At 29.1% G+C, this 72,089-nt stretch overlaps 3 protein-coding genes across 3 annotated transcripts; 1 reads left to right on the forward strand and 2 right to left on the reverse strand.

The window, feature by feature from the left end:
- Window positions 1-7,189: 7,189 nt before the first annotated feature.
- On the reverse strand, window positions 7,190-14,402 carry LOC107454375 (magnesium-dependent phosphatase 1). Its single transcript, XM_016071567.2, has 5 exons — window positions 14,383-14,402; window positions 13,549-13,659; window positions 12,714-12,821; window positions 9,270-9,355; window positions 7,190-7,404 (listed from the first exon to the last, which is right to left on the reverse strand). Exons 1-5 carry the CDS (start codon window positions 14,400-14,402, stop codon window positions 7,325-7,327), a joined length of 405 nt encoding a protein of 134 aa, XP_015927053.2. The 3' UTR covers window positions 7,190-7,324.
- A 2,788-nt stretch (window positions 14,403-17,190) lies between these two features.
- Window positions 17,191-46,476, forward strand: LOC107454374 (exosome complex component Rrp4). The gene is made up of 8 exons (XM_043044183.2): window positions 17,191-17,452; window positions 18,919-19,023; window positions 21,685-21,820; window positions 37,776-37,841; window positions 38,859-38,927; window positions 40,940-41,113; window positions 42,806-42,934; window positions 46,346-46,476. Exons 1-8 carry the CDS (start codon window positions 17,337-17,339, stop codon window positions 46,424-46,426), a joined length of 876 nt encoding a protein of 291 aa, XP_042900117.1. The 5' UTR covers window positions 17,191-17,336; the 3' UTR covers window positions 46,427-46,476.
- A 7,072-nt stretch (window positions 46,477-53,548) lies between these two features.
- LOC107454373 (zinc finger protein 1) lies at window positions 53,549-61,350 on the reverse strand. The gene is made up of 2 exons (XM_043044181.2): window positions 56,181-61,350; window positions 53,549-54,604 (listed from the first exon to the last, which is right to left on the reverse strand). Exons 1-2 carry the CDS (start codon window positions 61,181-61,183, stop codon window positions 54,568-54,570), a joined length of 5,040 nt encoding a protein of 1,679 aa, XP_042900115.1. The 5' UTR covers window positions 61,184-61,350; the 3' UTR covers window positions 53,549-54,567.
- Between the last annotated feature and the right edge of the window lie 10,739 nt (window positions 61,351-72,089).

Below are 72,089 nucleotides of genomic sequence, written 5' to 3' on the forward strand. Positions count from 1 at the left end.
CATTATTATATAAAATAGTAAAAATTTACAAAAAGTTATTTTTTGCATAGAATTATCTCTGGATAAACAAATTTTATAATTATGTGCAAAAATTTTTCAATTCGCTTAAATAGTTCTTGAGATAAAGAGGAATACGCAAAAAGCGAAATTAACATTAAGGGGTTCAAAATTAGGACTCTCCAGAGCAAACCCCTATATTTTGGAGGTCAGAAATCCGAGTCCGTTAAAAAAAGGTATGTTTATTCAGAGAAAGTACATTTTTGTCCCCGATTTCGAAACTAAAATATCATCCTCACTAATTAATTAGCATATTTGAGGGCCCCCCCTCGAGCCATTAAGAATGAGTCCCAGAACGTGAAGATCGTATCATTAGAACAAGAGTTATTCAGGTTGGTCCGTTTTTTTTCCCGCATTGTACAAGGAGCAAAAAATGGAACACCCAGAACAACTTTTCATCTAATGATCTAAGATTTGAACAAAATTGGTTAAATAGACAGTTTCTTAAAAATCGAATTCTAAGTACACAGCTTTTTTTAAAATTTGTTTTCTCAGGAACTATTCGACCATAGAATTAATTCAAATTTTGTATTTTGCCATATAAAATTACACTCTTTAAATTCATTGCGTTCCTTTTTTTTCTCTTTTTATTGCACCCTGTACTTGACATGCCCACTCTAAAGTCACAGATAACACTAACAATATCAATTGTTTTGCTCTGTTACAAATTGGCGAAAACTAAATTTTTCTGACTCAAATAAAATTAAAAAAGTAATGCCTGTCATAAATTATTTTTATTTTCTTAACGAATTTATTAAGCAAATTATTGTTAAATATGGGGTCAAAAAAGAGTATATATATATTAGGAAGAAAAAAAATAACGTTATCAAAGTCAATCGAAACATTAGTATAAAAGGCGGGATGAAATACATCACAACCAAATTGATTGAGGAAATTTAAAGAAGTTTCTAATAATCACCCTTAAATTTATGAGTTTCTTCGGGCAATTAAACAGGCTTTGATTTATTTCGTCCCGCCTTCTTTGGTAGTGATTCAACGAACTCCTAATGTGGATACTTTTTTGACAGGGATTCTAAAAATTCTCATTAAAGGCAGTTATTACGATATACCCTGTGAAAGAGGAGGTAAGGGGGTAACAAAAGAGATTTTATAAAATCCTTGATAAAATTGCTGATTCAGAATGAAGATGTCAAAATTTATTCAAAGCGAAAGTAAATTTAATTCAGAATCATTTTGGAGCCTTAAATAATGAATAAAAATACCGATTTGTTTGAACAACTTACTAAATTTATTGATGGAGATAAAATAGAAAATAGGCGAGATTTTCCTTTAATTTCATATTTAAATGCCTTTGTATGTCAAAGATTCCAAAACTTACTTGACTATGATGCAAATTTCTCCAAATTTTTTAAAAATTATTCTTCAATGAGTTTAAGGGTTCTAAGTAAATCCCATACATTTTACATCGACTTATGCAATATTAAATATAAAATTTCTCAAAGTAGAAATATAGGTAGAAAATATCTCATCTGCAGTATAATGTATAGATGCGGAGCAATTAATTTTGAATATTTTCTTAAATAAAAACTGCTTTCACAATACTGATATAAAATTTATTTAGGCAGGTATTAAGTGTTGAAAATGTCTGATCTGCAAGAATAATGTAAAATGTATTAATGCTGATAAGGCATTGTTATAATTGAAGATTCAATTATTATTAAAAAAAAAGATTTAGTTAAATAACAAAATCTTTTTACCATTTTATCCATTCAGACGTCTAATTCATAACTAATTAAACAATAGAAAATTCTTTATAAATGATATAATTCAATCTTTCAGTAGATGATATAATTCGAAATTCTTTACTTTCTTGTCAGTATTCCATATTTATCAAAAGATTTCCCATATTATATATTTCCTGTAACAGGTTTTCAGCACTTTGTCAAAAAAACTGCACCTGGATCAATCAACTACAAAACAGTTCCAAAAATGTCGTCTGCTTTTTAAATCTATCTAGTTGTACTGCTTTTATTACTGCTTAAGTTAGATTGATTTTTAATGACTCTTACAACATGCTTGACTAAAAAATTAATAATAATAAACGACAGGAAATAGTAATAGTTTATTTACATCACACTTGAGCAGCACAATGAGCAAGGAATCATCTCTTGTTGATCAGAAGACATACAATTTTAATTTTCTGCAGAGGGAATGGTTCCCTCCTATTTGTTAGCCTGACGACCTGCGCGCAATTAAGCATTTTACAGCTGAACAGTTTAACGAGAACCGATACCGAGCACTGTAGGTCCCTAAGCAGAATAATCAAAGTGGACAGCAACCAATGAGAAGACGTAACTTCTGTGTTCTACTATGAACTGCTTCTTTACGATCAGTCTACTGCAGAACCTGACACTCGGGCTGATTTTTTTACTAGGTTGATTTCTAAGCTATGACTTTTTAAAAAACTTAGTGTCATAACATATTATTTTCCTATGTAAATAATGTGTTGAGCAAATTTAATTTCGTTTGAGCTTAAAACAAATGCACGCACTCTGTTTAATGTATTAACGCCTGACTTTTAAAATCCAAAGACTGTAAAAAGTAATATCTGAATAATATATTAGTGCATAATCAAGCATGAGATTGTAAAAAGAACAAAAAGTCTTAAAACTATCTATCAACTCAAATCATGAAAAAATAAATAAAGTATGTGAAACAATTTTCCACCAAAAGAATATTTAAAATACTTACATACTTATTTAATTTTTTTTACTATATGCCTACATTGATAGTCCAACAAACTGTGAAGCTTTATGTAGATAAAAAAATCTAGAATAAAATAATAATAAAATTTAGAAATTTAATTTCTTTTTAAGTTTAGAAAGTTGGAAATATGCCTGATTAATACTCAAAATTGGACAATTTTTAAACCATTTTCAATCAAATTAAAAAAAAAAAAAAATAGAATTCCACGATTACAATTATAATCATGGTATATGTAGAAAATTCTTTTTTGATGTAGAAGCTGTTGACTTTTTTTTCCTTAATAGCTATTCTAATTCAACTGAAATATTTAATTGTGGGTTCAGCAAAAATTGTGTGAAATATGTTTTAAATTAGAAAATACCTTCAATTTTAGGAATTGAAAGTGGAAAATAGACACTGTTTAAAAAGAGATAGCATAATTACTTGTTAATTCTTTTTTTTTTTCATTTAGAGGGAAATAGAGGAGGAGCTCATAGACTCAATACGAAGCATAAAAAATACCTAATTGATCAGATATTTTCAGTTACACAATTTTTGAAAGAATTTACGTGTTTTTTTTGTGTTGCATAATGTATGACAACATGTAACTAAAAGTAAAAGTACACAGCCAGGAAAAAATATCACACCTGTTCTAACATTCAAATTAAAACATCACATTATTAACAAATTAAACATTAACATTAAAACAAGTTTTAATAGCCCAAAAGGCAGACTTCAACATGCTAATTAATTAACATCAACTAGTAAATTAGTTTATAAACTAGCTGACAAAATTGCATTTTCTTAGAATGAACCAAGTTTTTTTTAGCCAGATTTAGATTCCTAACCATCAAAATATTGAGAAGTAGCTGCAATCTAGGAAATACAGTTCCAATATTTACGTGAGAGAGCAGTATGTAGTTTCTCTTTTTCAAGAAATAAAAATCTCTCAATAATCAGAAAAAAAAAATATCTCATAACCTATAAAAAATTAAACTATATAAATGAGAAACTATTCGACTAACAATTTTATATTCTGTTATTTAATTATATATTTTAATATGATATAATATGATAATATGAGCTATATATTTAAAAATGAAAAATGGTGTAAAATTTTGCATATCTTAAAATTCAACACTTTTTTTTAACCATAATTGAATTAAATAACAAATAATTTTTAAAATTTCAGTATTCAAAGATTTATCCAAAAATACAAGTTCCATAATTATGAAGGAGGATAAAATTGAAAATTTTGATTCCCTTAAGTTTCCTAAATGTGGTAAAATACTCAAAAAATTAAAACATTGCAGGAACCAAACTGCTAACCACACTCCTGTTAAAACTATTAAGCCCATATTCTATGGATTACAATTACGCACATGTTTTGATGGTCAAGTGGGAAAAAAAGGTATGTTTAGTCAGAGAAGTTGTCTTTGTTAGATTTTGTTATTTTATAAATGGTTGGCACCTCTGTAACAGAAATTATTATTATTACAGCAGATTATTTTTTATCTCAGTTTCAAAATAATAATAATAAACTGCCAGAAAGACAAAGTTTTTTTAGATAAATAAAATTTCGGACTAAATATATTCATAAGGGATAAAAATATATTTAAAATTTAAAAAAAAAGGTAGCAAAAAAAAATTTTTTTTTTTAAAAAAGTAAATTTATTTGCCTGAATTTTGAAATGCTACAGCTCTTCTAGTTCTGTATCAGAGATAATCTGGTATGATTTTATGTTAAGATTTATTTAATTTGATATTTAGAAGTTTAAGTTGAATTTTTTTTTATATGTATTATTATCCAATTTTCAAATTAATTTTTAAAAAAATATACATAAATTTTTGTGTAGATTTTTTTTATCTATCCTATGTTTAAAAGTATAAATTTCACTACAAGGTTTGTGGTTAAGTTTATTAAGTTTAGGTAAGCAAAAATTTTAAAATTATATAGTTTGCAAGACAAGATATTTACAGATTTTATTACATGTATCTCGAACTTGAATGCTATTATTCAGATGATTTAACTTCGGTTTTGTGTAATCTTTTCTTTTGAGCATTATAGTATATGTTTCAAATCAAATTTAAGCATAAATTTCTTGTACATATTTAATTTATGTCTACTATTTGCACATATAAAATTTTGCTATAATTCCGAGTAAGCCTTATTCTCACATTATTTGTCTCCACATGATTACGTTTGGTTGCAGACAAATTTTAATTTATGAAGATAATGATGTAAATTGGCTTTGAGTTTTGTTTGATATGATTTTTGGTAATGGTTATGCCTATTTATTTAGCCAAACTTTTCCAATTATAGTTTGTTAAATTTTATCTGAAATTATGTATCTTATTCACATTTCTTGCATGAATCTTGAGCTTGATAGCCATTATTTTCTCTTCTGTTATTTAGATTATTTAACTACTGTTTTATTTAATCATGTTACTGTTTCATTTAAGCATTATTATGCATGTTTCAAATTGAATTTAAACACACATTTCTTTTTCATTTATATCTACTATTTACAAATACAAAATTTTGCTATATTTATTAGGTAAGCCTTATTTTTACATTATTAGTCTCCACATGATTGTGTTTGGTTGTAGACAAATTTTGATTTACAAAGATGATGCTGCAAATTGGCTCAGAAAATACTGCTACTGAGGTTACCACTATTTAATCAGCATAAAGTACCTCAATTATTCCAACCATCAAAACAAAATTATCCAACCACTAAAACAAAAGTTATTCAGGGTGATATATATTTTTTGGCTTAATGTATGAGCCCTAATTAGTGTTTTATACTGTGAAAATAATTTAGTTGGCAAGAAGTGATTTTATACAATTTGAAGCAACTGAAAACTAGGATTTGATATGCAAATATTTTTACCTTAATTTCTTAAGCAAGTAACTCTTTAATTCTCAAACATATATAAAAACAATATTCTAATAATTATAATGCTACCATTTAGAAAAACACATATACACAATTTGTCCAGAATATATGAAATTTCATATTAAAAAAGGAAGGAAATAATAAAATAAAAGTATATGGTAATTTTGGTCTACATAGTGCATGTTTTGTATGAGCAGACAATCATGCCTTATTTGCCCAAACTTAGAATATGAATATTTAAATAAAAAGATACCTTATCTGAAAAGAAAAAAAAAATTAATATGGAATTTCAGTACATTGTGTTTGTGCAAACATAAAGAATTAAAGCATCATTACTACTTTTAAAACAATTTTTTCTTTAGAAAACAGCCAATAATAGGGTACACATTATGCTACTAAGTATACAGCACCTTTTCATGGTAAAAAAATTAACTGCTAGTTATATGGTAACTTGGTAATATGATGGTTATCTGTTATTAGTAGTAGTATAGTTTATAAGAATTGTTACTATCTACTAGAATTAATCATCATGTAGTATTATTTATAAAAAAGTTAACTATGGTTATTTTATTTTTATTCTATAAAATGCTTAATTACAGGAGATAAAAAGAGTTACAGTAGAGTCCCGATTATCAGAGTTGATGTGAACCACGACTAACTCGGATAACTGAAAAACTTGGTTAAAACGAAGAGTATAAAAAAAAGATAGAAAAAGAGCTGGTATACATGTAATATATTTAAGAAATATAAAATTTATACGAATATACCACATACAATTCCTATTATTGTTAGAAAGCTTACTTGAAAAAACTTAAAAAGTATACTTTGCGAGAATTAAAGAGTTTTTATTTAAAAAAAGTCCTTAATCGTTTTTTGTTTTACATAACTTTGGTGCTTTTCTGTAGCAATGTTTCGCCATTTTTTAAGGATAACAGGAAGGCTGGTGTCGCCTCTTTTTGTTGTTCTATGTATTCAGTAGCATTTTTGACAGCTTTAAGTTCATCTGTGTGAGAGATTTTTATATGTTGATTTTCATCGTCACTGTCTTCATCATCTTCGCTAGGTTCATTTTCATTATTGACGATATTAATGATCATTTCATGGGATCAAGTTGTTGGATTTTGTTTTTCCGAGTGTTTGGAAGATAAAATTCAGATTTATTTTTCAGCGGTATTTTTAAAAATAAACTAGAACAAAAAAAAACTTAAAATATTTCATAGCTCGGTTAAAGTGGAAACTCGGATAACCGGAGCTCGGATTATCGGGACTCTACTGTAATTACGGAATTTTTAGAAAATATATAACAGTCGATGCTCAATCTAACTGCCCTTGTTGTCCAAGAAAAAGTAGACACAATAAAAGATCACTTTGTCACGAGTGTATGTTGGGCAAATAAAAATTAGACTGATTCTGAAAAAAAAAATTTACATAAATTTTAAAGCATTTCTCCACTAAAAAAACTTGCCCCTTAAATACTAAAAAACATGACTTCGAAAGCAAGAAATGAAGGAAAGCTTTCACAATAATATATGAAAAACTAGCTTTAATATACTAATATCCACTCTATTTATGTACAAATAAATAATTATGAAATTTTACACATAAAATGCAACTGTAATAACATAATAACAATCAATATTTTAGTAAAAAAAAAAGCATTGCTAAGAATTTTCAAAATTTTTTAAGGCATCATCAACTAATTTCTGAGTAACACCATCTGTCACCAATATACTTTTTACACCTGAGAATAAAGAGAAATATGAGGTGTTTTACAATAATGATATAAAAAAACAAATATAAGATAGAAATATAGAATTCTAGCTATAATTAGAAATTTAAAGTCAGAGAAATATTTTTCCAGTTATGGTTAAGCGGTTATGCAACCCCTTAACAGCAAAAAAAAGTTTTCTTTTTAGAATTTTATTAGCAAATAATGGAATGAAAGAAAATTCTATAAAAATTAATTTATCAAAAGCAATACAAAATATTTTGTCGCACAATGGCTATTTATCAATAGATCCTTTCTTTTTGAAGTGTACACAGGAGAAGTAAATAAGTTATAATGAAAAAAAATCTTTGAACTATTAACTCAACATTGTAGTCCGTGGATCAAAATTCAGACAGAAAGTAAAGTTTATTAACAAAAAGCAAACAAACACATACAAAGTTAAAAAGAACGCCATCTGGTGGCATAAAAAGAAAAATACTTCGTAGCTATCCTTCCCAGGGAATGACAACAATCTCCCCCTGCGAGAAGGATTTTACTTTTTAACACAAATAACAATATACACATAAAAAAAATTAATTCTCTTAATATAAATTTCAAATTAAACTTATTTTTTCCAATGAAAAAATTAACTTCTCAAAAGTTACAGCTTTAGTTAAAAAATCAGAAATATTATCATTAGTATTCTTATAAATAGTTTTCAATATTTTATCTTCAATCATATCTCGCACAAAATGAAATTTAAGATTTACATGCCTGGTTTTATTAGAAGATCTTCCCAGGGGATGACAACAAATATGATATCCCTGGTCATCAGAAAGAAAATGAACATTATTATATAGGATTTTTATACAATAAAAGCTCTAAAATACCACCCCATAATTACAAGATTTAGTTAAAAGCTGGAAAGAGTTTAACATTATTACTTTTTAAATAGATCTCATGAAAGATTAAAATTTTTTAACTTTTATTATTTGCTCATGTTTGTTTGTATAATGAAGAGCGATAGAGTATTGAACAAAATTAAATAACCCTTTCCTATGATTGCAAAATAAATCACTAAATAAAACAGCTAAAATAAAATAGCACTAAAAAATAGCATATTTCATTATTCTTTTTTTCCAAAATGAAAAAAGAATGATGAATAATTTCTGAATCTAAGTACAGTACAGAACCCGTTATCCGGAAATCAGAAAACCGGAAAACCAAAAAACCGGAACGGAATTCGATAAATTTTCTCGCCATTTTCAAAACAAAAAAATTTCCTCATAAGATTTTACGATTTTTCTTTCTTTTTTTAAAGATGTTTACCTTACCATCATTTTGGAAATAATCATTAGCGTATTACTTCATCGTTTTTTCTTATTTTTAAGATTATTTAAAAAATTTTCTTTTTTTAGTTGGGTTTAACAATAAAAAAACGGCAGATTCAGAAAACCGGAAAAATCAGTTATCCGGAATAGCGATGGTCCCGACCGTTCCGGATAATCAGTTCCCTACTGTAATAATAAAATTATACAGTGGACTCCAATTATTTTATTGCGATTTAATCCAGTCTTCTAGGGCATTGAAAATATTATGGTAGCAAATAAATTGGGTTTTTTCACCAGTCTTTAGTAGAAGACAATAAAAAAATATTATAATATTGACTATTGTTACATAATTGAACAATATAAAGTTTGTCTACATCTTAAAGAGTGTGATATATATATGGTGTTGAATTTTATATATAATTGAATAGAGTGATATTATAAAGTGATTTATTCCCAATCTCTCATTTTTTTCTCTTAATTTTTTGACAATGAAAAATATGATAGTATTGAAACAAGTTAGATATGCAACACCACAATTTACAAAATATTTCATGAAAAAATACAAACCAATAGCGTTTAAATCATGTATATTTCGATCTTCATCATCAAAGAATAACATTTCTGAATAATCGACTCCTGAATCTTTTTTAATCCTGTGAAAAATCAATTAAGTTATTAAACATTCAAAAAGTATTTTTTAACCTATAAAAACTCACAAAATAAAGATAGCCAGTAATTAAAAGTAAAACTTAGAAATGTAAACACAAAAATAAACTGGCAGAGATAAATATTCACGCGTTTTAAGGAGTCAGGTTATTCCAGAAGCTAAGCAAGAAGCAGTTTTGAATTCTTTTCAGCAGAACAAAGGGATAAAACAAAATTTTTAAAAAGTTGTGTGTTGTATAACTAGTGAACAGTAAAAATTAACCAAATTATGCACAACGAAATGACAGCTGTACAAATGTTTTACGAAGCAGTTCTTTTTTGAAGAGTGTACTTTGCAATTTTAGTTAGAGTGAAAAACAAAATAATTTTTTTTATTACATACATGAATAGTTACAGAAGTAAATAGGAGTTTTTTGATAAACAACTTTTAGCAAGAAAGGCACATTTTAAAAAAAAATTCAAAATTTCCATAACAAACATCCACATCATTGCTTTTGAAAAAGAAATGAAATAATTGTATGTCCAAGGCTTAAATACAGTTTAAATTTGAAGTTAACTTGAGAAAGATTTTCCCAAATTATGAGATTGGCTAACTTGGTTTGAAATATGCTTAGTCTTCTAAATGCACACTGTGGCATATAATTTCAAATTTAAATACTTAAATACTATTTGTGCTTGTTCATAAAACTAGGGGTGCATCAATTTAATATTCAGGAGCACTCAAAAAACAAGAAGTTGTCTAACCTTTTAAATAAACTAAAAATGAAAAATAAAGATTGAATAAAACTTTTACACAACAAAAAGTCATTGTTACCCAACCATAACTAAATGCTTTAACATCTTACCTGGATGATTAGTCCCTGGAAATTCTATTTTTTAGTAGAAATTAACCTTTACATGTTTCTATGCGCATAAAAGTTTAATAAAATATAATTAAACTATAACAGAATGACATTCCTCATTGTAACAAATTATAAAGTTACCTAAAAATATACTGTTATATCTAATAAAATAATTATACGTTTAACTTATAATAGTAGATGTTTAATGACAATAATGTAATAAATTATATGTTTCAACTCTTGGGTAAATAATAATAATTTATATCATAAAATGTTCAAAGTGTTTTATCTTTAGCAGTAAAAAGAAATTATAACATTACTATATGTAGTTCCACCTCCTCCACATAATTATTAGATACACTTGTTTTATTCCCTTGTTTTCATATTTCCCCTTTTTCATATTACTAGCAATGAAGAAATTCCACATTTCTTTAGTGCCAGGCAAAGGAATGCAAAAAAACTCAAAACAAAAATGAGCTTGAAAAACAATTTAGAAGATTATTTTTAAAATATCAAATTTATTAACAATAGCTGTGGCAACCCTAACCTTAAACATAAATTACAATATTTGAATTGTCCCATAAGTATAAAATAGTTTACATTAATATTGTTTATGATCTTGCTAAAAGAGATGTCAATAAACAAATACAAATTCTATTGATAAAAATAGTAATAACTAAAAGGAATTTAATTAAAAAGAATTTAACTTATACTTAATCTTGTTAACAAATACAAATTCTTTTGATAAGAGAGTAATGACTAAGAAGAATTTAATCAGAAAGAATCATTTACTTATATTTAATCTTATTAAACAAAGATTTCAACAAATAAATAATATTCTATTGATAAGAATAAGAATAACTAAGAAGAATTTAATCAGAAAGAATAATTTAATTTATATTTAAATGACTTTCTCCATGAGTCTATTGAGTTCACTAGATATTTCTAACACTTAGTAACTTTATGGGAGATTAAAGCTTCCATATGAATATATCCTACTGATTGGGTGTATTAGTTAAAAAGATTTTAAAGACTCTGTATAAAACTAAGAAAAATATGCATGCGTTTCTTTACAAACAATTTTATGTACAATTACAAATTATTCAACAATATACTTTATTAATAAATTACATCTGGATTCACAAATTTCAATATCAAATTCATTTAGCAGAGTAAATTAAAAAGATAATGCATAAAAATTCAATGCACTATTTGAAGTAGTTTATCCGTTTTGAAGTAGTTTGAGCATGGGTGCAAGTTGGAAAAAAGGTCAAGACTGAAAATTTTTTGACTGAAATACCTAACATACACAATACCCCATATCTGCCAACTTTTAATCCCTTCCATTATCATTTTTCCCAGTGGTATTAAATTGGAATTAAAACTTCAATTTTAAGCAACAAATATGTTGTATATAAGCAAACTTAAGTTGACAACCATGATAGTAACGCATATTAATATATGTGCTTAATTTTTGTAAGAATAGTGGTGATCAAAATCATTAAAAAATTAACTTTATAAGAGAAAAAATAGTATAGATTTACTACCACTTTAAATATGAAAACAAAATCTTCCGGCAAATCCGGAAGAGTTGGCGGGTATGATACCCCCTCAACATATGCAAATTGCAAACTATCTAAGAAAGCTTTACCATAATACATCAAGTTTAAATACTGTACAAAAAATATTTATTCATCTGTCTTTTGATAAAATAACAACAGGACATAAGAAAGTAAATCAATAACGTCGACCTAAAAAATATTTTTAAGGACAGAAAAAAAATCCGATTTTCGTCTTCGAGTCAGTCTCGTTCCCGTCTTACTTCCGTCCGCGGACATTTTCGAAAGACGGAAATCCGTCCTGGGGGCGGAAGACTTGCACCAATGAGTTTGAGTAGTTAAGTAATTATCCGTTTATGAATATTCACTGTAGAATCTTTGTGGAATAAAAAGATAATAAATTGTTATTTGGCTCTTGATTTCAGGTATCCAGTTAATAGTTTTGAACAATTTCAATATTTTTAACAAATAAATTAAAATTTATTTTTTCAAATGTTATGTGGGAATATAAAATTTCATTTTAAATACATAAAATATATTTAATTCTAATCAAACATAAAAAAATTGGAAATATGAAATTATATTAGAATTTAACATTAGTAATAACATTTATACTCTCTAAGGATTTGGTTAAAAGTTTAACAGAGTACAAATTAGAGCTGGGTTTTCGAAAAGTTTAGAGACAGAGTCAAACATTTTAACTCCTCACAGCTGTGATTCTTAGAAGTAAGGGATTTAAAATCAACTTAAACAAAGAGATGCTGCAGTTACATGTAAATGTAGATTTTAGGACACTAAAAGCTTAATTTTCTAGGTTGAGCTTTTTTTTTTTCAGATTTAAATCAAATTTACACAAAATTCAAAAAAAAAAAAAAAAATGCTTTTTCTTAACATATATTTATTGCAAATATAAACACAATACAACAAAAAATTATTAAACTTACTTTTGAAAATGAGTAGTCTTTTTTCCAGGGTAAATTTCTTGAAAGGTAAAAAACTTGTTCCAGTCAAATAACTTAAGCAACTCTCTTGCCCCTGCTGGCCATTCTGTTCTAAATATAAATACAATTAATTAGGAATTAATTAAATTAATTAATAATTCTCTCAGAAATAAAACTTTAATAAATTATAATTTTTTCCTTTTTCAAAAAATGGCTGAAAATATATAATATTAAATATGGAATATAAAAATATAAAAAAAAATAAGTTAAGAAAAATTTAAATCTCAGAGTAATTATTTATTAAAAATAAGAATTTTATAAGATCAATAAAATAAAAAAAAATGTTATAAATTCTGTTAATGTTCAGTCTTGAAAATTAAAAACAGTTCTTAGCTAAGCCAAAACATTGTACAATTAATTTACATATAATGAATTTACTTTCAAAACTACCTTCAAAATTTCAAACACAATATTTATTTTAACTTTAAAATCCTCACCCAAAATTAAAATTCTTTATTTCATCAAAAATGCATACAAAGGTTTAATAATTATTCAATAACAAGAAAACATTAAAATAAAAAACAAACTTGAGATACTTATTTCAAAATACCATAATTTTTTACTGTTTTATTCATTTATTTTGCTTTAAAAGAAGTCTAGAACAAAATATTACAAAATACTTAACTAATTTTTTACTTTAAAACATGCATTAGCTATTGTCATTGCTGCAACAAAACACTTTTATAACCCTGTATTAATGGTTATTGAAACAGAATTATATTTTCATAACTTGACATTAATTTAAATTGACAATTTGAGATCTTAGGTAACCTCATACCTTGAAGCAATTCCAAGTAAATAACCATCATTTTTTAACTTTTTTAATACTTCAGGGACATCTGGATAACACTTAACCTTTTGACCAGAACCATCAACAATTTGATTATGCCTGTTAAAATAAAATTAAAATGAGAAAAATTAACATTAATAGTATGATAAAAAATTTCACATAATTGTAACTGAATATTTACAATTAATACAATAGACTAAAGGGTTATTCTAAAATATTTAATCAATTGTAAGGCTCCACAATAAAATTAAATATATTCAAGCTTAAATTTGAATCTGTAATGTTTCTGAAATAATAATATATATTTTTTTTTATAAGTTGTTACTTTTGTTTCATAGTTGGTGATTTATCAATATATAAAATGGCTAAAAACAAATTCAACACCGAGTAATTAATATTAAATTTAAAATAATCTGGTTACATCTTAGTCACCAAAAAGACTGTGAGAATTAATATAACACAGTAACTGAAACATTTTGGTTGGGAGAGAAATAAAGTAGCTTAAGGAATAAAGAGTTAAAAATAGATTTTGATATTTAATTTTGCAGCAACAGTAAATTAATGAGTTATAAATTCATATTGAAATAAAAAATTAACCGTTACATTGATTGTTAAGGAAAGAATAAAATATTACTTTTCATTTTTTTAAGATGTTGATGAAAGTTAAATAATAATTAGATTCAATTAAAATTGGATAAAGAATGATTAAAAAAATTAAACCTATAAATTAAAAATATTTTAAAAGCTAGGAAATATATTTTAATGCCCATAATGGTATCACAATGACATAAATTAATAAACTATCATAATAAGCAGTTTTACTTGTCTTTTGTTAAAGGCATNATCGGCACATACGAAAAGCGTCAAAAGTGGTAATTAAAATTCGTAAATCGTAATAATGATGTATTAAAAATATTGGGATTTTTAAAACTATGCTGAAATCCGTAGCGTTAACCATCGAAAAACTACATTGATTGAGATTGGGTGCGTCAAAAACTTAAAAGTGTAAATTTAAATTACCGAATTTTTTTTATTATTTTTCAAAAACAAATATTTATTTTATTTTTTTTTCATTTTGTTCAGATTGCGGCCGCGGGCCGCACATCGAGGGTTGGCGGGCCGCATTTGGCCCGCGGGACGCAGGTTGAGCACCCCTACACTAATATAATCATTAAAACCCCAGGACATTTCGGCTCAATCAGAAAATTTTGAAGGACCATTGCAACGATAGTTGACGCATCAGCAACAGTATGCTTCTGATTGTGCTTACATTGAAAAGCAGCTAACAAAAATTTAACTTGGATAGGCAACAATCTGGGGATTATCTTTCGTAGAGACACAATCAAATACTCTCCGTATTAAGCTCTATATTTCACCGTCCATTCCTAGCCCATACCTAAATGTGGTGAACTTAAGTGGTCAATGTGAGTTGAAGGGTCGGAGAGAAATTTCTTTTTTGAAGTGTTAGTTTTATACCTTCTTTTCATCCTGTCATGGTGGTCTCAAGAAGCGACATTAAGGCTAGAAATTATGACATGCTAATTCCATAGAATCAACAGGAAATTTGGCATTGGGACTCTTTGTATTACTTGTAAGAGCAGATTTCAAGAGCTTGGAATTATTCTTTAAAAATAACTAGCATAAAAGCTTGGTTAAATGTTTCAGAGAAGGTATATGAAAGTATGAACGACTTCATTTGGTGCTAAACTGAATTTCCTGATAATACTAATTATATACATGAAGTTAATTTGATATGTTATGTCACTCAGTTGATTAAAAGAATATTTTGTACATAAATACTACTGAACAGCCGACCAAATTTTGAGTTTGTGACTACAAATGTTCAACTCATAGCTTTGACAGTATTGTTCAATTGATGATTGTGATGCTTTTTTTTTGTACCAGACAACAATAAGACTTGTGATTTTTTAAAGAAATAAAACTATTTCCAAGTCAGCAAATGTTAGTTAAAATTAAGAAATGAAACATTCAATAGAAGTATGCATTACTTACTCTAAATTGTAAAGAGGAAAAACTTCATAAAAGTGCCAAAAAGTTTTTAAACTAGCAAAAAAAAATTTTTTTTTTTAAATTTATAGTTTGCCTGGGAGTCAAAATAAGTCTTATTCTTCAAGTTGGTTTCATACTGGAATTTAATTTTAAAGCCCTTTGCGAGGTGCTGACCTGGTTGTCAACGAATTATAACGACTTTTCGGGCGCAAGAATCAAATGGAAAAACTTTCCTTGTAGTGCTAAACAGCTACACTTAAGTTTCAATTAGGGATGTAACGAATATTCGGCCACTATTCGGTATTCGGCCTAGCCGAATACTGAAGTTATTCGGCCGAATAATGAAGTATATGCTATTATTATTTAGATTTGTGAAAGCCTCATTGTTGGCATCAAGATATTTAAAATATTACAAAAAATACATCAAGTTGTTAATTTTTTTTTAAATATAGAAAGTTTAAAAAAGAAAATTTGTTAATATTTATTTCATTTTTAATTTAAAATTTGAAAATTTTTTAATTACAAAATTATTTTAAAAAGTGAAACTTTTTAAAAAGTAATTTTCTGAGTTTTAATAATTTTTTTGACAAAAAAGAAAGTTAAGAATACATTTAACAGTAGTAAGTAATGAGTTCTTATCTTAAATAAAATAGCATATAAATTACAAGTATAACTATAACTATAATATGCTATTATTAATTATTTAGATTTATAAAAGCCATATTGCCTTGTTATTGGTATCAAGATATTTAAATTATTACAAAAAATAAATCAAGTTGTTAAAATAGTTTTAATACAAAGATTAAAAAAGCAATTTCGTTAATATTTATTTCATTTTTAATTTAAAATTACTTTAATTACAATGTAAGTTTAAAAAGTAAGTATTCGGCCTAAAATTTGGCCGAATATTTGGTATTCGTCCCCATCACTATTCGTTACATCACTAGTTTCAATATGAAACCTGCATTTCTAAAACATTAAATAGCCACAAGATGATAATTACAAAACACTGTTGGTTTTAATTAATTGCAAAAACCGTAGCATAAACTCTGCGAATGTACTTCAAGAAAATAAACTTCCTCTTATTTGTGACGTACTGTATAAGAAAACGAAATTAATTAAATGTAACTTAACTTTAGACTCACAAACGAATATATGTTGCAACTAGATTGTTTCATAAAAATTAATACAAGACTTTAAATACTATTGCGACACTTTATTATCTATTTTAATAGTAAAATAAACAATATTTGTTCTTTTCAAATTTGATAAAGCAATAAAATAGTACTTTACCAAGATCAAACACAATGACTTTTGCCGTACGCATCATGCTATAATTTCTAATTAGACTAATTACCGCTTACAAAACTGGCGAATTAATCTGACACAATTTTTTTTCTTACAATACTACAGAGAACAGTTCATGGATACTACAGTATCAACTAGAGACTGGAGCTTCAACATCCAGGGAACAGTTCTACCAGTTTTTAATATTTTGTTGATGTCAGGGAGCAATTCCGCAGCATTTATTAAAGTAGGATTTACTTATAGCTTGGATGTTGAACCTATTTAATCCTCAGCTTTTTTCCCCTTGCAGCGGAAACATTTAACTGTTGAATAAAAGAAATTCAAACCTGGCAACTTCAGTTTGTTTATTTCTTTTTCGCGAATAATTTGTGTTGGGTTTGATAATATTTTTTTTAAATAAAACTAATTAAATTTTTTCTGTATCTAATTTATGAGAATCTTCTGAAGTTAGAAACAAAATGTTTGATATACGACGTTATAGGGACGAAGATGAAGAGGACAAATCCCCTGTGCTGGAAAATAATTTAATTGTGACTCCAGGCACAGTTATTTCTTCTGATGAAGGATTTATGAGGTTTGGATTTAAGGATAACCTTTTTTTAAGTGGTAGCTAGTAAAAAATAGTTTTATCTGAATAATAAATTAATCATATTTTGTATATACTGCTTTAATTTGTTATTGCCAGCTATGTGAATAAGTTAAAGGGACCCCTAAGTTAAACTTAGGTACTCTTAAATTTAGAATGAATTATTTAAAATCTGTAATGACTCGAGAATATTTTCGTATTGCGTGCGTAAACTGTGATCTTCAAAGTGCCAAAAGAACAAATCAAAAAGGAAAGAAAAATATCTACTACCTAATAGTCTTCTAAATTTTTACTACCAAATATTCTACTCAACTTCATTACTTAATTTAAAATTCAACTCTTTTAGTGAAGAAGACTCATATAACCACATCGCTAAAAAATGGTCCAGTATCTCTAAGAGAAACTAGTTTTTTTTTTTTTTTTGCAGTAAATATGATAAAGTCACAATAATTCTATAGTGCAGCTTTGAAGAGAACTCCTCCAGACTGAAAGTCTGGGGCTGTCTGCTGCTATGGTAACAAGCGAGAGCACATTTTTAATGGGTGTGAAATGTAGGAAAGAAGGTATCAATTAGTTTACTCTCAACGACCTACCCTAAGATACAAAACTATTTACCCCACACCCCTATTCGAAGTGACCTTTCCTCGTAACCATAGTACGCGCCACAACGCAAGACGGGTGTCTGGAGGAGTTCTCCAGAGAGCCGCACTGTAGACTGTCAGCTCCTTAGTATCTTCTTTCACTTCCAAACTTTTATAGCTTTTGTCAGTACCTGATTATATGATACAGGCTGCCAAAAGAAATTATGACGCCTGTGATCCATTGCAAAACAGGAGATTTATTTTAATCATGTATGGAAAGTTTTTTTTTCTTTAAAAAAATATTTTAAAGGTAAAAAATAATTTATCTTTATATTATCAATGTAGAGAGTAAACTATTCTGTGAGTTTATTAAAAACTTAGCTTAACTTGCCTTTTTACTAACTGTATTTTTCTATCATTCGAGGAAATAGTTATAAATATGCATTTAATAAATTGGTAATATTTTACTGATGAATCAGCTATTAAACAATAGAAAAAAGATCACCTGCTCAATATCACTGTTTATTTTTAACTTTATTTTAAATCTTGGAGATTTTCATATTTTCTCCCTTTCCCTACATTTGGTTTTAATCTATAAAGCATTCACAATTTTTATTTTATTTTAGGTATATTTTTGTATCTTTAAAAAAAAATTTCTAATGTTTGTTTATTTTAATAAAATTCAAAATAATTGCAATCTAGATTATTTTGAGACATTTTTGTGGTTTTCTTTATTGCTTTCCTGTAATAATTAAATATACTTTTTCCATTTATTAATAATAAGAATATAGAATAGAATAGCATTACTATAATAGAATAGAATACTTTATAGAATGCATTACTTATCAATATTTATTTATTGCTGAATTTCAGAGGTCATGGAACATGGATTGATGAAGAGAATAAAATATGTGCTACAGTAGCTGGTACCATAGAAAAAATTAATAAGCTTTACACTGTGAAGCCTCAAAGATCAAGGTAAAGATTTATTGTTTTAAATTTCTTGCTTTAAGTTTTTACAGATTTCTATAGGTGAAATTTTATACATAAGTATACATATTCTTAGCTTATTTCATCATCCAACTCTTCTAAAGTTTTCTTAAAGCAGATTTGCTATTTAACCATTTTCTCTTTCTTGGGATAGAAGACCACTAAATTTCGTTTTTTTAAAACTTTTTTTTTAACGAAAGAGACTTGGAACAACAATATCATCCTTTTTTAAAGACAGCATTTTTACATTTAACCAGAATCATATCCATTTATTACATCCGCTAGTCAATATAAATTTTGACCAATGGAATTCTTTATTCAATTTGTTTCATTCTAATCAAGCATATTTCACTGGCATATATGTTTGAGCTAAGTTACATTTGCTAAAAATGTCAGATAAGTAACGTAACACCAATAAACACAACTTAAAATCAAGCATGAGGGGGAAAAAAATCCTAACATAATGCTAAAATACAACACAAATGTTTTTATTTATTTTGGTTACACTAGGTCTTTTTTCTAATTTATTAGAATTAAGAAGCAAATATCAAGGTTTACTATTTTCTGCATGCTTGACAGTTTCATATATTTTTTATTTTGGATTATTCCAAATGTAGGCTGATATCACAACTCATTAGATATAATTAGGGTATACACAGTATGGCCACAATTGTCGCCAAATTTCACTAAAATCACATGGAAAGGCCACAAATTTGTCACTTTGAAATATGTGTGGAATTTACAAAATAATAACAACAAACAAATGTTTTTTTATTTTTGCAACAAAATCCATGCATTTAGAAAAAAATTATTGTACTAATTTTTTTTTGTTTAATGCATGGTATGGAATTTCAAACATGTGGTATTCAAAAGAATAACAGAGTGCCTATACAAAAAAAGAAAAAAAAAATGATTTTAAATAGTGAAATATCAAATTTATATGTTTTGCTGTGCTTTGGATTCATGTACTGACATTACAATGGTTCATCACTAAAATGATATTTTTTGCTCTTTTACAATTGACTTAATTCATTAATTGACTATTTAAACTATTTGAATTAATTGAATTGATTATAAATAATTAATTAACTATTTAAAGTCATATATCAGCATCCTAATTTCTATGTTGAATCTACTTATAAATATTATTTTAGCTTTTTTGCACTTTTACTAATCTTTAATTTTTATGGGCTAACGAACCTAATTTATTTTAGAGTGTAATATATGGCGATTAATAACTTTTGACTGGTACTGTGAATTATGAAATTGTAAAGTTCATTTTTTCTAAAGTTAAGCTACCATAATGAGTTTTTGGACCACTTAATAAATACCTCAGTTGGCCTAATGGACTACTAAATTTTCATTGCTGGTGTGAAACCTAGATATAATGCTAATTCAACAATTAACATTGTATTTCTCAACTCATTTATTTGTTTAAAATAATCAGTACAGATAATTTTCAGCATTTGTAATGGGTTTTCTCCAAATTTATGTAAATACAGAAAGTTCCTTATTGTTTCAAGGTTATCTGCAGGTGCTGGCACTAGTTGTGGTTCTGTTTCACTACCTTCATCAGTATCACTAGCTGATGCAACTATTTTCATTTCTTCAATCAATCACTAATTTCAACATTTTCATGTGGTGTTTTGTGAGTTTTCACCAAACTATAACTAACCCTTATTTTTTTTCTTCAACATTAATATCCAGAGTTTCTGTTTTTTTTTTATCTAACTTTTATTTATTTATTTATTTTTGCAAAATAAAATGACTGAATTAAAAAAATAATTTGATTGAATTTCTGAATGATATATGCCTGAATCTGCTAGTTTCAAGGAAATTTAAACTGATTTTATTAGCATTATAATAACAGAACTTGTGACTGGACCTTTAAAACAAGGTAATACATACAGGATAAGGAAAGTTGCAAGAATGATGGATCAAGGTTCAACCATTAACATAGCTGCCAACTCTACTGGATTTTTCCTGTAAACTACTGGTTTAATAAAAATTCTCCCACTTTTTGTACATTTTAGAAAATTCCCTAAAATTGTATAAGTTTCCTTAAGAAATCTCTATTGAAATAGAATTTTTGTGCAGATTATTGCTGGCTTGAATATTTAAATAAGTGTCACTAATGCATAATTAAGTGAGCCTCATTTATGAAATTCAGTTAACTATCTTTGATGAATTTAACGCCTATTACTATTCAATATTATGAATAAACATAATACATAACATTCCAAGATCATTCAATGTGAAATCATAACTGGAAAATAGTGTAATTTTTTTTATTTTGATGACTATACAAATCTTTATGTGTAAAATATTTAGTATATTTTGCTACAACTATCATAAAATTTATATNTACCTTCTCTTTTTCTTTCCGTTTTTATACTCTTCGCTTTAACCGAGTTTTTCAGTTATCCGAGTTTGTTGCGGTCCCCATTAACTCGGATAATCGGGACTCTACTGTATTTTGCTACAATTATCATAAAATTTATATTATTTCATAAAATGTACTGGATTTTTTCCTATCCGTGTTGGCAGCTATGCATTAATTATTTTTTTATCTGACAGTGATGTTATGATGTCTTGTGAATGGATGAAACTAATAAAATATTTTAATCTGAAATATTTATAATTTTTTAGGTATATAGGTGAAGTTGGTGATGTTGTTGTGGGCAGGATTGTGGAAGTGCAGAATAAGAGATGGGCTGTTGATATCAATGCCCGTTTGAATGCAATACTTTTGCTGTCATCGGTTAATCTTCCCGGGGGAGAACTGGTAAGTCATTTTTCAATTAATATATTTCATAAATTTTTCAAAGGATTTTGTGCAAACATTTCAAATCATCTAAATTTAAAATTAAATATAATGTATATTTTAAAAATGTAAATCCAAAAAATAAGTCTTAAGAAAATGACTATTTTATCTGAAATTTTCTTGATTTTTTTAGTAGATTTTTGTTGCTTTTGTTTTTCACCAACATACAATTCTCTACAACTTTTTTAAACCACTTATTAATTAAGTGTTTTTTTTACATATCAGTTTCCAGTTTTTTGTTTTGTTTATGAAGAATCCAAAAATCGATATATATAGTATAAAATTTTTTTTTAACCTTTGTCAAAAATGAACTCAGAATTAAGCATGCATTAAAGATCACTAATTAATGTTTTAAAAAGAAAAAAAAACTTACTATTAAAACCTGGCAAATTATTACTACTGAAAACCAGACTGAAAACATTAAAACCTATTTAAATGCTGGAAGAAACAGAGGATAATGTTATTAGAAATACCTCCAAGTTTTATCAAGCAGTAGAGCAGGTTTTTAAGTTTTTCATCATTATTTTTTTTTACTTACTGCAGCTTTTACAAATTTGATTGTGCTTCTATTCCCTTCTCCCCACTTAAATTTTATTTGCAGATCCCTATATAAATAAATGTGTTTATATAGAGATTTATATTTGTATGCATTGCTTTTTAAATATATTTTTTTAAGGAATCTTAAAAGAACATGTATAATAATTTAAAGATAACTAGATGTAACGTACGTAAGGTGCATTTAATAAGCAATGTTAACCAAACATGGTGTTACTGTAATGTTTACTTTTATTTGGTAGATCACACTTAGTGTATGTAGAATAAGAAGCTGCATCACAAAGTTTTGTTACACTCTATTTTTTAAGTTCATAATTAATAGGAAAAAATAAAACTATGTTATTTGTTCTTCTTTCTAGCTTTGACCTGGGGAAAAATAATACAATAACATTTCAAAATAATTTTATCAATGATACTGAGTTTAAATGCCATTGATAAAAATACTAAATATTTTGATCATTATTTTCAACTTCTTCTGTTTACAGAGAGTCCAAAAATGGATATTCAGTATCGCTGTCCTTAATATAAATTTTTTTTAACCTTTGTCAAAAATGAAGTAAGAATTAAACATCCGTTAACAGTGTTTTCATCGCAGAGAAAAAATGGGTGAGAATTTCTCACCCTTTCTCAAAAACAGGGTGAGATTTCAAAAAGTTAAGTGAGATTTCTAAAAATTAAAAAACAAAAATGTAAAGAGACATGAAAAAAATCATTTCTTTAATTATAATACATTTTTAATATCTTCTAATTTTTAAAGCATTGAATATTTTTGCTGCATCATCATATGGAAAATGTTCTATATCTACTTTTTCATCAGCTATTCTAATTAGGTAACTCAAATGCGTATTTGTTTCGTTTTGATCGTTTCTACCCACATTTGTTTCATTTTCATTTGTCCGTTTCGGAGTAGAAGATATTGCCTTTACAAGGTATTTGTCCATCTTGCATTAATGCGCAAAAAATTTGAACGTCTTACATGAAGAAACCTTACCTACAGTAAACACGTGGTTGCAGAGAAATGCGTTCTGAAAGAGGTTCGGAGGGATGGTGTTCTGTAGTTCTTAAAGATTCTGAACAATACTGGTAAACAGGGAAGCTAGATAATGGGGCAGATGTTGAAAATAATGAAAGATCCAGGAAGAAAAGTGAAACGGATTTCATTCTAATTGGCGCAATGAGAAATTTTTTTCAAAATGCGAGAAATTCGCGAATTTTGAAATTGGTTTATAGAATGCGCGAATTTCTCGCGTTAATAATTTTTTAATGGGAGAAAAGAACAAAATATGCGAGATTCTTGCGTTCTCGCGCTGTAGTGAAAACACTGGTTAAGGATCGCGAATTAATATTTTAGAGAGGAAAAAAGCATGTTGTTAAAACCTGTTAGATTATTACTGCAGAAAACTAGACTGAAAACATAAAAACCTATTTAAATGCTGGAAGAAACAGAAAATAACATTATTAGAATTGCCTGAATTATCAAGCAATACTCCAGCAAGAATTATCAAGCAATAAAACAGGTTTTAAAGTTTTTTATCTTTTTTTTTTCTTTTTTTTTTAATTACTTACTACAGATTTTACAAATTTGATTGTGCTTTTATTTCTCTCTCACTTAAATGTTATTTAAAGATCCCTATCGAAATAAATGTGTTCATTTTTGACAAGGATTCAAAAAATATGTATTAAGGGCAGTGAAAGTAATGAAATATATATTATTTCTTTCAAATTGTTAAACTATTTAAAATGTAGAAAAAAGAAAAATCTCTCCAAATTCTAATAATGACAAAATCAATTGGCCGAAAGGGTTTTATTATGTACAAGAAATTTAGGGGCGCACAGTGCAATTCATAATATATAATAATAAATAATGATTAAATCATCAAAACAACATCTATTCACATAGGCATGTCTCCTTAGACTGAAAAGAAAAAAAATTCAAATTAATAATTAACTTTAAAATATGACACTGAAACTTAAGTAACAATTATAACAATAACTTATAATATTAACTATTCTGTTACAAAATTTTCTTCTTTTAAATGTTTGCGTAAATCAGTAAATTAAAAAAGATATAATTTTTTTTTAATTAGAAATAATGCTTACATTTTTCTAAAGTTTACTTTTAAATATATTTCATATTTGTGTATTTTCCTTTTTAAATATTTTTTTAAAAGGAATTTCAAAAGAACACCTAAAGGAATTTAAAAATAAATAGATGTTGCATACATAATGTGCATTTAATAAACAATGTTTCCCCAAAATTATGTTACTGTAATGTTAACTTCTATTTGGATATATTGAAGCTGCATCACAAAGTTTTGTTATACTCTATTTTTTTGTGTGCAATAAGTTTTAGAATAAAATAAGAATATGGTATTTGTTCTTCTTTCTATCTTTGGTGTGGGGGAAAAGTAATGCAATAAAATTTCAAAATAATTTTATTAATGATATTGAGTGCAAATGCAATTGATAAAAAAACTAAATATTTTGACTTATTTTCTTTTAAAAAAATCGTTGCTGCCCTTTTGAGGAAGTCTGAAGTCTTCCTTCTTTTAAAGTGATAAAAATTCAGTCGCATTTTTTGGAAAAGGTATTGAAAGAAGAATGACAAAATATATGGTTAAGAAACATGCATTTTGTGAAGATCCTACACATGACTCAAAAATCTAATTTAAAAAAAAATTGCATTTGGGAAACTTTGTACTTAGTTGTGGCGGAACATAGTAATAGAAAACATAACTCTTTTTATCACATTTTGAAATTTGACAGGAAATTATGATGCAAATGTATAGCTGGTAATTTATGTTGTAATTTGCTAGAAATAGAACAAATAGAAGATGTCAAACGAATTCAAGTAATTTTTACTTTTAACAATCCTAAGATTTAGGTAGTAAGCAAAAATGTTAATCAGATATTTTTGAAACGATATTACTTTTTATTTTACATATTTCCTATTTTTCAAAGAAAAGAAGAAAAAAACGAAAAACATTTCTATGCTTATTTATATTGTGTGGTTATTTAATGAACTAAAATGCTTTTAAATTATTTTAGCTGAAAAAAATTTAATGCTTAGAAACATAACTTGAACTGTTCAAAGAAAAAATATTGTTATATTCATAGCATTTGTATTGTGACATGGCATGACAAATCCTATGTAAAAGCCTATGTATTCCTACCAATCCTATGTATTTGAAGAATAGTTGTTTATTCGAACTATATTGCCTAAATTTAATACCAGTAAAATGTCAAATTAGTTTGGCCTTATTTACTTTAGTCTTATTTATTCTCCAGGAAGACAAGGCAGCAGTCATTAATTTTAATCTTTCTTTACTTATATATATATATATTTTAACATTTTGGAGAAATTTAATGTAATATTCATAATGAATTGAGTTTTTTCTTGTTAGGAAATTTACTTTTAAATGTTGTTGGTTTTCCAACTCCAAATATAACTTCAAATTTGGTTTAAATTTCGAAAACTTTTTGGAGAAATATTAGGGTGACCCGGGGTAATTCACGATCACTCTGTTTCTGGGGTAAGTAATAATCACCTAAGTTTTATTTTAAAAAATATTTTTTTTTTAAATTTGAGACTTGGACAAGAATACTTGTTCACTTTACTAAAGTATAACTACATTTACTTAAAAATAGTTTTTTATTTAATCTAACAAAATAAGTATCTTTTAAATTGCTTTCTGTATTTTCCATTTCAAAGATGGGTTTCAAAATGTGCACATTTCTGCAAAGATCCCCCTCCTTCTCTTAATAATAAATATTTTGAGTTACTTTCTTTTTCTTTGATATAAAAATAGTGTAGGCTTTTGCTTAATTATTTCACATCTACTGTAAACATTACAATTGATTATAGGAAACTATATCAAATGTTGCCCCCTACAGATGGGGTAATTATTGATCACTGGGGTAATTCCTGATCATTGTCATTTCTTCTTATAAATAGTATATAAAATAGCTAATAAATAGCTAATTGTCTTTTCTTAAATAACAGTTCATATTTATTAAGTGGAACAACTATAAAATATATTTTAACTGTAATCACAAAATTTGTTTTTAACTGTATACAAGACAAATGTGTTCTGATATGCACCATTTCTAGCTTGTCTTACCTTTCTTCTATCTTATTTTTATGTGTGTACATTGTTAGAATAATTTTTAAGTTGATAAATTAACCTAATATGAATATGGTGAGAAATTATAAGCTTAAAAAGGATGCTAAGCTTCTAGAAAACAAAAATAGTGAATTTCTTTTACTGATTGAAAATGAAAATTTCAGTGTGAGAGCTGCTGCCAGAGCTGAAGTGTTATTCTTTATTCCTGATTTTAAATAAACAGTTTTATTAGCTGCTTAAACATATCTTTTTGGTTTATTTGGTTGATCTTAATGTCTTATTTGTTAATTACCATTGTATAATTATTTTTAAACAGCCCATTTACTATAAAAACTGGTGATCAGTAATTACCCCAGAAATGATCAGGATTTACCCCAGAATTGATCAAGAGAAGGGGTAATTGCTGATCACTAAAAATTTAAAATCTTTTACATTCTAATTATATTTTCAAACAAAAGAAGGTAGCATAAGACTCATCTCATATAGCCTCAAACTTCCATAAAATATTAAAATTCTATCTTGAATAGTTTTTTCACAAAATCGATGTTTGCATTTTTTGATCAGGAATTACCCCAGGTCACCCTACTCAAATCAAATGTCTCTTTATCTAAGGGTTGCTTATCAGAATTGTCAAAGTTTAGGTCAGTAGTCTGGAGATCAACTAAGACTTTTTTTGAATAAAATTGTGGTAAATCTACCTATAATTTTGTAAGTTTGAGAAAATAGGGCCCAATTTTTGTGTTTATATGAAAATCTCTATAAACTAGTTACCTGTCTCATCTTTGTGACAGTTCCTGTTTTATTCCAATTTTTAAAAATCCTATTCCTTATTCATTTAATCTAAAACTACTCAAATTGGGTACACGCGGTTGAACACAAAATCATGTTTTTCAAGGAGACAAAGTTTTAAAATTATGAATGAGTTACCGTATTGACTCTATTTTTCAAAGAAAGAATTTTGTGATTGTCCATTTTAAAAATAATAATTATTTTGAAGAGTTCATTTTTATTAAATAAGAAAATGGTAGATTAGCAGGGGTCTATTTATCTTAAATAGACCCCTTGTTACGAAGTATGGAAATAATTTTTTATCTCACCTTTTAATTAAAGAAGAACTGCCCATTTTTCTGAAGTTCATCAATTTTCCGCAATTCATTTAGCAATTTGCGGCTTGATAAAATGATTTCCTCAGAATTGAGCATGTCATATAAACTTCGAGGATTAGTGGTCTTCCTCTTTAAGTGATGTTTCATGCCCAACAATACATCCACATGGTGGCAAAATGCCTCCCTCAATTCACTCTGCTCAATCTTGTTTTTTTTCTTTGCCTTTCCAAACAAGGCTCTACCTGGCTTTGGATGCACTGAAAAATAAGTTTGAACGTTAAAATAATCTAAAACTATACTTTCAACGATCTTGAACTGATGGTTACTTTAGAAAGAAAATTGTGTTTGATGGATTTCTTCAGAAACTAAAACAATTGTTGTTTTCGTACAAGTTTATGTAATGAAATGTAGTAAATCCTAGTTTTATAAAAGAACTATTAAAATATCTCTCTGCTCATAATTTCTGCAAGAAATCAGATATTTTATTTACAACCACAATTTCAATAAATGAAAATATATTTTTTATGTAAACATAAAAAACTTTTTACTTTCTTGTGTTATATTAAATTTTATTTGTTTAAATATATAACACTTTTATATTACGCTGAGCAATCCTATTTGTCCTTATTAGTTTATTTCATTTCTTTCAGTTCTTTTTCTAGAATCTAGTTTTTTTTTCCTTTCTTTTTATTTCTTCTACATATTAGTTGCTTGGTCAAGTTTTCAAGTATAAGTTTCTCGGATGAATTACAAAATAAATATTCAAAGATATAAAATGAATAAAATATATCAAATGAGTACTGAACATATTTAAATTTTTATTTTTTGAAAAAAAAATGAACCTTGCTACAAGTTTTAATTTATTATTTACTAATTAGGAAGATTTTACTAGATGTTCTTTTTAATGAAGCAAAATGTTTTTAAATTATTTTAATTCTTAGAACTTTTGTCTTATCTACTTTTTTCTGAATAAAACTCTGTTTTAAAGACCTCAGTATGGTGCCTGTGGTTGTTAAATTAAAAATTCACAATTTTAATTCCATGTCACTTACTTTCCATCCGATGAATGTAAACAACAATATGAAATCAAATTGTAAGAATACGTAATGAAAACCCTCAATTCTCAAAAAGAAGAGTGAATAAAAAGGAATGCAAATTTTAAAGGGGAAGAAGATTCATGGGAATAAAAAATAAAAATTCTTAGATCAATCTAGAGGGGGGAAATAAATAGCAGATAAATCTGGTAAACTAATAGTCTGAATTTTGGTCAGGTAGGATATTTTTTAAATGTAAAAACAGAATACATTTTGTTCTCATTTTGAGCATTCTATTACAGTACAGAACCCGTTATCCGGAAATCAGAAAACCGGAAGACCAAAAAACCGGAACGAAATTCAGTAAATTTTCCCGCAATTTTAAAAAAAATTTTTTTTTTTTTTCCTCATAAGATTTTAGGATTTTTCTTTCTTCTTTGAAAGATGTTTACCATACCATCATTTTAGAAATAATCATTACTGTATTACTTCATCGTTTTTTCTTCTTTTTAAGATTATTTCCTAATATTTTTTTTTTAGTTGGGTTTAACAATAAAAAAAAGCGGCTTTTTGTAGCGATTCAGAAAACCGGAAAAATCAGTTATCCGGAATAGCGATGATCCCGATCGTTCCGGATAATCGGTTCCCTACTGTAATTTTAAATAACATATTACGTAAAAAAAATTAACAAGAACTTATTATTAAGTACAGTTTTAAATTTCAAAAACTGCAACTATTAAACAGTTTCACCCCAATAGGTTAATAATTTACCTGGTTTACTTTTTTTCAAATCGTTCTTATAATTTTTCTCTCCAGCACCACCAGAAGCGCAGGTTTTAGTACATGGCATCTCAGCCTTATCACAAGATTGATTTTCTATGTCCGGAAATCGGACAAACTCCTCTTCGAAAATCAATCCCTTATTAACAGGAAGACAAGAGGGATCTTCAATTTTCTCGGCTTCCACAAACTCTTTTTGCTCTATTTTGTTGGTGCACATTTGAGCAAATTCTCCATCAGGCTTTTCATTAAAGCCATTCTCACCAGGCTTCTCATTGAAGCCATTCTGATCAGTGTTATCCAAAGTTGAAACATCCACAATTTGGTTCTTTTTCTTCTTCTTCTTAAAGATACCAAACCAGGTTGTACGGACAACACTAGTCTCTGAAAATATATTTACAAGTTTCAATTGATCAGTTTATAATTTAAAATAACACAACTAATTTTTAATACTCACTTAAAATGTAGCAAATACATGTTTTTGAGCCATGAGTTTTGCCAGAAGATGTAAATACTTATACTCACAGAAATCTTACTTAAGGAATATTGATATTACATTAAAATTCAAATGCCAGTGTGTTAGTTTTTAAAATGATTGTGACGGTAACAGAAATGTCAACTTGGTCTGCTTTGTAAAAAAAAATTTCTACTGGACGAAACACACGAACGAAATTTACTATCTACAGAATCTACAGAACGAAATTTAAGTTATTTTTAGTTTAGTTCTTTTCATCTGAAGTAATTTTTCTACCACTACATATTAAAAATTTTAAAAAAAATGACATAAAACTTTATTGCAGTTATCTTGTGGTATCACTTTGAAAGAGTAGGCATAATTATTCTTATTCTTATTATGTTTTACTATTTAATTCACTTTAAATTTATTAAAACTTTTGTAGAATGAGGAGCAGTTGGCATCTCTGCTTAAAATTATAAACGATAAGTATTTAAAAGTTATAGGAAATGAACTGAAACTACAAATATTCTTTTCAATGATGTAATAAGTGACTTGTTATTTACAGAAAGGTTTGCTGCCACTTTAATGTTTTATATAAAAAATAAAGTAATAATAATTAATTTGGTAGGTTAAAAAATATTACTTCTCACCAAAAATAGTATATTTCTTCTTACCCATAGATAGCATGAGATTACAAATAGATAACAATATAAATCAAGATATAAAGCCATAAGTTCTTCATACACAAAAATCACATTTCCAGCATTCGTTTTTTTTTTTGCTTCCCCATTATGGAGAGTAACATTGAGAAAGGAAAGACTGGCATTTAGTTCATGTCGAAAATTAATTGAAAAAGAAACAGAAAAATTATAAATTTTAATGATTTTTTAAACCATTTTAGGGGGAACTCCTCCTTTCTACAACTAATCATGTTTTAAAACTTTTCACCTCTTTAGTTAATAAAAATAAAAAACCTATTCCTTTCCTCAAAATCAAATCCATGGCCATAAGATGATCAAAAAATTATAAAATCAAATGAGTGAACATTTTCTATATTTTATAAACTACAAAAAAAAGGAAAAAAAACAACAATACTAATGTACTTTTTACATTAATATTATAAATAATTTTGCTGTTTAATTTTTTCAACTTGAATGTTCAGACATTTCCAATGCTAAATAAAATAGTGTTATTTGGAAAATATAAACCTCAATTATTCAATTATAAAAATGGTAAAATTTCACCTTTTAAATCATCTTTCGATTTTTCTTTTTTAAACAGTTTCTTAAAGCTATTCATGTTTTCAATGTTACACAGGCAAGCATCAAAAATAGAATGAGCATTTTTTTATGCTCTTCCTTTGTTTTAATCTTTCAACAATACATAAAAATATTGAACATTGTAGAAACATTTCTTAAATAATAGCTTTCAACAATCAGTTAGAGTTATTAAAAATGAGCCTTAGAGTTATTGAAAATATTAAAATTTAACATTGTTAAGAGTAAATAGACATTGTTGTATTTTCAGAAATAAAATTAGAAGATTATGTATTTGGCGAGGTATAATAATAAAAGACATTCTTAATAATTAGAAATTATGTCACTCAGTACTGTGGAGATGTCAAATAATGAAAATCATGCATACTTATCTCACAATTTTAAATCTTAAATTTACAAGATCTTAAAACAGTCAAAATCTGGTTTGTCTTGTTGAAAAATATGCATGTACAGTACGCCAACACAAAACACCACCCAGAATAACTTTTGATCTAATGATCAGATTTTCATGTTCTAGGACTTAATCTTAATGGCTCCTAGGGATGATCTCAAATATGCTAATTAATAAATGCAGATAATGTTTTAAGTTATGAAATCAGACACCGAAACGTACTTTCACTGAATAAACCTAATTTTTAATGCGTTCGGATTTCTGAAACCTAAAATATAGGCTGTAGCCACAATCTGGAAAATTGGTCCCAATAATTTGGTCAGAAGAGCGCTTCAAAGTTTGGATTCCTTAATTTTACATTTTGCTTATTTCACCGTATCTTGATCACTTTTTAAGCTAATTGAAATATATTTTGCCTACAATTATAAGATTGTTTATTCAAAGATAATTCTATGAAAAAAATAACTTTTTGTAAGTATTTATTATATTTAATTAATTTTATTTAATAATAGTCCAAAAATTTTGAATTTTAAAGTATAGAATTTTTTACATCATTTAAAAAAAAAAAAATTTCGTGGCAAAATACAAAATTTGAGCAAAATTGGTCGAATAGTTCCTGAGAAATTGAATTTTAAAAAAGTGTACTTAAAAAAAAATTTTTTTTTTCAGGAACTATCAGCCGATTTCACTCAAATTTTGTATTTTGCTATATAAATTACATTTTTTTAATGGTATCCAAAAATAGTATACCTTATAATTCAAAATTTTTTCAACCATTCTTAAATAAAATAATGAAAAATAATAAATATTTGCCAAAAGTTATTTTTGCATAGAATTTTCTGTGGATAGATGAATTTTATAATTGTGGGTAGAAATTTTACAATTCACTAAAGAAGCTCTTCAGTTATTTAGATTGAAGCCTAGAACGGAAAAATCTGATAATTACTTTAAACGTTATTCAGGATGGTCCTTTTTTTATGCACTGTACATAGGTTATTAAATGAAGTTTTAGTATAAACGAAAAAAAAAAAAAATTTTTTAATGAATCCTTATATTAAGCCGAAGATAGATTTTTTTTCCCAATATATCCTTTTGTCATGAAAAATTTTTCTAGTTTCTTCAACTTTTTCAATAAATATTATTTCAAAATAGGCATAAATTTGGTCGATGAACTTCTTTTTCGATGTGAATCTTTATCTGTTGATCCATTTGATTCAAGTTTGGAAATAAATGTGGGCTAAATCTACTTATTATGATTTAAACTATAATTCCATAGTTTTCATTTTTTAAACCGCTGTTACGTTTCTTTATTGTTGTCTTAATGGAAAAGGATTTTTTGCTCCAAGTGAAGATATTTTATGTTGCTTTCTTCTCTTAACCAGTACAAAAAAGGCCTATAATATTCTTCATTTATGGTTTGACCTTTTTGCAACTAATTATTGTAGATGATTTTGCATGCAACCCCTAACAATTCGGCCATCCCAAGGACTGATTCATGACAGCACATTTGGGGCAAGTTTTCATGGTCCCCATCTTGTGAGGTGCCCCCATCCAAGGTTGATAGTTTAGCTAAATTAAATAATGAATTTATGTAAAAAAATAAAGCTGCAGGTAAGTTAGAATTTGCTGCTGTCTAAAAGGTTATATTTTGATATTATGATTAAAAACTATACATGTTAACTGAAACTTGTCGACTCTCATAGAAGACCTCCAAGTGGTTTTGTGACCAGGATCCTAACATCTGTAAATTAGGCCCTAGGCCATGTACATAATCATATGTTTCATCTGTCATATATTAATGCAGAAACTCGTCAAAATTTCGCCAAAATAGGTTCCAAATCAAATAATTGCATTCAGTCACCTCTTAGAGCAATAAAGCGACTTTCTTAATCCTTGCAAGATTTTTTTCTTCAAAATAATTATGAAAGAGCCTGATGGATTTGACTGGAATTTTAACAGCAGTCTGAAACAGAATGACTTACGGAAAACAAACCTTTTCCGATGCTGCAAAGCTCACGTCTCGAATTTTCTAAAGGACTTATTAGACGACCCTCCTGTAAATACTAAAAAATGTCTTTTTTTAACCATGGGTGATCAAGACTACTTTTTAAGCAAAAAAGGAACTAAGAGCTACTACTTTTTTTATAAAGTAGTGATTTTTTGAATATTTAAGCTTTTTCAGGGGTTTTATCTTCTTTAGATCAAAGACTGGGGGTCCCATTCCCCCATTGACTTAGTTGTCTTTCCTCCCTTTGTTTTTTCTTCTCTCTTGCTGTAATTGCCCTATTTACTGGTGAAGGTTTTACCTGTGTCTAATCACCACCCTGTTGTATTAGACCAAGGAGAAGGAAATCCAGTCTGTAAAAGTTTGCAAAACCTGACACTTAATGAAGCACGCCTAATCCTCTTCGCTTGTATACCTCATTCTGGCATGTAGTATTACAAGGCTGCTAAGACCTCTCCTTGTTCTGTCAATACGCAAACTGTTCTAATGTCTAATATTTTGCCTGTGTCTAATCACCACCCTGTTGTATGAGACCCAGGAGAACGAAATCCAGTCTATAAAAGTTTTTCAAAATCTGACACTTATTGAATCCCGCCTAATCCTCATCGCTGGTACACATCATCCTGGCGTGTAGTGTTCCAAGGCTGCTGAGACTTCAGAGAATCAGTACACAATCTGATTCTCTAGCCCAGTCATCTATGTCAAATAAACAGTTTAGACCACCTATATAAAAACCTGTCTTTAATTTTGCTGAACTTTTTACATCCCATGGATCTACATCACCGCTCTACCAAAACTTTGATATTTGAAAACCGTGATAAATTTCGGCCTGTTCTATAGGAGCATGCAAGCCACACAATCACAAATTGTATATAAAACTTTAATTAAATAACTAAAATAAATCTAAATTGAAGAAAATGTTAATCATAAAATAAAACGCTATTTTTAAAACGCCTATAACATAGAATAAATAAGTAAAAACAATGTTAATAAAGCACAAAAGGTACAAAAATTTAAAAACTATAATTTCTCATCTATTAACAAAAACCTTCCTCAATGACTATACACCAAACAACTATATAACAAGACAACCACTTGCAAAGTGGTTTGACAATATGGGGAAAAGGAAACAAGTTTGAACAAGATGTTAAAAAAGGAAGGAAATAAGAAACAGGTCTGAAGGAATTTGCCCGGAACCCCAGGGATACATATACTCTGAATTAAAGAATATTTTATGAATATTAATTTATTTTTGATTCTCTAAATATTATTTTAAACTTTATTTATTTTTCGTTTTCAGAAGTAAAATTTCTATATACTATTCATTTACTTTTTGTATACAAAGTGATGATTTCATATTTTCAATTTGAATTTTTTTACTTCAAGTAAGATTTTTTTCATTATGAAAATAAAAAATAATTATATAATAATTTTTGTTCAAATTTTAAACTGAGTTTTTCAAAAAGAAAAAAAACTATAAATTATTCATATACTTTTTGAGTTTAAAAATAATGAGAATAATAATGTTTTCTATCTAATATTTTCAGTGTGGATGATCCATATTTTTAATAGGGAAATAAATCATTTTTATTAAAAAAATAGGCAGTACAATTATAAAATAATTTACTAAATAAAATTTGTGATATAAATTTACCTTTATCTTTCGATTTTCCCTTTTTAAACAGTTTTAAAAAGCTATTCATGTTTTCAATGTTACACAAGCAAGCATCAAAAATAGAATGAGTAATTTTTTATTTTTTCCAATCCATTTGTTGCATAGATAGACGGTGTAACGTTTTACCAACAATGCTTTAAAATATTGTGCATTGTTGAAAAATGAATCCCTTTTGTTTAAACAATAGTCCTCAACAATAAGTCTGCAATATTTTAGATTTTTAAAATATATAAATATTTACATTTCTTTACATCTTTCTCTCATTGTTGTGATTTAAAAAATGAATTATATTTAAAACAGGGGGGGGGGTTCTTCCACAGTGGGAACCATGTAAAAAAAATTCATCAAGAAAAAGTGTTTCTTTCAGTCTAAGTTGAACTAATTCTTTCTGGAAAAGAAATATCGAATATTAAAACAATTATTTAAATAGTTTATAATCAGAATTTTTTAGCTACTTAAAATACATTATTTTTAAATAAAAGAAAATTAAAAAACAACAATTCAAATTTTTAAAAAAAACTAATTTCCTTCAATATATTATTTAAAGTTTCAAGGGAAAGCCTAATTTTATAATTAAATCTAAAGAACTGCTAAAATATAATCAAATTTTATGAATACATTTAATTAACAAACCAAAACATATACACAATTATATATTATATATTGAATTCACAACACAAATCCCATACTAGTTTTTACAGTTAAATACTGTTAAATTTAAATGCTCAAACTTATTCATAAATAATATTATAGATAGATAGCAGTTAATATTTGTATACTGTGATGGCTTGAATACCACCCAGTTTCTGATTGTTAAGTACCAGCTTGTCTTTGAAGTAAAGGCAGCCTATGCATAATGCTAGCCATATTACATGCAGTTGGTCTCAAAATTAGGGTGCCTTGACCACTAAATTCCTTTTGGCTCACAGTAGAGCTGTTGCGGCAGTACTTTTTATTGATTTTCTGTATAACACTTAAATAATTTGAATGTATCTTTACCTTTCGGATACTATATTAATTTTAATTTGTTTAAATTTAAACCACTTTTGCTGTACTTATTGCTAGATTAATTGGTAATATGAATAGCAGAGTTTTATTTAAATCAGATTTTTTTTTATTCAAATACACTGAAAAAACTTTGATTTATAATTAAAAAAATTTTATAAATGTTTAATCAAAATTAAATTAATATTAAAACAATATTATAACAATATTTCAGAAGATCTAACTACCTAAAACAATTTTTCATTGTAATACTTAGCTTTGAATGGTTAGTAACCATTTTGAAATAAATGCATGATTGAAATTTAAAGACTAGATGACATAGAGAATTTAATGAATACTTTAACTATGAAAACAAAGTTTCAATTAGCAAACCATAATTTTAATTTAAAATTGTGATTTCTTTATTTTTTCTCTTGATTTTTAAAAAGACAAAATAAATGTAACAGATAGTGTTTATAAATGTAGTCATTCATCAAAAAATAAATAAATATTTAATCTAAAAAAATTTATGTACCTGTTGGATTTTTTTTCTCAAAATTGCTTTATAAGAAATCTGTAATGAGAAAGAAAGTCTGACAAAGATACTGTAAACATGCATTCTGAAACCAGTTAATATCCCTACTGCTTTAAATAGACTTTGAAAGAATTTGAAGAGGAAGAATGATACTATATTAGGGAAAAAATATCTGAATTTATCAGCATTTTTTTTCTTCCATTTTTGGCATATTAGGGTAATTTCTTTTTAATATAACCTCAAGCTTTAGAAATATACATTTTCCACCAATAAAATATAATGTAGAAAAAATTCATGTTTATTAATTACTTTCTGCAGCTATGCAAGTCTATATTAAGATAGCATTGAATGATTACTTTAATCTTTTTTTTTTCAATTTCAAGTATCAAAAGATTTTTAAAAATGTAATTTCAAATGTGCTGGAATTTATCAGACATCAAGAAAGAAAGTAATTTTGTTACTTAAAATTAATGCAGCACTTCATTTAAAACAAATTTTAAAACTAAGAAAAGAAAATAGCAAAAGTATCAATAATTTCAAACACTGTTTTTTTAACTTTTCAAATCAATACCATAAAAAAATCAATTGATTTAAATCAATGATTTTTTTAAAAAAATCATTTGATTTAAATCAAGCTGATTTAAATCAACAAACCCTGAGGTTATTTAATTTCTTCAATTTCATCCAGTTTCTTCCGGTATTTTCCAATGTCCAGATAGAAATTTAAATTAATTGTTGCTGTTAAAATTTCATACATTTATAATATTTTACAAATTATTTAGTTTTCCAAAAAGTGCTTATGTGAAAAGAAAATATAAATGCTGGATGTTCTGAATATCATCAGTATTTCAAAAAATCTATTAAAGCCAACATGATAAATTTAATGAAATTAGCATAACTTATTAAAAGTCAATTGAATTTCCAGCAAAAAATTTATCATATTTCGTTTAAACTTGCAGCAACATTTTCAATGACATGGTATTATTTTTGCAGAGAAGAAAAACCGAGCAAGACGAGTTGATGATGCGGCACTATTTGGAAGTTGGAGATCTTATTAATGTATCCTTTATGCTGTGTACAATTTCTTTAAATGTTCTTAATTTTTTTTTTACTTAAATTCTTTCAAATTTTTAGCAAAATTTCTGATTTTCTTGACTTTAAAAAGGGAAAATAATAGAAGAAAATGTTATGTTAAATGTCTAATACTACTATGCTGCTTTTTTTTTTACTTTATTGTTATTTAGTTCTTTTTTAATTATATTTTATTTATAAAGCTGAATAGTTTATTGGACTGTAAATATACAGATATAAACGAACTTTTAAAAGATGAATTTGTTATGTAATATTTTCTTTTACTATTCTTCTTTTCATTCTGCGCATTTTAATAGAAAGCGTTGTTTTATTTTGTTTTAGAGTTTCCATAGCATTTAGTTTGTTTGTGAAATTGCTGTTTGACCGGTTTAATGCGAATTTTTATTTTCTCAAGATTTTGTTGAAATTTCTTTTCTGATTTGGTTTTATGTATTTCATGTATTTTTTCTTGGACTTCTACAAAGCCTTCGGGGTACTCAGAGAGTTAATTTAACCTCTCTCTCAATAGAAAAGGTTTTGTTTTATGGCTTCCGAGGCCGGTACCCTTTGAAGACGTCGGCTTCGGTGGTCATATTTTTATTTCCATTGTTTTCTTTATTGCTTCAATTTTGAAAAAAGACGCATATAAAAGAAGTTTTTTGCTAATGTCAAATAATTTCAAAATTTTTTTTTTACTTATTTTTTCATGATTTGAGTTGATAGATATTTTCTGTCTTTTTGTTCTTTACCCACTCACATGCTTAAATAAAATTTAGTATTACATGTTTAAATCAATAAAAATAAAATGCTTTGAAAATATTTTAACTATTACTGATGTGCTAAATTTCTTTTAAGCTGTTCATTCCATTAAATCCCTATTTGTGTAGATATCATTCATAGAGGAGACTATTATTGTTTTTAATTTAAATTGTTATAAAATCTAGATCTCATTCTTTTTTATTTGTTTATTTTAAAAGTCACAGTTTTTCCTTGATTGACTGCTAGGCTGAAGTACAATCCATATTTGCTGATGGATCATTGTCACTCCATACCAGAAGTTTAAAATATGGAAAGGTAATTTCTTTAGTTATGTAATTGGTTTTTAACAAAATACTAAATAATTAATAATCTTTAAAGAAAGTGTGTTCCTAATTTTTGCATCAAAGAAAACAAAATAATAAATATTTTCTCTAAAGTGTTACATTAAAGTTTGCTCATTATTTTCTGGAATTGATATCCTTGATTATTTAAAAAAATCTTTGATTATTCTACAAATAATGTAAAATATGTGCACTAACTATTTTTTCTGGTCTTATAGAGGAAACATTCCATCAATATGTTATGTGAAAATTTGTTGGAGAAACGTTAAAAAAATGTGTTCTGATTAATAATGTGCCTTCTTCAGATTGCAATACAATGGTGGCCCTGACTTTCTATGCTGTCAATTAAGTTGTCCGACAGCTAAATCAGGAGCAAAGATCAGAGAAAGAGTAAAGCACTGTTCAATTGCATGTAAAAACCATTGTAGAGAACTTAAAGCATCTGCTGAGTTAGTCCCTAATATTTTCGATTGAATTGAGGTATCTGCAGATTGAGCTGGTCATTTCGTTTTCTTTAAACCATTAGCCTAAAGGTCTAATCAAACAGCTCAGCTCTCTGAGGCCCCACATTGTTATTCATCAGAATGAAATTACTGCCTAAAACTGCAGCCCAGTAGCAGAATTTACTGAGACACTCTGCAGTCCATAATAATCTTCATAAATCAAAATATTGTCTACAAATTCAAAAGCAATGATGTGGAGACTATTGTTATAAAATTAAGGCATACTCAAGCGTTTGCATTGAAAATTTTAAGTTTCAAATTTAAATCAGATTAAAATTATATGCATGTTGTTCCCTTTTAATTTGAAACTATACTTAACAAAGTAAAATTTAGTACATCCATTTATCTTTATCATTGAAGTAACTAAACAGAAAGAAAAAAAATATGCACGTTAAATTGAATAAAAACTTTTATTCAATAAATACTATCAGTGTAAATACACCATTCCAGATCCATTATTTTTAAACTATTATTGTCATTCTTGTTTCAATAACAGCTCTAGACTCGGACAGGAATAGTTCTTTAGATGCACGGGTTATGGCATCTTAAATATGCATATCATTACATGAAAGTATGTTGCAAAGTATTTTATAATATTTCTATTTTTGTGCAAACATTTTGATAAAAGCTCCTTTGAAGGGAAATTTCTGTATATTCATTGCTGATTTCTTTTGCAGACAAATTTCCCTTCAAAAATTTCTCTGCTATAAATTAAACACTTTTGAAAACAGTGTTTCAGTTTTTTTACTCTGAAATCTCAAATGGAAAATAATTTGCATATTTTCTCATAATCCGCAGTGCCTACTACCATGCTAGAGGGCCTTTGTTACCAGGACTGCTGTATATGGGTAGATATCTGTATCACAAATAACATGCAGGTATTTTACACCAGCCTCGGTCTTTCTATGGAACATGCAAAACTTGCAATTAAAGGGATGGCAAAAAAATCCTGAAAATATAAAGCTTGATGTATAGCAAACTAGCATAGTGGTGAAAAAAAAAAGTAAAGTAAAACAGAAAATTTATGAATGTGAAAAATCATTAATGCTAATTATTTTTGGTAAAAAATTGTGGAAATTGAAATTTATTTTATAAAGCATATGAAATGTTCTTAAAATGTTCCAGAACTTTGTTTAGATTTGTTCATATAAGCTACACAAAGATAACTAGTTTGGAATAATTTATGACTGCATAGATAAAACTAACTATTAATTCAATGGTTTTTGTAATACGTTATAAAGATATGAATCTACATTTACTAATAGTATAATTAATAAGCTGTTAATTTTGTATAGTTTATTGTTAATTTAACAATATTTTTTGTTTTACTTAAATGAAATTTCAACAAAATTTGGAAACAAGTGGAACTGATTTTAGAGCAGTAAAATTCATGAGTTTTGCCATTGTGTCTAACACCCTGTATATAATATTCTCTCTGCTTTTATAATGCTTGATTTTCTTTCCTAATCTAATTTTATTTCAGGTATCTCAAGGACAACTTGTGAAAGTTCCCGCTTCATTAATTCAAAGGAAAAAAACACATTTTCATAATATTGTCAGTGGAATACAAATAATTTTAAGTAACAATGGTTACATATGGATCTCCCCTGCATCTGCTGAAGATGTTGAAACTGGTGGATTTGCTGAAAATTTGGAGGTAAAGTACAATTGATTCTAAGTATAACTTTTACATAGTAACTTATATTTTTTGTGCTTGTTGCGATTGTGCAAAAACCTAACCTAAGGGTACCAGTTGTCTTAGGTTGAAATGACACCCTTAAATTATAATGTGCCCGCCACTCTCTTCTGGCAAAAAATTAATTTGAAAACAATGCTTAACTATCATAAATCAATTATTTGTTTTTTCACCACTTTCAATAAACTTTCTAAACCCTACAGTTATAAAACTGCAAATTGAAAATCCATGTCTTCTGACTAATGGATTTTTTTTCAAACAAAAATATGTCGAAACAATTGTTGTTTAATGATTTTTTTAAAATTTAAAATCATAACATAATTTATATAAAGTGAAAAATAATATAATTAATCTTTTCCTCAGAGATAGTTAAAAACCTGCTGTGATTTAATTTTATTAGGAAAGACAAAATGTGCAAAACCTAAAATGTTTTTCAATTCAAAAATATTATGCATATTAAAACTTTATCTTTCATTTTTAAGACATATTGATATTATTCTTATTGTATTAAGCACTGGGAATAATTAAAAAAATTGTTAATTAATATAAAAATTAAATTTATTATATCCCCTAAAACTAATTTCTCTTTTCTGTGGCTCTTTTCTGCATACGTCTGTACATCCCTTACTTTTCCAGCTTAACTTATATTAGTACCATTATGAATTTATTAACTACTATAATAATATTAATTTTAAGAAATATATTGTTTTATTTTCATTCTGTATTGTGTGTGTTTAGCATATTATGATTTTGTTCAACTCAAATTCTGTTTATGCCATTATTTTTAATAGTTTGTATCAATTTTGAATGTTAAAACAACCCTTTCCAGATCTGTGTCTCCTTTAAAAATGATATACACATTAATTTTAATACAGCTACCTTTTTTTTCCAATTTTTCACCAAAGTTATACAAAATACAGCATTTCAATATAATATTTTCTGGGCTATTGCTTGTAAATCTGTTTCAATTTAGTGTCTATCAAATATTAGCTACTGTAAAGAAGTATATTTATCTTCAAAAATTAAATTTGTAAGCAAAGTTTTGATCATTGCATCAGACTGTGCCAAAAATTCACTATAAAAGGGTAATTGAACGCACCAAAGTTATAAATACTAACTAGTAAAATGAATTGTATATTTAAAGTAACTCTTTTATTTAAGCTAGAAAAAATTATCTTTAAATATTAGAAAACTTAATTAAAATATGTTATTATTTTATGTAATGAACCAAACTTCATTTCCTTTTTTTTTTAATTATTTTGATCTGTCTATAAGTTTAAAAGTTTATTTCATTATTTCTGTCCTACAAGCATCTAAGTTTTTATTATTGTATCATTTTTTATTTTTATCTAACTATAGAGGAGATTATCTACCTACAGCGGTTTATTAATTATCCCCATCTCCTATAGTTATGTAATTTGATTTTCTTTCATAAAATCAAATATACAATCTAATAACATATTTCATTCACCTGACAAAAATGGTTCAATGCCTAATAATTTAAAAAGTTTACAATGATATTAATAAAAATTAAAAAATTTACCATTTTTGGGAAATTAACACTGATGTTAAGATTATTGATAACAATGCAACATTGTGTCATAAAGCAAAATATTGGTATATCATTTAATTATTTTTGTTTTCTTTTTTCAGCGTGTTTCTAAGGAAGACAGAGAGAATATTTCTAGAATAAGAAATTGTATTCTTGCATTGACTCAGCATAATAAACTGTTGTCTGATACCATCATACTCTATGCTTATGATGCCTCTTTAGTATATGAAGTGAGAAAATTTACAATTTCTATACTTACTATTATGTTGAGTCATAAATATTTTCCTTTATATCTCTATCTTTGTTTAGCTTATAAAGTAAGGAAGTTTACAACTTTTAGACTCATTATTAGGTTGTGCCATAAATAATTTCTTTTAGATATCTATCTTCGTTTTGTTTATGAAGTAAAAAAATGCATAACTTTTAAATTTTTGTCATTAGGTTGAGTGAATAATTTCGTGTAGATCACTTGAGTTTGAAAAGAACATTTTAAACTGTACGTTCCACAAACTAGAGTTTAAATAAACTATAAATATATTTCATAGTTATTAAAAATAAATTTTTTTTAAAAAACTTATTTTGAAAGTTTAACATATAAGTTAAAGTTTTCTATTCTATAAATTCTTTTATAAATCATTATTTTGCTTGCCTTGTGCTCAGAAGAAAGAGGGCACGTTAATTTTTTTTATTGTAATGATCTAATTCTCACAAACTGGGTTTGAAATCCTGATCTTAAATTTAATAATTAAATTGTCCACAAGATATTTAAATCGGACTCAAAAATATACTTTCTCCAAATAAATATCTGTTTTTAATTTTTTTGAGATTTATTTTATTTAATTATTATTTATGTATTAATTTTATCTGTTTGTTTATTATTTATTTATTTTTTTGTTGACAGACTTCTATTCTTGACCCTAGAAATGTAGGAGGTGGCATCAGTCTAGAAAATATAATCTCAGTACTTTAGGTCAAATGTTGTGACCGCTTAAGTTTTATTTTACTTTTTATGTTTAAATTTTTACTTCACAAAATCAATATACTCCTTTAAAAATCTTTAGAAACTGCTTTAAAATTTAGATTTTCACTTAAAATTATATAGATTAAAATGATGTTGTATAGCTTACTAATGAAAATATTTTGACCATTCTTAAATTAAACAATGCAGAATTACAAATAATTTCAAAGAATTAAATTTTCACATGGAATTATCTGTGTAAAAATCAATTCTTATTTTTTGAAAAAAAGTTTTTGATTCACTTTATTAGTCCTGGAGATATAGCTTAATAAAGGGATTCAAACTTTTAACTTGCTTAAATTATTGGGATTCCAGATTGTGGCTAGCCTTCTACTTTAAGGGTCAATACTCCATTATGTTAATTCTGAAGAAATATGTTTTCGTGTCTATTTTAACTTTAAATATCTTGTGCATAAATTAATTAGCATATTTAAGGTTAAGCCCCTGAACCATTAAGATTAAGTTCTAATAATCCAATCATTTGATCAATAGTTATTAAGGTGTTCTTCTTTGTTGTGCAACATACAGTTTATCTTTTATAAGAAATGCATGTATTGCCTAACCCAATTAAATTTGTATTTACTTCCTAGTGACTTTACATTATTTCATAAAGCATATTTTCAGAAATTAAATTTTTTAAAAGAAAGATTAACTATACTAGAACAGATTTGAAAGATTTACTCAAACTGCTTGAATAGCAAATTAATTTGGCGACAAAAATGATTCTATTGATCCAGGTCAATGAATGATAATCCAGATTTACTTCTGCCACATTGTGAATTATTAGATTTGTAGTTAAACTCATGCACTTCAAAACTTAGCACAGTGAAAAAATAAATAAAAATTAAATTTCTTTTTATTCTCTTTTTAATTAATTTTTACACTTAAATTTGATTTTACAATATTAGGTTAAACAAAACATGATTTTAGAAGATCTACTTTTTGAAAGGAAGACTACCTATACTTGATCTAATTTTAAAGATTTACTCAAATGTTCAAAAGAGATACTTATCTCGGCTTGAAAAGTGATGCTTTTGTCCATTTGTCATGGAATGATAATCAAGTTTTCCTCTGACATATTGTGATTCCTGGGATTGTATGTAAATGTGTGTAAACCTAAATATGAAAAAGTTTATTTAAAAGATTCAGAATGTCATCTATTACCAAAATGAATAACTCATAAAGGTAACAAATAACTCATAAAAAAACGGCTTAAATGTCAATCTAACAGGCTCGTAAAAATTTCTAGTCCCATAAAATTTTGTTAGAACATATTTTTTTAAGTATCAAAGAGTCTCTGTGGTTGCCATTGTTAGTCATTACAATGTAACATATTTTAGAACGACAATCAACCTCTATAACACAAAGTATGTTACTTCAGTTTTTTTATTTCAATTACCTTTGTCTTTAAATTATTTCGTTCTTTCGAAGCATGTTTCAAAAGCATAATAAAGTAAACACATGGTTTCTTTTAATTTTAAAACTTCTCCTTAACATGTGATCTGCACTGATTGTACATGTACATATCTATGAAGATAAATAATCACAAAACATGCGTTTAATTCCCTGATTAAATGGAGTTGCAAACGTTACCAATGTTATTTTTTAATACTTGAAAAAATTGTCCACANTTCTTTCGAAGCATGTTTCAAAAGCATAATAAAGTAAACACATGGTTTCTTTTAATTTTAAAACTTCTCCTTAACATGTGATCTGCACTGATTGTACATGTACATATCTATGAAGATAAATAATCACAAAACATGCGTTTAATTCCCTGATTAAATAGAGTTGCAAACATTACCAATGTTATTTTTTAATGCTTGCATTATGCTTTACAAGCATTATGCAGGTTATTACAAGCATTATGCTTTAATGCATAATGCTTGTCCTGTAAGAAAAATAAATTTCTTATACATGTGCTCTGAATGGAATGATTAACATCCTTTGACTGATTTTTAGAAGTAGACTAAATTGTATTTATGTGACTAAATTGTATTTGTTTTATCCCTCCTACTATTTAAAACTACGTAATAAGTAATTTAAAATTTAAAGTATAGAATAAAGGGAGGCAAACTTAGACTAATCCATGTAATTTGTTATATTAAAAAGATATTTTCAAAATATTGAAATGAGAACAAATTATTGGAGGATAACTTTTACACAGTGGCGAAGTTTTCTTCGAATGATTTGTTTGCATTTTGTTATTTTAAAATTTTATTTATAAAATTTAAAACTTCATGACTTACTTTAGATTTCCTGAACTTACTTTTCTATATTTTAAATTAGTAATGGAGGTCAAACAGAATTTGCGTTGTAAAATTTCTCCTGCGGTATAGATTTTTCGTAAGTTTCAGGTTTCTAGTGTGAATAGTTCTAGAGTTATTAAGAGAAAGACTTACAAATGAATTTTTCCTTTTGCTTTTGTGGATAAAAAGACAACAAATTTTAGGACTAAATAAGTATTATAATTAGAAATGTTTTATAACAAGTGTGTTAACTCTAATAGTTTTACTGCAATTTATTTTTAAACAGCTTGATAATTGTTTCTAAGTATAATTAATCAAATCGTTTGTTACGATATAATTTTTATTTTCTCTGTTTTCCTTAATTAATGTTATAGGTAAAGGAATTGCTAAAGCCTGAAATTATAAAAAAGGTTGTTACTGCTGTTGAAGAAAGAATAGAGCTGGAAAAGAAATAGTTGCAAAAAAAGTTTTTATATTTTTAATAAATTTGTTGCTTTTGTAAAAATATTGTATTTCTTGATGCCTCATTTTGTAAAATTCATTTAAATACCTTTTATTTCTAAATTATAACTGACCCATGAAAGAGTTTCCAAGATTTTGACATATATAATGTAAAATGATATGCCTGATATTAATCTTTTGACGCTGTGTATAGAGTGGCAGTTTCCATCATTCCTTTACAATATATATATATATATATATCCAAACAAAGCATCTTGGTCACCTGAAAAGAAAATTTATTTAGTTATTTATGTTTTTGAAAATTATAAGAATTAATAAAACAACTATATTTGAACAGGGGTCTGTCCAGGCCAAATTTACTACTGTTTAACGGTACCTTCACAAATTCAACTTTGTGAAAAACGGTAGTTTCACAAAATACTTTTTCTTAAAATTTTATTTTTGTATCCCGTAAGAAACAATTAATCTATATTTTCACCATAGTTTTGTGTTGATTTTTTAATATTATTTTTAATTTTCACAAATTATGTCTAAATTTTCCCGAAATAGGTACCTCTCAGAAAAACCTAGACAGACCCCTGTTGAAAGAAATGGTTAAAAATATGATATGGGTAATATTCAGTTGGTTTCTCAATTCAACTCCCAAATACCTATAAAGAGTATACTTTATTAGGTATCCCTTAAGCAATTATTTTATTTAGTCAAGTTTTATGTCATGTCTTTTCCAGAAATTCAAATTTGTATATTAGAAATCCTATTCTTATTTTTTTCCTTGATAACTTGTTACTTAACTTATAGACTATTCCGCATCTATGCTGGTTAGTTTATCATATTGAAAAGTGCTGGTTTTCCCAAAATTCGACTGACAAACTAGAACGGTTAACAAACATCCAGGCCATATGTACGTAATCTGTTAAATACAGTGTTCGTGCACACACAGGGCAAAAGTTTGTCACCCTTGTTTCAAAATGTATCATACTGAATTAAATTACTACGATTCTTTTCTGATAATTTACTTTTTTGAATTATCCTGAATTGCATTTCATTTACAATGTTTACAAAATCTAACAATATATTGTTTTGTAACATTTAAATAAGAAAATTTGAATGTCAACTAACCGACATGCAATGTACATGGTTCACGGCTTTGTGCACTGTTCAATGGGCATCACTTCAACTGAGCAGACTGTCGTTATGAAATTGTTAATATTTAAGTAAGCAAGGGTGCACTTGCACCCCCCTGTCTTTTTTTTTAAAAAAAAAACAATTAAAGAGATACAGAAAAACAATTTTATTATAAAATTTTTTAATTAAAAGTATTTTTATTCAAAAACAAATAATGAAATAATTATTGACGCATAACAATTAAAAAATTGTTTAATCAAACAAGAATTGTAATCGTCTTATTTGCTGTCCAAATCTGTTTATAACTTTTTCAATGAATTCTGAGTCATCTTTGACTCTTTTCTTATGCACATTGAGCATGCACAAACTTGGCAGATATCTAAGCTATATTTTTAAATTTCATTTATTAAAATATAAATAATATTATATTTTCTATTAGTTATTTAGTTTAACAAAGGTGTATAACACAAACTGACTTCTCACAACTGTTAAACTTCATCAACACAATAAATACCAATGTGAAGCTTGCACAAACACGTTAGTATACGAAACTACTGTTTGTAGTTATTTGTTTTTCAAAGGTAGTAGCTATGCCAGCGCCATCAATACAGTTTCTTGTGGCAAAATTTGCAAGTACAAGAAATTCGTACTTTTTTTTATATGTATTGTTAACAATGAAGAAATGTATGTTGAAAAAAACTGATGAAAGTATATGTAATAACAAAACAAAATGTCATAACAGAATATTGAAAAAAAAAATTTTTTTTTGGTGGGGGGGGGGTAGTTTGTTAAAGAGTTGCACCCCGTTATATATATTTTTCTGCCTACGCCCTTCTAAGTAAGTGAAAAAAATTATTGAAATCTAACACATCACAGCTGAGGAAAGAAATAGTGAAGCAAAACCTGTTTATAGCCAGACAAAATAGAAAAATATTCAGCTCTCAAGAGGTAGTTCATATTAAATTCAAAGAAAAAGTTTTAAAGAAAATTCATAATTCTGTTGAGTGACAGAAATTAATATAAATTATTGCAAAAGTTTTCTATGAATACCTTAATATATATTCTAATCAAAGGGATGAGATTTTACCGGTTCTTTTCGGATTTCCGCTTTTTTCGCTTCTGTCAATGGAATTTCAGCTTTTTTATCTATAACTCCAATTCTTTAAAGGTTTCGATTTTGTTTTTTTTAAATAAATATTCCGCTTTTTCTGGAAATTCAGTCGTTGAAATACAATAATTATTTCCGATTTTCAAAGATAAACTGAAAATTCAATCTACGTAGCCACCAATCCTTTCGCATTTTTACTGATTTTAGCTATTTTCTCCACTTATGCGCGCAGAAAATAAGATTTTCCGTATTTCTGCCCACCCGCCAAATAGCTCGTATTTTCGTAATTCAGATGTCGCTGCTTGTCTTCTGGGGCGGAAGCAAACGAAATAATACAAAAAAATAGCGCAGGCGATGAAAATATTTATTTGCCCATTTAATTAATCTTGTAAGTTTTTATTTATTATGACTAAACAGAAGCAATGTAAATAAGCCTTTTAGAAATACCAAGCCCAGAATCTGCTAATATCTTGATTCACGTAAATTTAATATCAAACATCGATTTTTGTATTTATCTGATTTAGAAGTTATTCATTGCGATTCTTATTCGCTCAATTTCACTATCGTACATTGCGATTTTTATTTACGAGATGTAAAAATCCAATATCGCGATTTGTATTTACGCGTTTTTAAAGTCGCAATTTTATTATCAAACATCGATGTTCGTATTTACCCGATTTACAATTTGCTCTTTATGCATCGTCATTCGTATTTACGAGATTTAAAAATTACTCATCATGATTTGTATTTTCGCATTTTTGAAATATATATACTATCTATTTATATATATATACTATCTATTTTTATATATATATATACACACACACATTCATTCTTGGATTTACTCTTTGACTACTCTCATCCCTGTAAATCAAGAGGACCAATTTTGGACAGTCACGATTAGGACTGGGCTATAAATCGATGTATCGAGACATATCGATTTAACGCCTGTACGGCAAGACGATACAGCGACTTTCATTCAAGGCGATGCATCAGAAATCTGATTTAAGCCGTCGAGTAAAGACAACGAGCGCAAAACGATATAGCGATATAAGACACGCAAGGATATAAGATAACGATATAGCGATATAAGACTCTTCTCTTACGTTCCGATGTCGACTTGCGCTGTGGAAGACGATGTTCGTTTCTTTATGTTGAAATGGCCTTGATTGGTGAGCTGTAGAATCAGAATCAGAGTTTTGAGAACACATANGCTGCATCTTGTCAACGATTTCTTAGGGCTTCGAAGGCATGAAGCTCGGATTCTGTCCACTTTCTCTTGAGACACACTCGGCCTACCCGGCGACTTTTGCTTCAAAACACTTCCTGTTTCCTTAAATGCACTGAACCATTGACGAATGGTTTTGTCAGAAGGCGGGTTAACACCATAGTTACGTCGAAAGTTTCTTTGTACGGTAACTAAAGACTTCGTTTCTATGAGCCAAATAACACATTGAGCCTTTTGTTGCGGAGTCGCCATCATTTCAAATTTCGCGACGTCATTTCAAGGTCAACGCCCTGCAGCGCCGCCAACAGTTGATACAAACATTCCCAATTGGTATGAGTAAAACTTTTTGAGCTACTCTTTTCAGAGAAATCGACTAAATTTTGCTATCTTTTATAGTTAGTGAGATATGAATTTTTAAAACCCCGGAGTTCTTTTATAGACACCCTGTATTATATTTTCTATTAGTTATTTAGTTTAACAAAGGTGTATAACATAAACTGACGTCTCACAACTGTAAAACTTCATCAACACAATAAATACCAATGCTAAGCTTGCACAAACATGTTAGTATACAAACTACTGTTTGTAGTTATTTGTGTTTCAAAGTCAGTAGCTATGCCAGCGCCATCAATACAGTTTCTCATGGCAAAATTTGCAAGTTACAAGAAATTCGTAATTTTTTTTTTTTTTAAGTATCTTGTTAACAATGATTAAATGTATCTTGAAGAAAAAATGAAAGCTGGAAGTATATATAATAACAAAACAAAATATAATAGCAGAATATTTAAAAAAAAAATTTTTTTTTGGGGGGAGGGGGGTAGTTTGTTAGAGGGTTGCGCCCCGTTTTATATTATACTGCCGGCGCTCTTGTAAGTGAGAAAAATTATTAAAATCTAACACATCACTGCTGAGGAAAGAAATAGTGAAGCAAAACCTGTTTATATAGCCAAACAAAACAGAAAAATATTCAGTTCTCAAGAGGTAGTTCATATTAAATTCAAAGAAAAAGTTTTAAAGTAAATTTATAATTCTGTTGAGTAACAGAAATTAATATAAATTATTGCAAAAGTTTTCTATGAATACCTTAATATATTCTAATCAAAGGGATGAGATTTTTCCACTTTTTAGTAGATTTTCGCTTCTGTCAGTCTGCCTTTTTATTTAAAACTCCGATTCTTTAAAAGTTTCGATTTTTTTTTAAAATAAATATTCCGCTTTTTCTGGAAATTCAGGGTCCCGCAGATCGTTAAGACACAGTTCCCAGCAGATCACCGAAGTCAAGCATCACTGGCTGCGGTCAGTGTGCTGGTGGATGACCACTTGGATTAGTCTGCGTAAGGACCGAGGGTGTGCGGTATTGGTCCTCGTTAAACTGTTCTACCGTAAAGTACTCGACTTCGCGTGCAGGTCGTCGGGCTACCGAAGAAGGGATGCCATCCCCTCTGCAGAGGATCAAAATTGTGATGGTATGTCTTCGGATCATCCTCAGGTATATTTCCTAGACCGTCGCCAATAGCCCACTGTGCAGCTCTAGTGTGATGTAAATAAAATACCTACCTGGAAATTCAGTCGTTGAAATAAAATAATTATTTCCGATTTTCAAATATAAACTGAAAATTCAATCTACGTAGCCAACAATCCTTTCGCAATTTTACTTATTTTAGCTATTTTCTCCATTTATGCGCGCAGAAAATAAGATTTTCCGTATTTCTGCCCACCCGCTAGATAGTTCGTATTTTCGTAATTCAGATGTCGCTGTTTCTTGCCTGCTGGGGTGAAAGCAAGCGAAATAATAAAAAAAAAATAGCGCAGGATTTGCAGTGAAAATATTTATTTGCCCATTCAATTAACAGGGTGCATACCGCTTTTAAAAGGTCTTAAAGGTGCTTTTATTATTGGGTGCTTAATTTTCCCTTTTCCAAAATGAGATTTTTCCTTTACTATGTTGATTTTCGGTTCGAATTATGCAAAAAGACACAGTTCACATTGTTCTATTCAACGTTTTCATAATTAATTCAACCCCAATCTATTTCGGTGTATTGTCAGTCCGTAGCGTATGAAAACGCCATTCGTTTTACATGATTCAAAATTTCATGATTTTTGACAATTGTCAAAAACAATGCCAAAAGGTATTTTTCCTTTTTTTGACATGACGGTTAAAACAAGATAAAGCCGTCGATTGTCAAAAACTTTCCAACCTTGCCTGATTATGATATTTTTTAAAGTGTTTGAAATATTTTTTGAGAGCTTGAAAAGTGCTTATTTTTTGTTGAATGATTTGGCTACGCACCTTGATTAATCTTGTTAATTTTTATTTATTGTGGCTAAACGGAAGCAATGCAAAGAAGCCTTTTAGAAATACCAAGCCCAGAATCTGCTAATATCAAACATCGATTTTCTTTTTTACCTGATTTAAAAGTTGCGCATTGCGATTTTTATTCGTGCGATTTCAATATCGTACATTGTGATTTTTATTTACGAGATTTAAAAATCCAATATCGCGATTTGTATTCACGCGTTTTCAAAGTCGCGATTTTATTATCAAACATCGATGTTCTTATTTACCTGAATTACAATTTGCTCGTTGCAATTCGTATTCACGTGATTTAAACATCGTACATTGCGATTCTTATTTGCGAGACTCAATTTAAAATTCAATGGCGTGATTTGTATCTACGCGTTTTTAAAGCCCTTTTTAGTGATTCGTATCCATGCGAATTTAAAATCCATTGTCGTGATTCGTTTATACGGTTGTAGTATAAAACATTATTTTTTTTTTGTCCAATGCCCACCTGGATATTGACCTAGGTCATACAGGCACCTGAAGGGCAGATTTGTTGGCCACTCCTTCAGGGCCACCATATTAGGAGGGCCAACGTTGCTCCCACANTATTATGAATTTCTAAACAAACATTTCAATAAATATTAAGTAAGATTTGTACATTGAAGTCAATTTATTTAATATCTTTCTTAAGCAAAACATAAAAATCTTCAAATTTATAAATTGATTTAAATCAATCTGAGTATGAAGTTTTGATAGAAATCTGACTTTCTGTGCCTTACAAGTAAATGAAATTCAAAAATACTGTATCGTGATACATCGCTATATCGCGATGCATAACTGACGATGCATCACGATACATAATTTCTAATATCGCCCAGTCCTAGTCACGATGTTAACCACGAGACAATCTAACACCTTGTGTTAGATTGTCTCGTGGATTAGATTGTCTCTAACAAAAAAGTGGTTAGATTGTCTCTAACAAAAAAGTTTTAAATAATAGTTTAACCGTAAATAAAAGTTTCACCGTAGTTTCTAAATGTTTACAAATAGTATAAATTTTAAATAAGTCTTACTATATTATACCCTTATAAATGGATGTTTTGCATAGCATAAAGATCAATAGAATCCAGAATTAGCTTTTAGGTTATTGTTCCCACCTTTTGAGAATTCCCCAGTTATAAAAAACTTCATGTTTCGCTGAGCAATCAAACTGGTTTTGATGTTAATCTCATCTCTTTCAAGTGATTAATTTTCACAAGGTTTTTTTTTCTGGTCATTTATATATTAGTTTTATAAATGGATTCTAAATTGTAGACTAATGAAGAAGTCTCCTGTATAGTGAGAAGCGTGTGACCAAATAAAGTGAGATGTTTTATAATCAATATTTTTATTTAATTTCTTTCTCATAAATATACAATAAAAGTAGAAAAATGACATAAAATAGCAGTGAAAATTTTATCCTACTGAGCAAGACAATCTAATATACTTAATTTTACATAAAAACCAATTTAATTTCGCACATAAAGTTATTAAAAAATTGCATAAATTGAAGAAACAAGCAATATTAAAAAAAAAAAAAAACATTTAAAAATTTGTCTAAATACATACTCTATAAAATCAAATTTCATTTTGTCTTCTTACTCTTTTGTAAAAAACTTGACATTTCTAACATAAAATTCAAAAAAACACCCACAATTACTATAAGTATGTGATTAAAATGATACAAAACTTTTTCGAACATTTATCTAAGCACGTAAAAATGCCTTTTGAAACTTTTTATCTTTATTTTCACTTAATTTGGAAACTAATGTAGAAAATTTTAACTTTCATTTATAAATTGTGATAAAAATATTTTAATTCCTATGTACATTGTAATATAAAAACTTTTAGTGTAAAATATTAAAAATGGGTTTTTGTAAAAATAAAATTAGGTAAATTCAAATTAATTCCTTCGATATTGGATTTTAAGTTAACTCTCACACAATGAAAAGAATTTTTTTTTTCAAAAACTTATTCACATTCATTAATAAAAGTATTCACTTAAAAATATACTCTTGTGTTACAAATTTTTCCTAACGTTAACTTTCTACACTAAACTTTTGCATTTTGTTTTTACACATTTTTTGCACTGTTAATGTAAAGCAATATAAAAAGATGCTTCTAAAATAACGAATAAATCAGGTAATTTAAACCCTTTTCTAATGAGTTATAACTTAACTTTCACATACTAAAGCTAAATTATTCGAAAATTTATGTGCAGAAATAAAAACAATTTTAAAATCGAAAAATTGCCAGTTTTTGTGCTAGTTTTTCTTGCGTCTTCGCACTTGATGCAACTGATATTGGACTTAAAGAAATATTTCTTGGATTTACAAGAGTGTGTTTCTTCTTAACTTCCTCGATTTCTGTCTTCTCTTTCAGATTCTCTGAAAAAAGCATGAATCTCAGTCAATTACAAAAAATATATTTCATAAACAATTTTCATAGGTTTAAAATTACAAAATACAAGGGTGGAAAAAAGAATCAAGAAATTTAAAAATTTTATCATAGAGTATTTTTTTTAAAGTTTTTTAAGTAAAAGAATATATAAATAGAAAATAACAGAGTCTGCAAGTTTTTTTTCCACCTTTATTTTATTTTTGTTGGCAACTTTTAGTTTTATATTTAAATCACTTATTTCTTCACATTCACATCTGAAATCTTGAAAATGGGTGCCTGTTTTTGAGTGCTTAAAACATTCCAACTGTTATTTCCTATTTATATATTTTTGAAGCTATTCCAATTTATATTGAAACTCTTTCTGTTCCTATTTAGAAAGCACTAAATTATTATTTCCTATTTTAATTATTTCCCATTTATATATTTTTGAAGCTATTCTATTTATTTTGAAGCTATTCCTATTTACATTTTTCCCTCATTGTAAAGTCTTATGAATAAAAATATATAAATAGAAAATAACAGTGTCTTAAATCACTTATTTCTTCCCATTCACGTCTGAAGTCTTGAAAATAGGCGCCTGTTTTTGAGCGCTTAAAACATGTCAACTGTTTTTTCCTTTTTATATATTTTTGAAGCAAATGAAGTTTTGAAACAGGTAGATCAGACCAATTCTTAAAAAAAGCGGTGCCGAAAAAATGAACTTGTTATGCAATTTTACCATATTTAAACTTTAATAGTTTTATTCTAAAAACAAAGTTTTTTTTTTAAACAAATAAAGTGGCTGCAGAGCCCATCTTAGTATTTTTTTAACTGTATTCCATTATGAATATACGTAATTCAACATTATTCTACATGTTTAATTTAAGCTTAAATTATGTGAAACAAAATCATCAACAACAAATAAATTTCTCTTTTGAGGTTATTTAAAAACGGCAGACATGATAACTCCATTTTCTTACCCAGTTTGTTATAAAATTTGACGCTTATAATGATCTTGATGTAGTTTCCGTTGTACAATTCGAACAAGTTAACCACCCTGAGTGAATTTTGTTCTAATGATCGGATCGAATTTTTTGCAATTAATCTGATTGTTGGATGAAGAACAATCTTAAAGGTTTGAGTCATGGTGACTCAGGAGATTCGAGATCGCAACTCTTAAGGCCTGATTTGAACCTGGGATTTGAACCTGGGTCACCTGATCGAGAAACAAGCGCTCTGTCCCCCGAGACACCGCAGCTCACGTTAATGAATTTTAGTTTTTAAAAATGTGTCCGTATTTAATAACAGGTGTTAAGATTTTCTTAAATTTATAAAATACGAGTAGTACACAGCCTTGCATCGATACATTTTTGAAAATTTGTCCCTTTAAAATCTGTGCAGATAACTGTGACAAAGGCATTAGGGAATTTCAACAGATTCAATTAAATGTTATTTTCCGTAGAAACAAAGAAAAAAAAATTTTTTTAAAAGAATGAAAAGCAAATTTCAGCTAATTTAATTAAATGTTATTTTCAATAGAATCAAAAATTGAATATGTTACAGCGAAATACAAAAATATATTACCTCTTTTTCCCTGGTGGACAATTGTTCAAATGGATTCTGAATTCATTATTTGTTGCATAACTCCTCCAACAACGAAAACACGCAAAAGGTTTCCTTCCAGTATGTTCCTGAAGGTGTTCTAAGAAGGCTGACTTTAAGCGGAACTTTCTTTCACATTTGAGGCACCAAAAAATAGAATGCATCATATTATGTGCGATGAAGTTACTCGCAGATTCAAATGTTATGTTGCACTTAGCACAAGTGTACGCAATTTCACCTATAGGTGCAGAACTTGACTCCTGTCTGGCCTTCTTTGGTCGTATCACGTAAGTTCCAGACACTTCAATTTGAACTACTTCTTGATCATCAGACGATGCACCAGCAGAAATGTCCGCATCGTAATTTTCCGTTGTTTTGATGGCTGGAAGCCGAGAATCTGGTGGACTTACAATAGACTTGTACTCTTCCAAATGACTTTTTGCTTCTTTATCGTCTTTCCTAATTTCACCCTCTTCCTTAACAGGTGTATAGGTAAAAATCACTTGGCTATTTGGTAAATTGATTATTTGGGGTGTGGAAGAACTTGCTATGGCAGCTATAGATTCCTGTAGACTCCTTTCAGATTCTTTATTTTCCTCTCTAGTGATGTCTTTTTGATCAGAAGGTATGTCTGTGGAAATAATATCAATGTAAGCGGTAGGAGGGCTTTTGGAATCTTCAGCAGATACGAATGCTTCGAAATTCCCCTCACAATTCTGACTTGTTTTATTACAGTCTCTTTTATTGGTGTCTTCTTGATCACAAGAACTTGCACTTTGTGAAATAGAAGAACTGGGAGGAGATATAGACTCGTGTTTATTTTCTTCAGATTCTTTGCCTTCTTTAATGACGTCCTCTTGATCTATACAACTTTCCTGCTGAGAAACTGAACTAGATGTTACAGATATAGATTTTTGTTTGTTTTCAGTAATTATATCATCTTGATTCGAAGATGCATTGGTGGAAACGATCTGTTGAGTGCAAGGTACAATTTCAGGACTTAGAGAATCTGTAGCAGATTTTGAGCTCTTTAGATTCCTTTCAGATACATCACTTGTTTTTTCATTATCTTCTCTAGTGATATCTTCTTGATCAACAGAACTTGCAAATTGGAGAACTGAAGGTTTAGGTGTAACAGATAAAGATTCCTGTACATTCTTTTCAGATTCCTTACTTATCTTTTTAGTGATGTCCTCCTGATCCGAAGATACACTTGAGGAAACAATTTGACTAACGTAAGATGAATGCTTGATTTGTTGACTCGAAGAGCCTGCAACAGATATAAGTGTCTCCGAATTGCTCTCAAACTCTTTATTTGTCGTTCGAATGTCTTTTATTTCTTGCTCACACGATACCTTTGCAGACAGAACTTCTTGTGCTTGTGTAGAAGGGATTTCTGAAAACACAGAACTTCCAATGGTTTCCTCAAGATTTCTTTGAAATTTTTCTTCTTCTAATTCTTTCTTTATGTTCTCTTCATCATGTTGCATATTTTTCGTTGCAACTTTACTATAATTAGACGATTGAACAATTTGAGGACTTGGAGGGCTTGCAATGGATCTAAACTCCTCTTCACACTTAGAGCTGACACTTGTGTACCTAGATGTTTGTTTTTTGTTATTTTCATCCGAGGGCATATTTGTACACCCTCTTTCTTGACTTGTAGGTGATTGAATGAACTGGTCGCTTTGAAGTCTTGTATTAAATCTGTGTTCAAGTTCTATGTTTGATTCATTAGCGTCATTTTTAATTGTGTCGTCTTTAATCGCCTTTTGCTCATAAGACGAATTTGTATCGATATTAAGTCTACTAGTATCTCCAACGTGTTTCGCATTAGGGGAAGGATGATTAGCCTGTTCCACCAAAGAGCTCTTGTCAGATTTTTGATTATCTGTAGCCTTCTTTGATCTCTTTCTTCTTCTCTTCGGCATGCTCTTGGTATTATCTTGATCTTCAGTTGAATTGGTCAACTGAGCATCATTTCGTGAATCGCGATATATCTTTATGATATCTGTCTCATGTTCTTGAAGATGATAATCATAATCAGTTAGGGTTGCCAGGAACTCGTGGCATACAGTGCAAGTAAACTGTCTAGTGTAAATCAACTGGAAATGATCTGTCAAAGCATTCCAATCTTCAAACTGTTTTAAACAATAAGGACATACTTGGAACTGATTTGAAACAGCGTCCGGAGACTCGAAATTTGACGGATAGCAAACTCTTAGCAATTCGTGAATTGAATAATGGTCAACCATGTCATCCAAATGCTCACACGCATAAAAACAATGCCTGCACGTAAAAGCTGTCTCTTCCACATAGTTACTTGCATAGGGGTCGGAATAAGCTCCCTCTACTTCTATTCCCCTTCTGTCACCACATTCTGCTGATTCGCATCCATCATTCTCTTTTACAGGATCTGGAATTCGTGATGTTCCTGGACCGAAACTTTTATCTGCAGATGAAACACCGGAAGTTAGTTCAACAGATTCTGTTATTTGGGAAAATCCCTGATGGCTCGTAGAAGTTTGATTATTGGTACTTGGAATTTGTGTTAATCCTGAATCTCTAACCCCAGCCTCAGATATGGTACTTTGTTCAATAGGATATGGAATTTGTGATGATCCTGGATAGCAATCTCTATCCACAGAAATTGGTGTGGCATTTTGTTCAATGGGAATTGGAATTTGTGATGATTCTGAATTGCAACCGCTATCCGCAGTCTCTGGTGAGGTATTTTTTTCAATAGGAATTGGAGTTTGTGATGATCCCGAACAGCAGCCTCTATCCACAGCACCAGATATGACATTTTGTTTAGAAGGTTCTGATATGTGTGATCCCGGACCGCAATTCCCTTTGGCAAATGCATCAATATGGAGTTTTATTCCTTCAAAACTGCTGAATTTTTCACCACATTTTTTACATTTAAAAACCCTTCCCTTTACAAATTCATGCTTGCTCGCATCAGCAGCTAATTCTCTCGCAGCATCTCTAGCAGAAAATGTCTTCTTCATATGTTTATTTTTTATGTGCTGTCTCAAAGATTGATTTTGCACCGGTTCTATACAGATGGGACAGTTATAATGGCTCGACTCAGAAGATGAAGCATAATCATCCGTAACCTCCGATATCTGTATAGTTGATATTATAAATTGAGTCTTATAAAAATTTAGCATGTTGTATAGGAATTCGGAAGTGACAGTATTATCGGAATGTGTAACAGAATAATTCCCTCCGGAATCAAGAATATCATCGGGCCGCGTTACCTCGCAATCAGGGCGAGGCATATTTACGAAAAAGCATGTCACTGCATGATGATAACACAGGTCAAGATCTGTGCATGATAGTAAACACCCACATTCAGGACATTTATAAAACTGCTGAAGCTGACCGTTATCAGAATCTAGTTTTTGTGATGCTGACGAAATCGGGATTGAATATTTTTCACCAAGATTTTCTCCTGGCTGGGACTCAAGGGAAGACTTTTTGCCAAGACTATCCTGCAAGGGACGTTCACCCTCTAAATCCAGGTTTACATCGCAACTCACTGGTGTATCTTTAAAATACCATTTGCAGGATGCGCTGTGGTCATCCAAATCTTCTTGAGTCAAGAATAGTTGAAAACATCTGTTGCAGGTGTAAAGATGGTTGTCTTCAGATTCTGCAATTTCCGATTTCAATGAAACAGGATCCAATTGGTCCTGTTCAGGCATTTTCAACATTTTGTTCGGTGACACTGAGGGATTGCCATCCCTTGAACACACTGAAATCGAATCTTTAACTTCCAATTTTCTTTTAGAAGTCGAAGACGACGAAGTGCTGCTTGAATCACTTGGAATAAATTTTCCCGTTAAATCATAAGTAGAAATTCCTTTTAGCCACTTTTGGATGCGATACAGTTTCACTATATCCAATTCTTTTTCCTTTTCTGGAATTTTGTTATCAGTTTTATCAAACTTTTGAGCTTTAATAGTTTTTACAGACTCTTTATTTATTTCATAACATTCTACGTTTGCAGGTTCTTGTGTTAAGCCAACATTGGGTAATGTAACATCTGTTCTCTTTGAATTTAATTCCTGATGATGGGAGCTTAAATCTAACACTATGCCAGAATTAATAGACTCTTTATTCGTTTTACCACAGTCAACATCTTCTGATTTTTGTATTAATCTAACATTGGACGAAGCACTGTCTGTTAATTTGAACTCGTTAATTACGTCATCACATCCAACACTTCCTGATTTTTGCAACAATCCATCATTGGAGTCAGCACTGTCTTTTAATTTAGACTCGTTAATTAAGTCATCACATTCAACATTTTCTGAGTTTTCTATTAATTCAACTTCGGGTTGTTCAACTTTAGTTTCCGTTGAATCGGTTTCTTGAAGTTGAGTCTTTAATTCAAAACGTTCACTGACCTGCAATTCCGGTGATATTTCTGTTTTAACATCCAATTTCATTGATGTAGATTTTACCACTTTATTTGGGGATTCTGAAGGATGAAGATCATTCGAATATTCCAAACTTGAAACTTCAGAATAAAGTTTTCTTTTTACAGTAGAAGTCACCGACCTAGAAATTTTATCCGATTGAATCCCGCTTTCAAAATCTGAATCTGGAACTAATACTTCTATTGAATCTTCTGTCGTATTATCTTTGATATCTAATATAAATTTAGTTGTAGTTTCCGAAGCAATTTTAGCTTCTCCAGTATCAGCTTGAATGACTTTTTCAGAAACGGATTCGAGAGCAGAAAGTTTTTCAGAGTGACCATCAATGCCGCATTTATCGTCTAAAACTGGTTTTCTTTCGTTTTCTGAAGTTTTTTCAATGTTACCGATATTAGTTTCATCGGACTTCCGGAGTATGTCTGGTATTCCAGATTCTTCAATTTTATCTTTCTGACGATCTTCTTGGCCAACACTAAAATCTGAACTTTCCTTGGTATCGTCTCCTTTGCTTTCATCAGTTTCATTCGGAGCACTCATGCTTAAGCAAAGAGAAATTTTAAAAAAAATTATACTAAATAGCCTAGAACACCATATATAAAAAGTTCAAACTAAAAGATAAATGAAAATGATGTTTCTAAATCTAATACGCTCATATCTAATAATGACATTCCGTAATAGATTTGTAGGGTTAGTTGCCATCTGCACATTCCAATGTATTAAAAATTTTCGAAGTTGGATTAGCCTCCGTTTTCGAGAAGTATCATTCTTACGCCAAAAGTTCTGAAGAATAGAGGTAGTGAGTTCGATTCCCGATGTATGTATTTACGTGCTATCCTTCAATAATTTGTGTAAATTGAATCTTTTCTGAGTGATTTCTTTCTGTAAATGATTCTATCTTTAAGATTGGAAAGCCGTTATTTAATGCTACTCAAAAGTTAGCAAATTTATGCATGTGATGTTGTATCTGTTGTCGTAGTTTATTTACGTCGCACTAGAGCTGCACAATGGGCTATTTTATTTTATTTTATGAACAGCTGACCCAATATTGGGTTTATGACAACTAATGTTTAACTCCGTAGTCTTGTAATTTTGAACCAATCCCGAAGACAAGGGAACTCCTGGATCAGTACCCCCAGAGGTATTGATTTGTTATGGGAACATGGAGGATTTTGAGACTCGACAGATTTAACGTTCATCAGTCACCATTTACTACACAGGGAGTCTTCGGCCGGCGAGGATCGAACCCACAACCTCTTGGACATGGCCCAGCGCCCTACCGACCAGTCTATCCCAGCCCTTTGCGCAATGGTCTATTGGCGACTGTCTGGGAATCATACCTGAGGATGATCCGAAGACATGACATCACACTTTTGATGCTCTTCTCAAGAACAAGTTAGATAAGGAAATCCCAAAGGTAACGGCCGGATTCGAACCAGCTCTTTCCACGCTACAAAGTGGCGGTAAGACCATACTAGGTTCACCCTTGGCGAGAATCTAGTAGTACTTGAGCCGTGATGGCTCAAGCGATAGAGCGTTCGACTCCAATTCAGGTGAACCGGGTTCGAATCCCAGAGATGGCTGGTCGATACGAATTCCGCATCCGGCTTCCATCAACCTCCATCGATCCGGCTTCCATCCATTAACTATCCTCAGTGACAGTCGGATCATGGGTTAGAGTCCCCTTGCCAGCTATTTTCGTTGTTGGAGAAGTTATGCAACAAGTAATGAATTCAGAATCCATTTGAACAATTGTCAGCCATAGAAAAAGAGGTAATATATTTTTGTATTTCGCTGTAACATATTCAATTTTTGATTCTATAAAAAATAACATTTTATTGAATCTGCTGAAATTCCACAATGCCCTTGTTACAGTTTTCTAAACAGTTTTTAATGGGACCCATTTTCAAAAATGTATTGATACAAGGCTGATTACTGCTCATATTTTATATATTTTGGAAAATCTTAATACCTGTTACCATACGAACACATTATTAAAATCAAAAATTTATTATCGTGAGTTGCGGCGTCTCAGGGGATAGAGCGCTTGCTTCTCGATCAGGTGTAACAATGTTGACTGGTCGATACGAATTCTGATCCCGGCTGAGTGTTGAATTAAACTATCCTAAGAGGTAGATTGACCATGGGTTACTATCTTCTTGCTGTCGGGCTAAAGGTAGGAAGTTTTCTTCTCAATGTAAACCAAATGCAGGTAAGTTTTACCAAAAAGTCCTCCGCGAAGGCAAATTTCTAACAATACTTGAACCAGGAGTTCCCTTGTCTTCTGGATTGTTTTCAAAATTACAAGGCTACAGAGTTCAATATTAGCAGTCGTAAAACCAAAAAATTGGTTTGGCTGTTCAGTGACAGTTTTGAAGAAAAAAAATAGTAGAAGTACTTTATTTACTACACACTAGAACTGCACGATTGGGCTATTGTACATTATAAGGCCTGAAAAATCATCCCTGAAGATGATTCGAAGTTATACCATCCCAATCTTGATACTTTACGGGGGGAACATCTCATCCACTTTAAAAGCACGATGATTTGAGAGTGAAGTCGAGTGCTTTATGGTAGAACAATTTATTGAGGACTGATTCCGGGCACTCTCGTTGCCTTAGCAAAGTGGTCACTCACCCATTCACTGTCCGCAGACAGTTATGCTTTTCTACTGGAAGCCGTGTTTTTACAATCACTTAACTGTGTGAGCCGCGATGGCTCAGGGGATAAAGCGTTCGCCTTCCAATGAACCGGGTTCGACTCCCAGTTAATATGAATCCCGCATCCAGCTTGCACCGACCATAGTGCTGACGTGAAATATCCTCAGTGGTAGACGGATCGTGGGATAGAGTCCCCTTGCCGTTAGGCGTGGGAGGTTCTCGTGGTCTTCCTCTACATGCAACGCAAATGCGGGTTAGTTCCATCAAAAAGTCCACCACGAGGGCAAATTTCGCCTAATACTCGATCTAGGAGTTCCCTTGTCTTCTGGATTGGGTTAAAAATTACAAGGCTACGGAGCTGAACATTAGTAGCGGTAAACTCATAAAATTGGGTTGGCTGTTCAACGACGGCTATAAAATATAATAAAATCACTCAACTGTGAGACGGCGGGAATCTAGAAAAATTTGGATGGGAAAAATGTGAGTAGCAGTAGTACATTATTCACATCACACTGGAGTTGCACAATCGGATAATAGCGACTATCTCAGAAAGATCCGTAGACATGCCATCACAATTGTGATTCTCTGCAAAGGGAAGGGCTCTTCCACTTTGGAAGGCTGTAACGGTGAAAGAGCTTAACAAAAACGGATACCACATAATCTCAGTCCCTTCGCATGATCAAGGTGATCACCCACCAATTTAATGACCACCGTCTGTTATGCATGACTTCGCTTATTTACTGTCCAGCAGTGGATTAATCGTTTAGTCACGGTTCAAAGCAAATCACCAAAGTCAAGCATCTTTGGCTGCGGTCAGTGTGCGGGTGGGTGACCACTTGGATCAGTCTGCGTAGGGACGTAGGGTGTGTGGTATTGATCCGCTTTAAACTGCTCTACCATTAAGGTAGAACAGTTTAAAGCGGAGTCAAGCACTTTAAGTGCTTTACTTCGCGTACAGGTCGTCGAGCTACCAAAGCGGGGGTGCCATCCCCTCTGCAGAGGATCAAATTTGTGATAGCATGTCTTCGGATCATCCCTCAGTGATGTTTCCTAGACCGTCACAAATAGCTCATTGTACTCTATTGTGACGTAAGTGAGCTACTACAACAACAACAACAACAATGTTTATTTATTACGAACCATGCCTTACTATCAGTCCGCTGTGAGAAGATAAATGTTTAAAGGGTTAACTTGTATTTCTAAAAATCGATGCGTCAGAACCACAGAAAGGGTGTTTTTGTAGTTGGTTGTCTCAAGCAAAAAAAAGTAAGCTCACGGAAATTGGTATACTGTAGTTAATTTGTTTTGGTTATGTGTTTGCTATTAAGTTATGCATCTACGTTTTGCGTATAGGATAAATAATATAATGGAGCCGATTGATCTTTGTGTTCGCCCTAATTTATGCATTGTTTGCAAACACCGATTTTGGACTCTAAAGGAGCTACACGATCATTTAACAATCGACCATGAAGTGATTGAAGCTAATATTCCATATCCAACCAACCTAATACAACAGCAACATCGCAGTGTTGATCGATCTATCAATTCCGCTCATGACCATGATCTTACTTCTACAAATTTAAAAAGAGGACATTCAGAAGCTAATCAACTGTACCCTGAAAGTAAAAAACTGAAAAAAGCCTAAGCGTAACCAGCTTGGCAGCTAAACTTGACCAAAACCTTCTATTGGTTAAAAACTAGAATCAAGTGAGGGGATCATGTTGGAGAACTGCTAAGTAGTAATCTCACATTTCAAACTCCAAAGGTTGGAGTTATTTTATAATTGTACTGAAATTTCAAACGACAAATGAAGAAAATATGAAATGTTCTTTTTTAAAACAGATTTTATTGAGAATTAATGGATTTGATTTGATATATCAAATCCATGTTTGCAAAAGTGATTGTGGTAGACATTGCGAAGACAAATTGTCCTTATAATCATGTAAAATGCTTTTTACTAAACCATGATAATAATTCGCAATGTACAGTTACTTAGATTATAAATTTAAGAAAACTTCTGTTCTAAACTTATATTGTTTAGATTGTTTTAACTTATTCATTTTTAGCCATACTTTTAATGTCATCAGTTACAATTTCGAATGTAAAAATTAAATCTATATATTCTATAAAATATTTCTGAAAACTTATTTTATTAAGCTTGTGTACATAGTAACTAATTTATTTACTTATTTTTTAAACTGTTTGAATCACAAGCTGTATGGTTTTAATATGTATGTAAATTTTGAAACCAATATCTAATGCTGAATATTACGTTAATATTGCGCATTTCTCAAGTTTCAATGTATTTATAAAATACTGAAAAAAATTCATGTTCTGGTTTTAAAGTAATTAAATAGATTTAACCAGTTAACGTAGAATTTTTGCTAAACATATTTTTAATACTTTTTTTATTTTTTTTGTAGTAATTTAGGTCAAAATAAGTCAAAAATATTATATTTATTGTTTCAGTAATTTATGATAATGAAATACATGAAACACTGATGAAACAGTATTTTTTTTGCGTTACAGGCAAACTTTTTCAAACAAGGTTCACTTCAAAACAATTTTTCAAATTTACACTTATTTTTATTTATTTAAATCTAAGAGAAACAGTTATTCATCATTGAAATTTCTTTAATTTGAAAAATCAATTTTTAATAAAATTGTAAATAGGAATTTAAAAAAAAGGCAAATCCTGCTTGAATTCCATTTGAATTTTAAAATTTAAAGTTTAGAGAAATGTATATTCAGATAGATCATGAGGTTTCAATGGTTGAAAAAAATGAAAAGAACACAACTTCTGGAAGGACACGAAATGGTGGGGTAAACCCAACTTATGACTGGGAAAATCTCAAGAATTTAGCTGCTTTATATTGGCATATAAGACCTAAATTTTATTTTTCTTCTGTCTTTATAAAATATCATAAAAACAGCCAATAATTTGAGTAATGGTTAATGAAATATATGCTGAAAGTGTTAGTACTATTACTTTTATCTGAATTCACTAGGTTTGCAAGTAATTTTAATTTCTTTTTGAAATGCCTTAACCTCCTGAGGCTAGAGCTTTGAATTATGGAAAAATTGCGAGTTTTAGTTAGAAATATTTTGTTTAGAATAACGTTAGAATAATTTTGTTAGAAAACTCATAAATGCAACAAAATATTTTTTTAAAAAAAAACATTCAATTCAACTTATTTTTAGTTATTTTTCATTACTGCATAAAAAGTGAGGCATTTAAATCTCGGCAATTTTTGCACATTGTAGGATATTTTAAAGTAAATTGCTTCCTGATTGCTCTAAAGTGAATTGCTAATCGGAAAAATACTTATTTCACGCGTGTTCCTTAAAATGTTTCTTTTTTTTTAGAGATCAAGTAATGTTTATCATATATTTTTAAGGTGACAAGGGACTTTCAAAGAAGCAAAAATTTGTCAAAAAATCGTTATTTTACATTTTGTAATTTTGATATCTTGGCATTTAACTGAACATTTTTAAAAAAATTTTTCTGGAATAAGAGCAAAATTGATGAAGTTATGGCCATTTCAGTTTTGACCACACCCCTTTGTTTACCTTTTTTTGCCTGCAGGTAACTGTTAAAATTAGTTTCGTTTAAAACTAGTTTTAAATTGGTTGAATATTTTGTTAATTTTTTTAAAGAAATTTAAAGTATGTAATTATTAAACTAGTTCATTAGACAATATTTATAAGTATTTATATTAAAAACAAGAAATATTTGTTCAGAAGTAAAATTTGCAATGAAAAAGTAGTAAATGTCCTTTTTCTCAAAATGTCTTTTTTGACAAATTTACAAATTTCAAACTGATCCAGCGTAAAGAATTTTCATTCTATTGACCTGAGAATTTAATGCTATATATTTATGAATATTATTAACATTTTGTTGGAAAAGTTTTTTGAATTAAGTGAATAGAATTTTTTTATGCATGATATTTTATAGAGGTATGATGATTTTTTCCTGAAAATGTAAGTTTTTTACTGTTTTTTTAATGTCAATTTTTTGTATAATAAAAAATAAAAAAAGTACTCCCAACAATTTTTTCAATATTACCTAATATGTAATATTTTACAAGAATTTTGTCATTTTGACAATATTTCAGACGCGAGGAGTAATATAAAAAAAAACATAAAAAATTCAAAAATTTAAATTTTTTAATTTCTTAAATTTTGAAATATTTTTTTGAAATTTTGTATTAAAGTTGTTTTTAACAATATAAATGTATTCTGAACATTTCAAGCAAATCCCTTGATAATTAAAAGAAAAATTTGAAAGTCCCTTGTCGCCTTAAAAAAGAGCATCATAAGACGTGATTTATATTATTAACCCTTTTCAGGTACGGATACCTCTTAGGCATCCTTACCTTCCATATTAAATAGTAAAATTTTTACAACTTGAAGTTTAGTTACCATAATAGTACTTTTCAGGTATTGTATGGTAAGAGTGCAATCATCAAGTTTTGTCTTGTAAACTTTTAGTGGTACTCTTTCTTTTTAACAATCGAAGGAACATAGAATACAAAAGAGTCACCTTTTTAATTTTTGAAAACATGGGCACATGTTTTTAACCCCTTCCTTCTCGCTCTCGTAAAATTGAAGGAGTGAGTTTTCGCTCGCTATTTCTCGCTCCCGTGATATTGACGGGCTGGAGTGTTCAGTAGTAATGCGCCAATAAGATTAAAACTAATTCATTTCTTTTGCCCGGAAAATTTTTTTTCTTCTCATTTTACTCACCATATATCAGTACCAGGATAATTTTAAGGTAATTGTAAATAGTTAGTTTATTTTAAACTAGATACTAGCACTAATCAAATGCGCGTATTTGGCAAAATAGACACTTTTATGACCGTTTTTTTGAAAATTAACCGATCGTTAAGGGGTTAAAAAAGTTGCTTGCTTCAAAAGTATTAGTTTATAAAAATCCTATCCTTCAAACAAAAGTTATTTAGTTGATATCTTTTTTCATTTTGCGCACTATACAGTTAAGTTGTTGTAGTTCATTTACGTCGCACTAGAGCTGCACAATAAGTTATTGGCGACGGTCTGGGAAACATCCCTGAGAATGATCCGAAGACATACCATCACAATTTTGATCCTCCGCAGAGGCGATATCACCCCCGCTTCGGTAGCCCGACGACCTGCACGCGAAGTCGAGCGCTTTACGGTAGCACAGTTTCACGAGGACCAAGACTGCACACCCTCGGTCCCTACGCAGACTGATCCAAGTGGTCACCCACCCGCACACTGATCGCAGCCAGTGATGCTTGACTTCGGTGATCTGCTGGGAGCCGTGCCTAAACGATCAGTCCACTGCGGGACTCTAAAAGATCAAGATCATCAATACCGTGCAACCTCGATCCCTCCGCAGGCTGACAAAAGTGGTGAATCACCCGCTTACTGACCACAGCCAGTGATGCTTGACTTTGGAGTTAGAGCGTGTCTTTACGATAAGTTCTCTTTGAAACTTCAAAAAGGGACAATAAACCCATATTTTTTTTTTAAAAAAAATATGACGCCTGTGGAATATTATACTAGCCAATTTGTGATCTTCCACATTGATTGTTGTAGTTCATTTATGTCGCATTAGAGCTGCGCACAATGGGCTATTGACGACTGTCTGGGAGACATTCCTAAAGATGATCCGAAGACATACCATTGCAATTTTGATCCTCCGCAGAGGGGATGGCACCCTCGCTTCGGTAGCCCGACAACCTGCACGCGAAGTCGAGCACTTTAAGGTAGAACAGTTAAACGAGGACCAATATCGCACACCCTCTGTCCCTATGCAGACTGACCCAAGTGGTCACCCACCCGCACACTGACCGTAGCCACTAATGCTTGACTTCGGTGATCTGCTGGGAACCGTGTCTTAACGATCAGTTCACTGTCGGACGTTTTCAAAATGTAAAATGATAGTTCTAATACATACTTAAAAATAATCTATGTTCGTAATTCGTGTTTTAATGATCAGTCCACTGCGGGACCTTCCACATTGATAAACACCTGATAACAATGAGCAGTCGCTCTCTAGGGGTCTCATATCCATCAGTATTTGAAACAGAATGGTAGATCAGTGTATCTCCGACCATGTCAAGTCGCACAACACAAAACCCTTTGATTCATGTTTTAATAAAGTTTCTTCTTATTCTATGATTTATATGAGAGCTATATGCTACATCTCTTGAATAAGTTTCAATTATAGTCGTCACTTCAAAAGCTAGCAACCGATAAGACAGCGTGTTTCAATTTTCGAAAGAATGCTATTTATGTTTATATTTGGTTGAATCTGTGTCGCAAGCGGCTCCAGGTGAACTGTTGAAGGAACGGAATCAGGTTAAAATTCCGTTTCTATCACACTTCGAGAAAGATGAATAAATTGAAAATGCCTTCTGATGAGGTAGTTTGCGATTATTGCCATATTCGTTATCCCGATGAACGAGCATTAAAGTTTCACGAAGTGATCCATATTGATGATGATATTGATACCTATCTCAAGTGTTCTGGAATTTTGAGTGATTCGGATCACTTACCTAAAGCAAAACAAATTTTACCTAACGGGATTCGGAACAATCGCTCTTTAGAAATCAATCACCGGAGAGTAGTTTCACGATACGGAAAGCTTCAATATTCGAAAGTACTCGACGTGTCGGAAGCCATCCACGAATTGCTTGATTTGTGCAAAAGATATCCACTACGAGAATCAGCTGATCTAACCCGAGAAGAATTACTTGAATATGATGACACACGACGTGCTGGGAAAGTGCAGATCGATCTTTGTTCTCCTTCGAACAATTCGGAATTGACTTCAGTTTGTTCATCGGATTTTGAAGCTTCGTCTCTTTCTTCTCCTTCGATTGAATCGGGCTCAGATGATTCTGAATCTGATCAAATTAAAGCACAATATGAAGAAGAGCATGACAATAGAGTTTCGCCTGCTCCAATTTCGAACAAAGAATCATTTCGTGATAGGGGCTCAACTCCGAAAGAACTTTCATCGAAAATCGTCGTGAAAGATTCAAACAACCCAGCTGATGTTACAGTTTCACAATCGAAGATTGAAATAATTGATTTAATGGAGAATCTGGTGTCGGAAGTTGCTGTCGTTAGAGATGATCTTTCAAAGTCGAGCAGTGCTCCAGAAAAGTTGAACCCGAATATGGAAAGATCAACTTCTGACAAGTGTGCTATTATGCAGCAAAATATAAAGTTTGATCTCCAAGCATCGGATAAACCAAGTATTGAAGCATTTGAGCAAGTTGATGAAAACGGGATAATCGACGAAATTCGTCAGTTTCAGAATGTTCCTGATTTCCAAGCAGTGGATAAACCATCTGTGTCATTTGAGAAAAACATGATGATTGACGATAATCTTCAAATTCAAAATGTCCCTGATCTCTATACATTGGATAAACTCGGTTTTGAAGTTCGTGGATCAGATGATGAAAACGTGATGATTGTCGTAAATCATCAAATTGAGAATGTTACTGATGCGGTTTATTCAATGCCAATCATATGTTAAACACGGTTTCATTGGATATATTGTGTATATTGTTTCACGGATATATTGTGTTTCAAAATGTTTTCTTGTGCCATTTTTTTGAGCAGATGGATATATCAGATGGAAAGCTCCATATGCAGTATGAAAAAAGATGTCTCAAATAATAAGGATTCCTAATGCTGATTTATATTGATCAAACATGAAATATTTGTAAGTGTTTTATTTTGTTTTGTTATTGTTTATGTTAATGAAAGCTTAAAAAATGGACTGATTTAATTTAAATTAATTTTACAAAGATTTAAGTAACCATCTTGATTTCTGTTTAAGTTTTCTCTTTCTGTTTGTAAATGAATTTTATGATTATTAGAAAAACTACTATTATTAGAAAACAAGATTATTGAAAAAAAAATGGGCATTCAATCCTTAGATTTTAAGTTGAAACTTCGTTTTTTTAAATGCATATTAGTAAAGTTGATATGAAAACAAAGCTCAGTTTTAAGAAATAGAAAATCCTACATTTTAAGTATCTTAAAAATGATACTCAATGTAGATTTTAAAAAAAATATAGAATATTTTTGATTTTTTTTTTCTGAAAGCCAAATTGATGTTTTCGTTCAACTAAATGTAAGCAACAAATTCGATATATATTTGCAATAAATAAATTTTTGCGAGATTTATGATGCATGCAGTATAATTTTTGTTATAATTATTTATGTTTCTGAAAGTTGTAAGTTCTTCAAACATTTAATTAAAATACCGAATTCAAAATTTTTTTTGATTAAGCAAATTAATTTTCTTATGCTTTGAACAATATTCAGCTTATTTTATTTTATTAGTATTATTATTTTCCTGTTTTTCATTATGTTAAATAAAAGCTTAAAAATTGAATGCTAGAATTGAATTTAATGCTTTTCATTATTTTTTCTTCTGTTTGTGAAATGTGAAAACTTGAACGAGAGAAGAAACTTCTCAAATTTGTCGACAAAAAAAAGGAAATTTCGCAAAATTTATAATATGTTCCACAGAATTTATTTATTTTTACTTCATTGTTTCAAAAATGAATGAAGTAAAGTAATTTTCACGAGCTTTAAGATGTATTCATCTTGATTTAATTTGTATTTTTCTTCCTTTGCTTGTTAAAGAAATTAAAAAAAATAGCGATAATAATAATTATAACAGAGATAGAGAAAAATATGAACCCAAGCTTCATAATTCGACTTTATTAACAATCCAATTTTATTTACCTTGAATTTTACTTTCTTGTTTTCATATAAGT

The sequence above is a fragment of the Parasteatoda tepidariorum genome, chromosome 9 (assembly GCF_043381705.1).
Source record: "Parasteatoda tepidariorum isolate YZ-2023 chromosome 9, CAS_Ptep_4.0, whole genome shotgun sequence".
Lineage (NCBI taxonomy): Eukaryota > Metazoa > Arthropoda > Arachnida > Araneae > Theridiidae > Parasteatoda > Parasteatoda tepidariorum.

Coding starts and splice junctions, on each gene's coding strand:
- LOC107454375 (XM_016071567.2), bottom strand. CDS start 14,402: ATGCCTTTAACAAAAGACAA. Junction 13,660..14,382: donor ATGCCTTTAACAAAAGACAA/GTAAAACTGCTT, acceptor TTATTTTAACAG/GCATAATCAAATTGTTGATG. Junction 7,405..9,269: donor ACATGATTTAAACGCTATTG/GTTTGTATTTTT, acceptor CTTTATTCTCAG/GTGTAAAAAGTATATTGGTG.
- LOC107454374 (XM_043044183.2), top strand. CDS start 17,337: ATGTTTGATATACGACGTTATAGGGACGAAGATGAAGAGGACAAATCC. Junction 17,453..18,918: donor TCTGATGAAGGATTTATGAG/GTTTGGATTTAA, acceptor GCTGAATTTCAG/AGGTCATGGAACATGGATTG. Junction 21,821..37,775: donor ATCTTCCCGGGGGAGAACTG/GTAAGTCATTTT, acceptor TTATTTTTGCAG/AGAAGAAAAACCGAGCAAGA.
- LOC107454373 (XM_043044181.2), bottom strand. CDS start 61,183: ATGAGTGCTCCGAATGAAACTGATGAAAGCAAAGGAGACGATACCAAG. Junction 54,605..56,180: donor TGTCCACCAGGGAAAAAGAG/GTAATATATTTT, acceptor TGCTTTTTTCAG/AGAATCTGAAAGAGAAGACA.